Below are 62,614 nucleotides of genomic sequence, written 5' to 3' on the forward strand. Positions count from 1 at the left end.
CTGCTGACGGACAGGCCTGTTGCTCAGGAGCACCTAACACAGCCTCTGGCCCATATACCAGAACTTGATAAGCAGACTGAAGGGAAACTCTTTGCTTAGCACTGATTAAGTACCCAGCCCAGGTCCAAAGGAGCATGCTGGGGAGTCCTGTCCTCAAGGTCCTTACAGTCCAACTGGCTCACAAGATATCCACAAAGGCTATGCAAAGTACATAGGTAACCTTGACAACAGGCCCCTCCATGCATTCTCATCTGGGGACAAAAAGATGTGTTTGGTGGCTTAATAGAGAACTGCTTTTTATGGAAAGAAAAAGTGATGATATGGGACAAATCTTCCATGGGGATAAGGGGACAGTGCTGGAGAGATGGTTCAGGAGCTAAGAGTGTTGTCTTCTGTGTCTCTTTCTCACCCCCGCCTCTGGCTTTTAAATCCAAGGAAGATCCTGGCGATAGGAGCTGTGTCTATTTTTCACTATAGCACATTTCCCAGTGCACGTCAGGTTTCACTGCACATGTTTGGTGTCTGAAAAAAATTAAATACATTAGGGGTCAGAGTGTTTGTGGTTAACAGTGTGGGCTCTGAGGCTCCGGGGGAGTGCCAGGGAGCTAAGGGAGCAAGTGAATATGATCAAAACACATTATATACAAGGTTGAAATTGTCAAAGAATAAATTTGGAATTTTTTATGTGTGTGGGGGCAGCTGGAGAGATGGCTCCCGTGTTTTTTCACTGGCTGCTTTTCCAGGGGACCTGGGTTTGATTCCCAGCACCTAATTGGTGGCTCACAAGCATCTCTAACTCAGATCCAGGCATCCAACAGCTTTTTTGGCTCTGTGGGCGTTGCACACAGATAGTACATATTCAGACAAAACACCCATACATATAAAATAAAAAGAAATAAATCTGGAGAAAATGTAGGGTGCTGGGACATAGTTAAGGGTCCCAGTGTTAGCCAGAGCAGATGTGAGGATCAGAGTTTGATCCCCAGGACCCAGTATAAAAAACTGGGCACAAATGAATGGAAACACATGAACTATGAACCAAGGCTGAGGGGCCCCCAGCTGGATCAGGCCCTCTGAATAGGTGAGACAGTTGATTGCCTTGATCTGTTTGGGAGGCATCTAGGCAGCGGGACCGGAGTCCTGTGCTCATTACATGAGTTGTCCTGTTTGAAACCTGGAGCTTATGCAGGGACACTTGGCTCAGTCTGGGAGGTGGGGACTGGACCTGCTGGACTGAGTCTAACCAGGTTGATCGCAGTCCTCGGGGAGGCTTTGCCCTGGAGGAGGTGGGAATGGGGGTGGGTTGGGGTAAGGGGAGGGGGTGGGAGGGGGGAGAACAGGGGAACCCGTGGCTGATGTAGAACTGAATGGTATTGTAAAATAAAATAAAAGGAAAAAAAAAAAAACATTAAAAAAAAAAAAAAACTGGGCACATGGCCAGACATGGGGGGGCACGACTTTAATACCGTCATTCCAAAGGCCAAGGCAGGTATCTCTGTGAGTCCAGGCCAGACTGTTCTACATGCTGAGTTCCAGGACAGCCAGAGCTACATAACAGAGATACCCTTCTCAAAATAGAAACGAACAACAAACAAAAACCCTGGGCATATGCATATAATCCTAGCACTGTGAAGGCAGAGACAGGGGGATCCCGGGGCTCATTGGCCGACCACTTTAGCCTAACCCTCTAGGCCCAGGTCGCAGTAAAAGATCTTGTCTCAAAAAGCAAGGTGGATAGCTCCTGCGATTGCCTGAGATTGACTTTTGTCCTCCACTGGAACTCACAGACTTGCACGCACCAACACTTATATGCCCATGTACAGATACATACACACAAAATGGAAATAACTATATTTCAAAAGGAAGTAAACCATCTTGAATGATGTTAATATGTCTTTCTTTGTTAAGGATTTAACATGTCCTGAGTTTTCTGTAGTGAGCTGTTTTATAAACTGTAGATTTAGAAATTGCATTTGATTTACTTTGTGACATTAAAAAAAAATAATGAAAGAGTATGGACTCTGAAACCACAGTCTCTAAGTTCAAATCCTGGTTCTGCTTCTTAGCAGGAGCAAAACCCTCTGGATGTATCAGATGAGCATCTGAGAATTCACCCGAGATGAGTTTGATGCTATTGATCTCTCTGTCCATTCCACAGATAAGAAAGGGGGAGGTGTTGGGTTTGGAAGGCAGATCTCAAGGAGACCACCATAACTAAACCATCCGCTCAGAACCCTGAGAACAGCCAGGCCTAGCAGGGAGCATAGGGCAGTGTTCTCAATCTCCTGATGCTGCCACCCTTTAACACAGTTCCTCATGCTGTGGTGACCCGCAACCATAAAACTATTTCCATCGCTACTTCTTAACTGTAATCTTGCTACTGTTGTGAACCATAATGTCAATACCTGTGTTCCCAATGGTTTTAGGTGATCCCTGTGAAAAGGTCGTTTGACCCCCAAAAGGATTGTGACCCACGGGTTGAGAACTGCTGCTCTAGGGGAAAGGTTAGCCAGAAGAGACAGGAAGGAAGTTTGCAGACAGAGGCAGGGAGCGTGTGCTGGGAAGAGGAAACAGTAAGCCTGGCACCCTCGAGGGGTGGGGGTGGGGGCACCAGGAATTTGCCCTGGGTGGCAAACCCCTAGGGGTCAAGTGGAAGGGAGATGTGACCGAACTTGGGCCAAGGAGGTCTGGGGCAGAAGCACCTCTGCCCGTTTTTGTGAGTAGAGGGGAGTGCAGGAGTTTTTAGGGCGGTGGCTTAGAATCACAGGATGGCAGACTCTGAGCAGAGGGATTTGGGGAGTCATGAAGCCTTGACTCCTTCTGCCAGTGTTTAAACACTAATGTAAGGGCTGGGATGGAGTGCAGCACAGTGGTGGAACATGTGCAAAGTCTGGGATTTCACACACACATACACACACACACACACACACACACACACACACACACTCACACTAAAACAAAAAAAGTACAAAGAAGGAAATTAAAAAAAAAAAAAAAAACTAATCCACTGCCTGGGATTAACCACATTTGTCCTGGTATTTTCTTTCTAAAAAAATCTTTATGTATTTATTTATTTGGGTGAGTGTGGTTTTTTTGTTTGTTTAGTTAGTTTGTTTTTTGTTTTTGAGGCAGGGTCTCTGTGTAACCTTGGCTGTTCTGGAACTCTGTAGACCAGGCTGGCCTTGAACTCACAGAGAGCCGCCTGCCTGCCTTTGCTTCCCAGGGGCTGGGATCAAAGGCCTGCACCACCTCCACCCAGCCCTGTGAGTATGTTGCTGTATGTGGGGTATTTGGGCCACAGCGCGTGTGGAGGACAGAGGACAACCACTCAACCCACTCAATCCTCTCCTTCCACGATGCGAGTCCTAGGGACTGAACTCAGGTCGTCAGGCTTGGCAGCAAGCTCCTTTACCCACTGAGCCCTCTCAACAGCCCGAGTGTTTTCTTACAAACATACAACTTAGAATGCCTTAGGTGATCTGTAAATGACTTGCCTTTTGAGGACTTACATGCTTATTTTGGAAGTGCAGGAGCTGGAACCCATGACCTCTACCACTGAGCTGCACCCCAGCCCCTGAACCCTCCTCTCCACTCACTATCTGCAATCACTGCCCTCTCCCAGAGACAGCTCCTGTTAGAAGCGTATTCTTCTCTCACCCTTTCTTTTTAAGGATAATATTTATGCATTTGAATATAACTATAAAAAACTCAGCATTGTTCGATTTGTTGTAAAAATTATATAATGGTGTGTGCTTTTATCCCGCATTCAGTCGTTTACTCTTATTTAATGTATTTTAAGCTCTCCTTACATCTTTGCACATATCTAGCTTATTGCTTCCAGCTTCCTCTAGTGATTCATAACCCACACAGACTCTTACACAGTCCCTATGGCTGGCCTTGAACTATAACAAAGGTTTGCTTTTTAGATACAATCTAAAAAGGACAATCTCCCTGAGTGCACATATTTTTACTGGGTTAAAAGGAAATATAGAATGGCAGGCCTTTTGTGAATATTTTCAGTTTTATTAGGGAAGACAAATTGGGTTAGTCTATCCTCCACCCACCCACCCACCCCTCCCCCCGCATCCCCTAACCTCACCCATACCTGCCCTTGTCTGGCTTTAATCTTTCCCTTCTTCCCTTCCGCAGATGAACCGACTAAGGTGTGGGGGCCGAGTCATGCGCTGTTTGGGGCAGAACCCAGACTGAGGCTCAAGGTCAGTGCCTCCCCCCAATATCACCCCCGCCAGCCGCCGCCACCGCCAAACAGGTGGGGCCACATGAGGAGCACAATGCGGTTTGACGTCTGCTTTCCCTGGAAAATCAAGTCCGTAGAGAAAGGAAAGGGAGGGTGGGGGAGGGCATGGCTACGATGCTTTAACATGGAGACGACACCACGAGTGGAAACTTTTTGCAAATCCGCCCAGAAAATGGCTTCGCCCCTTTGTGGAGCTGCTCCCAAGCCACCTGCCGCGCGCACAGCTGCACACTGGCGTTGTCCTTGGCTGGTCGCGGGCGGGGAGAGGGTAGGAGCGCCGTGGCGTCTCCGTCCTTGACTTCTGGGCGCTGCAGCTGGGTGCTGGGAGCCGGAGCCGGAGCCCGAGGCGCGATGGACTCCAGCGATGCCCGCAGGCACCGTCCCGAATGCGGGCGCAGGTGCGAGCGTGGCTGCAGCACCCAGCACCCGGCTCGGCACGAGCCACAGGCCCTTTCGCGACCCGGTCAGCCCTGCCGAGTCCCGCCGAGGCTCTCTGGCCCCCGGGCGGGGGTCTGCGCCGTTCATCCCCGGGGCTGGTGACCAGCTCTCCGCCCTCTGCACTGCCGCAGGGGCCAGCGCCAGCCTTTGAAAGAACAAAGCCGCGGCCCGCCCAGCCGCCTTTTCACAGCCCGGAATCCTCCTTTCCTCAGATCTTAGTTTTGACCGGCCAGCTGCCACCTTCTGAGACCTTGGGGGGAAGGGGGCGAGCTCGTCACTCCCTCCGCCGAACAGTTCTGAGGCATTACAGGCTCACAAGGAGGTGTGCCAAGGTCACACAGAAACAGTGGTAAAACTAGGGTAAGGAAATTCTCCCCAGATCCTGGCTTTAAAATGTTTGTTTGGTTTGGGATTTTGCAGACAGGATCTCTTGTAGTCCAGGTTGGACTCAAATTCACTAGGTAGCTGGGGCTGGCCTTGAACTCCTTGATGTTCCTGACTCCACTTCCAAGTGCTGGGATTACAAGCGTGTATCACGGTATTTTAAGATTTAAAAACTGACCACATTTTCTCTTAAAGATTTAAAAAGCTCACTTTTGCTAATTTTAAATGGATCCTTTTCAAAAAGACTACTGAGGACAGAGCCTGGGCAAATAGCCACGGTGTTTCCCTTAGAGTGGGAGGAGGAAGGAGCTGGTGAGAGAGCAAACAGGTGACTCCCAGCTGGCTATTTGCATGAAGAGCGTCTAACCTTACCCATTGCCTTTGATGCTGAGATGGTCACTTGTAAAGGAAAAAGCCACAGCTACTGAGATGCATGTAAGAGGCCAATCCCTGGGACACGGTTCCACCTACAGGAACCTATTGTTCAAATGTGTATGGAATGGCTTATGAGCAATGTTATTCGTTATTGCACTGGCCCAATATTTAAAGATGGGGGGGGAACCCTAAAATATATCAATAGAACTGATTAATTTAATTAGGACACACCCATCTAAAGGAATTCTATGCAATATTTTTCAGAAAAATCTGGCAGTTTTCATTAACAGAACAAAACCAATAACTTGTGTGAAAAAAATGTAAAGATATGTCTCTGATACCTACCATTTACTTATGAAAAAGGAGGGTGTGTTTATAGTTTTCCCGTTAAAACCATACACAAAGCTGGGTGGGCGGTACATGCTTATGAATCACAGTGTTTAGTATTTAGCAGGCTGAGGCAGGAGACTGCCTAGGCTACACAACGTGACTCCCACAAACAAAGGCATCCCAAGCATATACCAGTTGCCCATAGGGAAGAAACTGATGTTGAGGGGCCAGCAGGAGGAAGACACTCATTTCATTCTGCAATCCTCGGTTCCTTTGGAATGTTGTGCCATGTGCACACATTAGCAATGCAAAATTCAACTTACAAAATAGATTTACTAAAATCTCCGGTTTCGGAACCAGTACTTCTCCTTTGGGGAATGTCGCTTAAGAAAATCGTTAGATATACCATGGCTGGCTGGTATCCATGGGAGGCCCGCCTGTATCTGAAGAGAAACAGTGGAGAAGGAATGGATGAGGGGGGGGGGAGGAGGGAGAACGGAGCAAGGGGGGAGGAGGGGAAGCTTCGGTTAGGATGTAAAAACAAGAAAATGAATAAAGAAAAGAAGAAAATCATTGGAATTAGGACATAGATTTAAAAAAAAAAAAACCACTGAGCTCATGTACTAGAAAAAAATGTGGGTGTGGACAACTCAAAGGCCAACAATGGAGGAATAGGATTTAGAAACTATGGCTTGGGGCACATGGCGGGGGGGGGGGGGGGCGGCGCGGCAAGGTGGTGGTGCACATGCCTTTAATCCAGCACTTAGGAAGCAGAGCCAGGTGGATCTCTGTGAGTTCGAGGCCAACCTGGCTGGACCACTGTACCAATAGCAGTCTAAAAAATAGGGTTGAGGGGTGGCTCAGTGGTAAAGGCACTTGCCCCTGGAGACTGGAGTTTGATCCCACGAAAGGTGGAAGGAGAAATCAACCAGTTGTACACACCACAACACACACCACACACACACACACACCACACCGGTGGGGGGGAGGGGAGGGAGACTAATAAATAAACATAACTGGAAGAAAACATGCCCCAAAATTTATAAACAGTTGTGGCTGCTGGATAAAAAGATGGAGTGACTTTTCCCTCCCTGCATGGGTTTTGAATTTTTTTTTTGCCACGGATATCTTTGTCTTGGATAATTCAAAAACAAAACCAAAAAGCTTAAAGATAAATCCCCATGGTATTTAGGAAAATTAGATACACAGACATGTTACCCCAGCAATTCCACATCTAGAAATAACTCACACACACACACACACACCCGCCCCCATCCCCCCACCCCGCCCCGCACCTCCCGCATTAGGCTGTATGAGTGCCCAAAGCATTATTATTCCTATTAACAAAAGACTATAAATAGCGTGCGACTCTTAACGATGATGTAAACAAACCATCAAGCGTCCGTCCGTAATAATACGGAGTGTGGGTTGGTGGTTGCTGAAGAACAGAACTGTGAGAAAAAATTTACAGTGAGGAACGCTATGGGAAAAGGCGATGTGATGGCTTCATTTGTGCTTAAGAAAGAAAAACGGAGACTCCAGGAGAACGTGGCATTGACACTGTCCTGAGAAAGGGAGGGGTTTCAGCCAAGGCCACTTTATCTCTGGTGTCTGCATCTTTTATAACAAGGGTTCTCTGGCAGCAGCAGGGCTCAGTAGGTAAAGGCACTTGCTGCCAAGCTTGGCAGCCTGAGTGCTGTCCTGGGAAGCCACAGGGTAGAAAGAGAACCAATTCCTACAAGTTATCCTTTGACTTCTGCACACGCGCGCGCGCGCACACACACACACACACACACAACACACGTATATATATTATTTAATTAAAAGGTGCTCTGGTATCATTTGTATAATTTATAAATAATAGTGATATGGGGGTGGGAGAGAAAACACAGAGAGAGAGCTGGAAGACCACACAGGAGAATTCGCTGGGTTTCCACCGGGAAAAGGAGAGTGGGGTTTGAAGCGACGACGGCCCATTTTCTCGTTGTTGCCTCTGTGTCCCTTGATGCAGGCTTTTTTCTTACATAACGCCTATGTCTGCGCTGCCTTCATGATTCAAAGCTGCCGCCCCTGCACAGGAAGTCCAGGCTCATCTCTGCCTTTCTCTGTCCTCTCTTGCTCCGCCGCACCGTCTCTGTTCTCTTACATAAGGACCCTGCTCACATGCCAGCGCAGGAGCTCAAAGCCCCAGATCACTCCAGCCCTGCATTCTCCTTTCACAGAAGATGAAAGCTAGCTGCTGCAGCTGTGCTGGGAAAGAGGACCAATGACCTGGATGCCAGGCCCCCTCCGCCTTCAGTCCCCCCTACCCCCCCCGCCCGAGATAACCTGTTGGGGGAGCTGGGAGCTCTGGCCTGCAAGGTCCCAGCCTGAAGGATGCCAGCCAGGCAGCAAATTAATGATATCAGTGTAGCATCAAATGAGGGACAATAAAGGCTGTCACTTGCCATTTGCCTCAGGGGCTTGGCTTCAGCTAGCTCCCTACCCAGACAATGGCTGTTCACAGACTCTCTGGCCAGCCAGGTTTTCCAGAGAGAAAGTGACAGAAAACTGGGCCAAATTGGCCTCTGGTGGCTAACACTCTGGGATTCACCTCTAGGACATGGGCCCTTTGGGGAGGTGTCTCAGAAGCCCTCCAGGGCCCCAGGCCTCAGCGCTAGAAGGTCTGCTTGCTCCAAAAGCTCAACAGAAGGCAGCCAGTGTACTGGGGTGGGCGTTGGCCTAGAGGCAAGAAACTGGGGTTCATCCTCTCTCTCGTTTTTTTTTGTGATTTGGCAACTGTGGAAGATCCTGGGGAGCCTGAGAGTTGGGGACAGACAGGGGCCTCTGTGTCCAGAAGAAAGGAGGGTAGGTCCCCCCTCCCCCACCACGGTTGTCTTCAGATCCTGGATGTAGAAGCCGCAGTTTCTTCTTCCCTAGCAGCTGCCGCCTGTCTGTCTCCATGGCAACCAGGCCAAAGACTAATTTGCCAGGGTCCCAGCTCTGGAGCTTACCTTGGAGCTGGGTTTTTAACTTGCCTTTCTAGAAGCCAGGCCACTGCCACTCCCTGGGGCCTCTGTCACCATCCACCATCGTCCCTGCCACTGTGTGGGGACAGCAGGCTCCCTGCCAGCCAGAACGGCACTCCCTGCCTCCCTCCTCAGGAAACACAAAGAGCTTGGTACCACTGGCCTTCTAATCAGTGATGATCTGTGTTTCTAAGACCACCAGCTCTCCCTCGATCTGAGTGGGGCTCTGTAAGCGTATGGCTTAGGGAACAAGTCAAGTCCAGAGGTCACCCAATGTCCCCTTTCCACTCCCTCGGCTTCTGTGCTCTTACCGGCCCAGGGCTGGATCCTGAAGTCTCGCTGTGGCCTGTCTGGTTTTAGGAAGGCAAGACTGAAATAAAAACAGGCCTAGGTCACCTGTCCCAGATGTCACTGAACATCCGGCAGGTGTCAGAGACTTACAGGTCTCTCCCTTGAGACTGGTATAATGTGTCAGCTTCTTCTGGGGCCATTTTCAATCACACAGCTAGGTTTCCTGAGGAATGACTTAGCCTCCCAAGTGCTGAGATAATGAGCATGCGCCATCATGCCCAGCCCTCCTGGCCTTCTTTCTATACTTTACAGCTCCCTGGATACCTCAAGGAAATGGAACCTCTATCTAAAAGGCCTCCTGTTAACGGCCAGGTAGCCTGGGCTACACAGCAAGATTCTGTTGCAAAACAGACAGGTTTCCTATCTCTGTGTCATAATTATTGTTTAGGTCTGTTCCCTCCTCCCTTTGGATTCCTGAGAGCCTGTGGGTGTCCTTGGTCCCTGAGAAAATAACAGTGTCTGATACAGGGGCAGGATGCTCTCGGTGCTTTTCCAAAGATGCAGGAATGGGTGAATGGAAAGAGGAAGGGAGCCGGCTGACAGCTCCAGCTCCCCATTTTGAATGAACATGTTCAGAATTGTGTCTTGAGTTGTGTGATGCTTTCAACGTTTCCAAAATGCTTCTGACTTTGCAAGTTTCAATTGCTTCTCACCACACCCAAGAGGCACACAAAGAAAGGAAACCCGTGCCCTGCAGCTGACAAGCCCCCAGTGTGCTGAGAGAACAGTGCTCGAGATCGGAGAGGAGCTGGGGCGCCAGAAAGTCCTGACCTCCTGGCCTGGGATCGTTCGATCTCCTTCACCAACTTGAGCAACCCCTGTGAACCTCTGGCATGGAAAGCAGGAAACGAAGAATCCTGTGGCTTGGGGTGGGGGTAAGGGATCATTTCTTCTTAGCATAAACCCAGTCTAGCACTCCAGGGAAAGAACAGTCTAGAACCATGGATGCAAGGACCCAGAGCCTGCAGGGCTGTGATTTCCACCTTCTTCTTGCTTGATCTTTTCTTGGGGGGCGAGGGGGAGAAGTGAGCTGGGGGTCTGGTCATGTTGTCCAGACTGGCCTTGAACTCACAACTGTCCCCATCTTAGGCTCCCAGGGGCTGGGGTCACACACATGCCCCGACACCCGGCTGCCCATTTGATTATGTTGTTTACTTTCTCCGAGCCTCAGTTTCCTGAGCAGTGACAGGGGCCTGTTTCATGGAGCTATCACAGACATAGCGGGGGTCCAGGGTCAGAGAGGATGGGGTGCCCTGGGAAGTATCATATGCACGCCAGGGGATGGTGAGGTTCACACTGTGGGGAGGAAAAGGTGCAGGTTCTACCACTGATTGCTGGCTGAGGGAAGCCAGGGCAGAGTTCGCTTCAGCCTAAGCCAGCAAGGAGGTTTTTCCTGTGCTCATGAAAAAGACCCATCTGTTCCAGCTCCCAGATCCAGCAGCTCCTGGCCAGCAGCCCCGCCCCACACATTCTTTGGCTACTTTTGTACACAGTCTCCCTCCGTGAGGTTGGTGGTCATGTGATTGGACGCATGGACCCTGCGGTCTTAAGGACGCCTGTAGGAAGTGAAGGGAAGGGTTGGCATTGCAGGGCCTGAGGGACAATGCCATTCCTCAAGTCTCCAGAAAAGTCACCTTCATCTCTTCAGTTAGCACTGAGTCTTACCAGGTCTTGCAGAGGATAAAACTAAATCCCTGGCTGCCGTGACATTTTGCACACCTCCCTGGGAGTGGCCTGTGATTGCTCTTATTATTTCCTCTTATGTTCCCATTATCTAAAGCCGTGAGTCAGTCTCTAGTCTCACCCAGTTAACTTCCCCAGCAGGCAGGAAACATATTCCCAAGCTGTGGACTCCCACAGTCCCTTCCAGCCACCATCACCGCCAATGGGCAGTGTGGGCCATGCCCCCTTACCTGCCTTAGCCACAAGCTAAGCTTCCAGTGTGAGGATCCTGTCTTATTCATGTAAGCTCTCTAGCAGCTGGCATGGGATTGGTATACTTATAAGCATTTACTAAGCATCGTGTGTTAGATGCTTTATTTTTAGACATGGTCTCATGTATCCCAGGCTAGCCTTGAACTCACTTTATAGCTGAAAATGAACTTGAACTTCTTCTTCTTCTTCTTTTTTTTTTTTTTTTTTTTTTTTTGGATTTCAAGACAGGGGTTCTCTGTGTAGTTTTGGTGCCTGTTCTGGATTTTACTCTGTAGACCAGGCTGGCCTTGAATTCACAGAGATCCTCCTGCCTTCTGCCTCCCGCAGTGCTGAGATACAGGCATGCATCACCACCACCATGTAGCATGAATCTTAAAGAGTCTTTGTTAATAAAATCAAACCTGAGGCCAGTTATTGGGGTGAATGCTGGAAGATCAGAGAAGCAGACAGCAAGCCACAGCCACTCACCTCACCAGTTCCTTCAGCTGATCCTGTTTCCTCAGTCTGGAAAGCCTTCTGAGTCCTCATCCAAATGAATCTTCATGAACTGCTTCTAGAAAGCCTGAATGCTTAACTAGCACAAAAGCTCTAGTTTCCTGCTCCTCCATGTCTTATCTTCTTGCCATCACTCCCTGGGATTAAAAGCTCTTTCATGGGATTAAAGGCGTGTGTCACCATGCCTAGCTGTTTCCAGTGTGGCTTTAACTCAGAGATCCAAGAGGGTTTCTGCTCTTGGAAATGCTAGGATTAAAGGTGTGTGTGCTACCACTGCCTATCCTCTATGTTAATATTGTGGCTGTTATAAGTTTATTAGAGTGCACAATATTTTGGGGAGCACAATACTACCACCACCACCAGGCATGAGCTTGGCCTTCTGATCCTTCCGTCTCTCCCTCCTAAGAGCTGGGGTTACAGTGTGCACTACCATGCTGTTTATTCAGTGGTGGAATGAAACCCAGGGCTTTGGTGCATGCCAGGCCTCATTTACTCTTTTCAACAATTCCGCAAACAGTAACCCTGGGGATTAAGCCCAGGCACTGTGCACTGGAGCAAGAGGTCTACCAATGAGCTACCCCCGAGTTCTGGAAGAGGAAATAGTCGTCTTTCCATTTCACAGATGAGGAGACCAGCTCAGAAAGACCAAGTACCAGGTCCAGGTGCCATGGCCACTAGACACCAGATTCAGGGTTGACCAAAGGCTGAGTCGGGGCTGTCTGCTGTTTCCGTAGCTGTCCATCGGCCTCCGGGGCCAGAACACAGCTCAGGCTGCATCAGAGGAAGCCTGGAGTTCCATCCTGACTCTCAGCGCTTAGCCTCTCTATCATCCAGATCCCATGGTGCTCAACCAGAGTGGGCTTTCATTCCTTTCTCTGATGTCTGCCCCGGCGCCATGTCTGCAGTGGTGGGTGGCGGGAACTTCTGCTCACAGGTGCTAACTGAGAAGGGAAAACGCATAATGATTAAAATAATGAGGGCGTTGAAAGACACCTCCGGCCCCAGCTGTCCTCAGGGGAGCCTGGCATCCTAATCTCAACTCAGCCTGACGACTCCCCTCAGTGTGTGTGTGTGTGTGTGTGTGTGTGTGGTGTGTGTGGTGTGTGGGCCGGTTCTGGGGGGGGGGTGCGGGGCGCTCATTTACTTATGAAGTGATGACATTGATGCTGACCTTGCTGGGGGACAGAAGGCTAGGACAAGAGACTGGAGATGAAAAAGCAAGAATTTCAGACTGACTATAAAGCATGACATCATTCCTTTCAGCAATCAAATGTTCTCTCTGCCCCCACCAGGGGATTGAACCCAGGGCCTTGCACTAATCCCACTAGCCCAAAAGTCTCTCTCTATGTTATGTATGTTTATGGAAGCCAGAAGACATCCTCCAGGGGGTCACTTGGGCACCTTATTTTTGAGACAGTCTCTCTCTGGTCTGGAACTTTGCCACGTATGCCAAGCTGACTGGCCAGTGGAGCCCTTGGCAAATCCATCTAGCACCTCTTCCCAATCATCAGCACACAACCACACACACTGGATATCTGGGCATCAAACTCAGGTAATCATCATTAACTTGCTATGAAACCACCTTACCCACTGATCCATCTTCCCACACCAAGAATCTCTCCCACCAACCCCTGTTTTGCTTTTCTTTTTGTGGAGTGGGGAGACATTCTCACATATGTAGTCTTGACTGGCCTTGAACTCACAGAAGTCCACCTGTCTCTACTCCCAAGTGCGGGGATTAAAGTGTGCGCCACCACGCCAACTAGAGGAGTCTCTCTTTTTCCTGTAGGAAAACTGCCTTTGGAGAGCCTTGTCTCCCCACACTTTTACTCATTTTCCTCTTCAAGGGAGGGAGCCCGAAGTCGGGGGGTGGGGGGTGGGGTGGGGGGACGTTGGATTCACTGGTGAAACACTGAAGGCCCCCACCCCTCACCCAGGAAGGAAGGAAGTGAGGGGAAGACGGGAAATGCCGGTGGCAGCCTGAAAGGCGTCTCTCCAGCCGCCTGGCGCTGTGGGTGGGAGAATCTTCTCGGGAAGAAAGACAGGTCAAGGGGGGATGAGGAAGGGTCCCTTTCTCGCCTGTTCCTTAGGTCCAGGCATGGGCTGCTGAAGCAGATGCTATCATCTAAGGATTTCATGGGCTGAGCCAAGATAAAAATGGTATTTAGCAGAAGAGAGAAAAATGAATTCAATTCCCAGTCCAGTTATGAGTTAGATGCGGCGTGGGCAGATAGCAATGAGCTCTTTTTTTGAGCAAGTGGTAGAGAGACGAAAATAGACCAAGTGTTGAAGCAGCCGGGCTTCTGCAGTCGGTGGATTTTAAGACCACTCCTTTATTAGGCAGGGAGAGAGAGAAACAGCGTCCTCAAAAACGGACCCCGGACAGCAGGGTGGCTTGGGGGTGAGGGGCTTTGCTGCCAGAGTTGACAGCCTGAGTTCGAACCCCGGTCCACACGATGGGGAGAGAGAACTGACTCCCCCAAGTCGTCCTCCGACCTACAAGTACATGCCATGGCACATGCATGCCCACACCATATTAAATATAATAACTTAGAAAACTTAAAGTAAACCAAAACTTAATCTCCTCTGTCTGCATAGAGATTTCCCAATCATTGCTAGAGGAAGACTTCAGTTTTCTTTCTTCTTTCTTTCTTCCTTTTTTTTCTTTTCTTTTCTTTCTTTTTTTTTTTTTTTTATTTTTTTTTAGACAGGGTTTCCTTGTGTAGCCCTGGCTGTCCTGGAACTCACTCTGTAGACCAAGCTGGCCTCGAACTCACAGAGATCCAATTGCCTTCTGCTTCCTGAGTGCTGAGGATTAAAGATGAGCCACCCTGCCCGCGGTAACACTTAGTTTCATTCTTGGGCTGGTCTCTAGAAGGGCAGGTTCACTTCAGCCCCTCTCCTGAGATTTTGGATCAAAGCAAGACTCTCTGGAAACAGGGGCACCTGAGAGCAGTTCCCATGTGGGTGTTCGGTACCAGGCACACGACATTTGAGATTTTAGTCACACCCTTTATTCTGTACATTTAAGGATCAAGGTAAGAGTATTTGCTGTGGATGGTCTTCTGTATGCTGTGAATATTGTTGCTAGGATTGGTTAATAAGAAGCTGCTTGAGCTGGGCAGGTGGGCACACCTTTAATTCCAGCACTCGGGAGGCAGAGACAGGTGGATCTCTTTGTGAGTTCTAGGCCAGCAGGTCTACAGGATGAGATCCAGGACAGGTACCAAAAACTACACAGAGAAACCCTGTCTCGAAAAAAAAAAAAAAAAAAAAAAAAGAGTTGCTGTGGTCCTGGTGACTCTTCACAGTGATAGAATTAAGACAATTGGAATCACTGGTATGTACCACTTTTGATAAAGAATAATCCAGGAGCCTTTAGGGAGCCTACAGTTTCTATACTCTGCAGGGATAAAAGGAAGAGGACCCAGGAGGCGCAGGGCACCCTGGGAAGAAGGGTGTCCACAGAAGGTGGCATCCGGACCTCAGAAGATGAGATGGGGCAGAAGGCACTCATTCACAAGGTAAGTGCACAGAGCTAAGCGAGGAAGACAAGAAAGCAGGTGACTGGAGTCTGGGCCAGGTGGCGAGGCTCAGTGTCTGAGCAGAACTACTCCACGGTGTCGTGTGGCATGGGTTGCCTGCATGGTCCAATGCTTCCTCTTGCCCCTTCATCTAGAAAGATAAAAGGATAAAAGTAGGCTTGCCCACAGCACAAACACGGACTAGTCCAGGCAAGAGATTTACAAGTCCTTGAGTGAGATGTTTCTTCAGCTTGCCTAGGCTTAGCCTCAGTGAGGGATTAGATGGGATCACACTCGGAAATGCCCTGCTCATGGCAAAGCGTGGCATGGTGGGGGTGGAGTGAGGGGCATGACATGCACTACCCACTATCAGGTAAAAATCTCTTTTTAAAACTCTGGTAAACACTATAAATTCTCTGGAAAATACACATTTGACCAGGTACTGTTTGGCAAGCAGTTCTGAGACTGAGTCTTTTGGAACCTCCTGAAACCAGGGCAGGCTGGGCACCAGTGATGGGAGACAGACTAAAAAGCTTTACTGCTAAACATTCCATGCCTGAAGGCGTGACGTGTTCAGGGAAGAGGAGTTAGCAAACCGCAGAGCCCAGGAATACTGACAGGCAGAATACAGGCTGCCCCTCCAAACACTGCAGAGGGAATGGTACCCTGATCCCCAAGCCCCTGTATCTGTCCCTGGCAGCGATGGCTTGGGACTTCCATGGACATATTCAGTAGAGTCTTTGCCTGATGTCTTTCCTTTTTTCTTTCTTTCTTTCTTTTCTTTCTTTCTTTCTTTCTTTCTTTCTTTCTTTTCTTTTCTTTTCTTTCTTTCTTTCTTTCTTCCTTCCTTCCTTCCTTCCTTCCTTTCTTTCTTTCTTTGTGTGTATGTACGCATGTTTGTGTGTGTGCTGATACACTTGTACACACGTTCATGTGTCTGTGGAGGCCAGAGGTCAACCTCAGGGGTTCCTCGGATGCCGTCTATCTTGTCTTTTGAGATGGGGATCTTTGCTCTAGCCTGGAGCTTGCTAAGAAAGTTCGGCTAGCTAGGGCTGGCCAGGGCCCTGTCTCCAAGGATTTGCCACCACACCCAGCATTTTATGGGGGAGGCAGAGGTGGAACTCAGGTCCCCAAGTTCGCATAGCAAGCATTTTATTCCCCGCCCAATGTCTTTTTCTCTCTTTGCTGCATTGAGCATCAAACCCATGGCCTCAGTCATTCATCTAGACAGGGGCTCTGACATTATGCTACATCTCCAGTCCCTTTGGCCTGATAGCTATAACTTAAAGTTAATGCTACTTAAACCCCCTTGCTCCAAATCACCAAACAATCGTCCTTCAGCTCCACCAGTGAAGGACAGAGGGAGAGGATGCTCTGACTGGGCAGGGGTTCCTTCTGGTCTCCCCGTTAACAACCACTTTATTTTTTCATTGAAAATTAATAAATTAATATTCTGGTTTTATAGGACAATCTGGGAGCGTGGCTAAACCCTCTTCTTCTTAGGTGCATAGATTTATTTTTTTATTTTTTATGCCTTCAAGCCTTCTTGGGAGGTAGCCAGTAAATTCCAATATGCTGATTGAGACTCGTTTCTTATTGATTTCCTTTACAATCTCTCTCCTGGGAATCTTCTGGAAGAGAATAATTAGAATTTGTAGCATCCGTATGTATATATGAATATATCTAGTATAGTGGGGTTTGGGGGGTAGGGGGTACAGTCCTGGAGATTTAACCTGGAGGCCTTGAGATTTAACCAGGCAGAACACTTCGTCTCTGAACATGTCCCCAGCCATCCTGCTAAGTGGCTTCAGGCTGGCCTTGAACTTGGAAACCTTCTGCCTCAGGCTCCCAAGTGGCTGAGATGCTTCAGGCCTGTGCCACTGAGCCCAGCTTCGCTACAGTATTTTGTTTTAATATAACTTTTATTTGTGTGTGTATGTGTGTGCCTGCTTGTCTGTATGTGCACCCTGTATGTGCAAGTGTAGGCAGAGTCAGAGAGGTTGTCAGAACTGGAGCTGGAGTCACAGGCAGTTGTGAGCGGCCGTTGTGGGTGCAAGGAACAGAACCCAGGACCCTGTGAAAGCAGCCAATGCTCTTAACCCCTGAGCCGTCCATCCAAACCCAGCTGTCTTTTTTTCTTTGGTACCCCAGGCTTGCCAGGCATCCCATGTCCCCAGCTGGCCTCTAACTTTGGAGAGGACTCCTACCTGAGCCGTTCACATGCTAGGATTGCGGGTATGAGCCACTATGCTAGGTTTTTTTCCATTTTTCTGTCCTAAGCCTCGGTTCTGAGCGAGTGTCCTCCCCTAAGAGCCCATGTGAGGATTGGTCAATGGATGCTTGCCCAACATGCTTGGGCCTCTGTGTTCCATCCCCAGCACCGCATAAACGGAGGCCCGGTAGCGTGACCCAGTGCTCAGGAGGTGGGGGCAGAAGGGGTCGGAATTTCAAAGTCATTCTTGGCTGTATATCAAGTTCAAGGCCAGCCAGGGACGCACGAAACCCTGTCTTAAAAAAAAAAAAAAAAAAAAAAAAGCACATGTTGAAACTATAACCTGTGATATGATGATACTGGGTTCAGGGGTGGGTTTAGGAGGCAATTTGGTGAAGAAGAGATCATGGTCATGGACCCCCTGATGGATTAATGTCCTTGTAAGAAGAGGAAGGGACAGGAGGTATAGATCAGTAGAAGAACACCTGAAGGAAAGGAAGAAAAAGCTGACCTGTCCTTTATCATTCGAGAGACAGCAAACGGAAGCAAGATGGCGGCCATCCGAAGTGAGGAACCCCTGGAACCAACTCATCTAGTATCTTTTGTTGTTGTTGTTGTTTTGTTTTGTTTTGAGACAGGGTTCTCTGTGTAACCCTGGCTGTCCTGGAACTCACTCTGTAGACCAGGCTGGCCTTGAACTCAGATCCACCTGCCTCTGGGGTTGAAGGTATACACCACCATACTGGGCTTCAAGCTTGGCTTTTCCAGCCTTGCTGCGGTGGACCTCAGTCACTGTTTCTGCCTCCTAGCCTGTTTGATTATGTTACTGCCCCCTGGCTGAAGAGACAGCGCCTGTTTCTCACAAATGAAGAGGTGGGGGTGGGAGCTGTAAAACACAGAGGGAGCAAAAGGAGGCCATGATAAATGAAAGCCCCAACCAAGTCAAAATGGGGACTTCAGGCAGAGACCCAAAATGGAGATGGCTCCCTGGGGTTTTTCTTCAGGGACCTTGGGGGCTCTGACTTTTGTCTAGTCTAGACAGGGATCTGATCCCTCTCTACCTGGGCAGAGCAGGAAGGTGAAACAATTCCCTGGCCTCAGTGGTTTGCCACACAAGGAGTCAGGAGCACTGTGACGGGTGGGGGTGTGTGAGAGGGGGTGTGGCTGGAAGCCCTGGGGGGGGGACGGGCAGGGGGGGTGGCTGGAAGCCCTGGTGGAAGCAGCTACCCAGCTCTACACTCACCTTCCCAATCTGTAACCCAGGGAGGAAAGGAATGGTGGGTGGAAAGACAAGAGATGGGCGGAGCATTTGCTCAGGCAGTCAATGAGGGTGGAGTCAGTCTGGAATCTGCCCTGCTCAAGACTGGGCTCTCTCCGATAAGAGCCGTGCCTGGGAGTTACCTCATGAGTCGGGAGTCGAACTGTGCCTCACCAAAGGGCAGCTTGGGAAAGTCAGGGGATGCAGGGGACATTGTGATACTGGAGGCCTTTTGCTACCAAACATTGAATAGAAGAATAAATCAGGTTGTTTCTCCAAGCCCTACCTAGCCTTTGCTTGCTTTCTGACACTCACTCCAGTCCAGTTACCACTAGGCCACCACTGACCTTCACTCTGCTCCCGACTGTCACCAGGCCTCTGACACACACACACACACACACACACACACACAGTGTTGCCCCTATATTATCCCTGGTTTCCAGAGCTGAGAGCTGGTGCAGGCTGAGGTTCAGAGTGGAAGTGGGGACGTGTGCTTTGCAGGCATCATGATAAAAGTCAGAAAACACGGCAAGCCGGGGCCTGGAGAGAGGGCTTGCTGCTCTCACAGAGGCCTGGGTTCAGTTTCTTGCACCCATGTTGTACAGCTCACACCACCTACCTCCAAATGCAGGAGAAGCTGACACCTTTTTTCTGGCCTCTGAGGGCTCCTGCGTGCACATGCACACGCACGGACCCAAGTAAAAATAAAAATAAAATCTTTTAAAAATGTATAACTTCCCAGCATTCCAGAGGCAGAGCCAGGTGGATCTCTGTGAGTTCGAGGCCAGCCTGGTCCACAGAGTGAGATCCAGGAGCCAGGGCTACACAAGAAACCCTGTCTCTAAAAAAAAAAAAAAAAAAAGTATAACTATCTGGTCTTAAGAATAAATGTCCTTGTTTGAATCAGAGCCACGCCAGTATGTCCATGACTGAATGACTGCTACATGAAGTGAGAGATTTAGAAAAGCTCCCAGCTAAGAGGCCAGAGGTCTCAGAAGGGAAAACCCAGGAAGGGGACACCTGACAATCCTTGGGAAGACACGTAGTCTTTCTGGAATTCGTTCCTTTGGCAGGCACCTTGTCCTGCCTCCTGTGGTCTGGCATACAAACCGCACAATGCAGACTCTCAGGTGTAAGAGGCAGTGTAGACACAGACCCAGCCAGTCCCAGGCCCCACCTCCAGTTCACAGGGACGGATCTAAGAGGGGGACACACGGCCCAAGCAGCACCAGTTTCCTTCTGGGGGAGTCCATTAATCTGGTTCCGGGGAGAAAGCACAAGCCAAGGTCTTCCTCTAGGATTGTGGTCCAGACGGAAGCTGGAAGCTTGGAGCTACCAGCCCCTACTTCAGATTTCCCATTTCAATAAATTCCTTTGTTGCTTAGACGAGATCAGATCCTAAAGGGAACCCCATGGCTTACGGATAGACATGTCCATCTGTCCACAGCTCACAGTCATACCTTCCACCCTGGGAAGGGAACCCTGTACTCTTGAGAACCTGCATAGGCACCCTTCTATCCTAACTAACCACACCTTATTTATTGCTACGGTTTGAATGTAAAAGGTCTCCTGGCCAGTCTTAGGTGCTTCGGTACTTAGTTCCTAGCCAATGGTTCCAGCCTCCAGTGTTTGGGGGAGTGTGGAACTTCAGGAAGCAGGGCCTAGCTGCAGAAGTGGATCCCAGGGGTGGGCCTTTGATGGTGATACCTGCTACCAATTCAGACCCAAGTGCTCTCTTTTTCCAGATCCACACCGGGAGTGAACAAGCCATCCTGAAAACCCCGCCTCTCAGCCACCACGCCCTCCCTTGCCAGGAGGGACTCACGATGTAGCCAAGGATCACCTTGGACTTCTGATCTCATCTCAGTGTTAGGCCTTAAGTAAGTTTTCTAAGAATCCACAGCTAGTAAGCGGCCCCCACGGCTGATGGCTTCTCTGACCCCAGTGCTCCGGGAAATACTCTGTTAACTGAGCACCGTGCTCCCTGATCTTCATCAGCTATCTCGTGTGCCAGGCGTGACTCCTTCCACACCGTGGTCATCACTTAATTCACTTGCCAGTATTCCCTTCACTTGCTGAGCCCCACCCGGTAGAACCAGGGTACCTAGGTTCTAGTCCACACCTGCACTGATGAACCTCCATGGCCAAGTCTCTGATTCTTCTTCTTTTTCTTCTTCCTCCTTTTCCACTTTTTCATGTGTACATGGGTGGTATGTATGTGTGCATATGCATGTTTTCGAATGTGTCAGGGTGCACATATGTGCAGGATCTCTTAATCAAACCCAGAGCTCACGGATGTAGTCTTGCTAGCCAGCTAGCTCCAGGGTTCCCACATCTCTGCCTTCCAAGGCTGGAACCGCAGGCAGCTACCACCACCGCTACCTGCATTGATGTGGTTTTCTGGGTCTCTGAACTCCAGGCCTCATGCTTCTGCAGCAAACGCTTTAACCTCCGAGCCACCTCCCCAGGCTGGATTCCTTATGGTTATTATTTATTATTCTATTTTTTATTTTATTTTATTTTATTTTATTTATTTATTTATTTATTTTGGTTTTTCAAGACAGGGTTTCTCTGTGTAGCTTTGCGCCTTTCCTGAGACTCACTTGGTAGTCGAGGCTGGCCTCGAACTCACAGAGATCCGCCTGCCTCTGCCTCCGAGTGCTGGGATTAAAGGCGTGCGCCACCACCGCCCGGCCTATTTTTTATTTTTTAAGAACAGGGTCAGGATTAGAGAGAACACATATTCCGTTACGTTCTACTGTACTGATTCATCGAAGTCAGACAGTGACAGAGGTAGGAGAGAGGACACAGGTCCCCGTGTGACTGCACACAGCATCAGCCCACAGAGAGCCAGAGGCGCCGGGAGATGAGGCCGGGTCTCCACAGCATTAGTCATTGTCTGCTTCAATTCCCAGGAGCGAGGGACGAGGGACTGCGGGATGATGAAAGGCTGAGTGGTGATGTCGGAGGACAAAGTGGGAGATCCCCAGGTCTCCAGTGAGTAGGGAGCCAGGTGGCAGGACATGAATCCAAGGCTCAGGGGGTCTGGGATCCGGCTCTAGTCCTGGCTGTCAAAGCAAACGATCATAAAGCAGTGTGGCCTTTGACAAGTTACTTTAATTCTCTAATCTTTAATTTCCACATCTAAAGTAATTAAGAGGTGTGTGGGTGGGGTGAGGGGATCCAACCAGTGTATACAAAGAAATGTGCATGCTGCCGGAGTGGTAGCAGACACTTGTAATCCAGCACGTGGGAGACGTAGATAAGAGCGTCAGGAGTAGCCAGCCTGAGGATAGCCTGGGCTATGTGAGATCCTGTCTCCAAAACAAACAAGCAAAAACAGGGAGGGATAGCCTGGGCTGGTGTGAAATAGCACAGTCAGTGCTTGCCTTTGCAGTATGGGGACCTGAGTTTGGTCCCCAGAAACCTTGTCATAAATAGATAAGGCCAGGTTGATGGCAGGCTTGTATCCCAGTGCTGAGGAAGTGGAAACAGGCAGACCCTGGGACCCACTGCCATCCAGTTTAGCTTACATGGCCAGTGCTAGGCTAGTGAAGGCTCCAGCTAAAACCAAAACCTATCTTGACATTGTCCTCTGGCTTCTACACACACACACACACACACACACACACACACACACACACACACACACACACCTAAGTAAATTAAGTAAATAGCCAGGCATGGTGATGCCCCTCCTTAGGCCCAGCACTTTGCTCAGAGGCTGGGCACTCACTCTGTGAGTGTGTGAGTCCCAGGCCAGCCAGGGCCACTTAGTAAGACCACGAATGTTTTATATTTTTCTGTTGCTGCCACACAAACACCACGGCCGACTTCAGCAAAGGGAGTTCATCTCGGCCTGGGGTCCAGAGGATAAGAGTCCATCACGGCAAGCCGAGGTGTGGGGACCAGTGGCAGGTGTGGCAGCAGGGGCGGGAAGCTGAGAGGTCACAGCTTATCATCCTAGCTCTGGGGACACAGGGACAGGCAGACCCCTGGGCCCACTGGTCAGTCAGACCAATCTCCTTGTCAAGTCTCAGGTTGGTGGAGAACACTGTCTCAAAAAAAAGGGGCAGGGAGGAGGGAGGGAGGGGAAGGAGGGAGGGAGGGCAGATTAGACAGATGTGCCCGTGGAAAGACACCTAATGCTCTCTCTCATGCTCCCCCCCCACCCATGTTCTGATTGAGTGGACATGGGTACAGGCTGGCCATTGGCGGTAAGAACACTGGTTTGTGGGGTTCCAGCCTGACTGCAGGGCAGCAGACCTTCTCGGGCTCCTTAAGAATCCTCCTGCGTGATTTCATTCTCCACACCAGCTTACAATGTCCTGATCGCCTGCACCTTTCTGTGGACGTTCTTGTACTTTTACATGTTATTTCTTCTGCCTGAACTACATTTGTCTCAACTGCTATAATGCTGTTCCTCTTCAATACTGTGGTTCATCTTCAATACTTCAATAGCGTCCTCAAGATGGTCCCATCAGGACGTACTCCTGTAGCCATGATCTTAAAATATGCCCGCCGATGCCATAAAGAGCCTATGTCTGCAATGGTGTGCTACTGGGGGATGGGAGTGTGGCTCGCATTAAGGCGAACGCTCAGGGAGTAAGGGCATTTGAAATTAAAGATTGTTTCCTTCCTGAGACCTACATGGTGAAGAGAGAGAACCAACTCCAGAGAAACTTGTCCTCTGACCTCCATAAACCACCACCCCATACCATAAATTAAAATAAATAAATAAATAAATAAATAAATAAATAAATAAATAAATAAATAAATAAAGCTCTTGAAGGGCCAGAGATGGCTCAGCAGTTAAGAGCATGTACTGCTGTTCCACAGGACTACCATTCTGTTCCAAGCACACCCATGCTGGGTGACTCATAATCACCTGTACCGCCAGCTCCAGGGGATCCAATGCCTGTTTCTGGCCTCTGTGGCACCTGCACACATGTGACATTCACTGACTCAGATGGACATACATACACATAAATAACAACAATAAAAAGTAACTTTTGAGGGGGCTGGAGAGATGGCTCAGAGGTTAAGAGCACTGGCTGCTCTTCCTGAGGTCCTGAGTTCAATTCCCAGCCATCACATGGTGACTCACAACCATCTATAGTGAGACCTGGTGCCTCTTCTGGCAGGCAGGCTCACATTCAGATAGAACACTCATAAGCATAAAATACATGAATAAATAAGAGTGACTTCTTTTAAAAAAAACTTTTGAAAAAGAACATGGCTTGCATTTTACTCTCTTGGATCTTGGCTCTCGCACATCTTTTTTCTCTTAGATCACTTGCTTTGGGAGAAGCCAGCAGCACTTTGTAAGAAACACGGGCCTTGTAATGACAGCAACAGGGATGAGCCACGCAGCCCTCTCGGCTCAGCCTCATGAGAAATGATGGGTCAGACCATCCCGCTATAGCTCTCCAGGGTCCCTGAGCCATCGAAAGTGCAAAAGAACACTGTTGAATTCTGGGACAACTAGTTATGCAATGATTGCTAACCAATAAAAATACCCAGTAGACTCAAGTAGGTGGCATTGTTTTGGGGACAGGGTTCCATGGAGCCCAGGCTGGCCTTGAACTTACTATGTAGCGGCCTTAGTTTTTCTTGCCCTATTTTCTGTGCTGTGATACCATGACAGAAGCATCTTAAGGGAGAAGAGGTTATTGTGGTGGGTAGCTGTTCAGCTTTGACCTGGAAGTACTACCCCTGGTGAGGCCCGGAAGTACTACCCCTGGTGAGGCTTTTGGTAACTGCTGTGCCTATCTATGACTCACCTCTGGGGTGGGGCCAAGACAGGAGACCTTAAGACCCAAAATCTGGATGTGCCAGCCCTCTTGGTTTCTGGATTCCTGCATGCAGGTGGTGCACAAAAACTCATGTAAACACACATACATTAAATAAATAAATAAATCTTTCAATGTCGCCTGGAAGAGTGGGATTGCGGACGCTGGCCCAGTTGGGGACCTGGCACCCTAGAGGGAGCTGGGAGAAGCAGCCAGTTCATTTCTGTCTGCAGACTTTGAGGCTGGGGTGAGTGTGTCAAGTGCCCCGTGTCCTTGGGAGAAAGGCCCAGCTTGAGAATGACTAATGAGTCACCTCCCCATGCTCTCCTTCACTGCTACAGCACACTTCCTACAAAGGCCCTGGCTTCTTTGCTATGGCGAGTCTCCACTAACTAGTCCTTTCCATGTGGTTTGAGGCTACTCTCCGACGGCTCACCCCTGCATCCTGTTTACAGGACTGCAGACTAGTCCCTCAGGCCCCTGCATTCTGCTGCCAGATCCGCCTGAAACACAGTCTCTGTGTCAAGATCCCAGCCTGATGAGGTGGCCTGTCTAGTGGAGAGAACATCTCAGTCCTCTGGAGCCCTGGTTAGATTTTCAGTTTTTTGTCAGCATATGCTAATTATACACGGCAATAGGTTCCATTAGGATAGTTTCTTTTGATGTTGTTGCTTCGTTTGTTTGTTTGAAGAAGGGTTTCTCTGTGATTTTGTATTACTTGTGTGTGTGTGTGTGTGTGTGTGTGTGTGTGTGTGTGTGTGGTGTGTGTGTGTGTGTCCTGTCTCAGTGATTCCACTGGGGACGAGTCATTTCAAAGAGCATGGTTACACTAGGAAGAAAATGTCTCTCCCTAGACTTTTTGTGGAGGCGTGGGGTCTCATGAGGCCCTCCCAAGATCGCCGAGGTCTTGTTCAGCCCCTTGTCACCCTCTGTCACTGTGTGACCTTGGGTGGGTGCCTCTGTTGACTTCAGCTTTCTTCCCTGTGAATCAGGATGTAGGGCAGCGTTGTGGCGTTGCTGTGGCAGAGGCCCTCTGTCTTGTCTATCATTGTTGACAGAGTACAGGATGCTCCCTTTCTCATAAAATTGAATCTTACTTCCTCCCTGTCCGCTCTGCCCAGGCGCTGTCCATTCTCCCCACATCTCTCCGTTCTCCAGCCCTCCCTTAGGGTGCTTTGCTGACTTTAAGGACCTCCCAGCCCCCTTTCCGTGGGTCTCAATACCGCTGATGCTTCAGTCTGGCCGACCACTTCCAGCCAGGCTCCTCTTCAATGAAGTGTCTTGATTTGCATTCAGTTAACATTTGATCTCTCGGCCTCCTGCTCCCGGGAGAGCTGCGGTCTGTGCCGTATTAAATGTTATGCTTTATTACATGATTCCAGGGCCCATCTGTTGGATGGGAGAGAGCATCGCGTTGACTCACATGGGAAGCGGGAGTCCTGCCCTCTGGCCCCATCAGCTTCTTGTTCCCTACACAGACTTGTGACCAGCTGGTGCTGGCCCAGCTCTCTGATGTCTCCGGCAGCTGCCCCTACCTTCCTTGTCTTTGGTTCCCCCAGCTGCGGGGCCAGGGCAGCGCCAGCTACCATCCGTGAAGGGCAGCTTCCGAGAGCGTCAGGGAGCCACAGACAGGAACATTTGGGCAGAAGGAGGGCAGAGCTGCGCACAAATCACACCAGTCTTGAAAACGAGGGGAAGCAGTTTGCCAGCTTCTCTCCCCCATCTTGCTGTCATCTAAAAAAAGCCGCGTAGAAACACAGCCCTCCTCGAGCTGCGGAGCCAGATGGCCCCGAGCACTCGCTTGCCCAGTGTGCGTGCGTAATTACTCATCTTCGCAGAATCACGCGCAAGGCCAAATCCAGACACAGACACTTTCTTTGGCTCTTGGATCTCCAGCCCCTGGGCCCACCCGAACTTTGGTTTCTTTTTTAGTGAAGTGGGGTCACTCATTCGGGTCTTGCCCACCTCGGGGTGTTTTTGCTGGGCCTGGATAGTTAAATGTAAAATGGAATGGCCTTTATTGTCTACAAAGCTCTAGACGGGCAGGCAGACATCGCTGTTAATGATAAGGTGGGCCATATTTCACATTTCTTGGGATGAGCAACTACTTAGTAAGCACTTCACTTCTGTGCCAGGTGCTGTGCTAAGTACTTTCTGCACACTGCATCATTTAATCCTAACCTCATTCCCATAAGGCAGCCCGTGTTATTCCCATTGCTTGGATCGAGAAGGTGAGGTTTGGAGAGTTACTAGAGCAGCCAAGTCACCAGCATCTGGGTGATGGGACCAGGATTTGAACCGAGAATGTGGGCTCCAAAGCCAGTGCCTTAGTTCCTAACCATCACCATCTCATAAAAAGAAAGAGGTTCGTAGGCTGGGGCAGTGAAGTACCTACTTTGGAAGCATGAGGTCCTGAGTTTGGATCCCCAGCACTCACGTAAAAACCAAATGTAGTGGTTCATGTCTGCAACCCCAGGCCTGAGGCAGAGACAGGTGGATCCCAGGCTTACTGACTGGCCAGTCTAGGCAGCAGGTAACCTTACGGGTTCAATGAGAGACGCTGTTTCAAACACTGCCATGGAAGTCAGTGGAGAAAAGACACTGTGTCAACCTCTGGCTTATTCATACATATACACGTTCACATGCGGACACCAAGACTGCCTTGGCTATTTAGTGAAAGGAGAAATGACAGTCAGCCTTCAGGTCGGGAAAGGACAGAGGGGACGTTGGGTAACGGCTAGTGTTTTCTGAGTCCTCAGTAACCCAGGTACTTTACTGTGTTAAAACTTTGTTTAATCGTTTCAGTAACCCTATGAGATAAACAATATTAGAATTCTTGTTTTACAAACGAAAAATAAAAAGTCATGCACTAATTTAGTACAAAGTGGTACGGGGCTGAAGAGATGGTTCAGTGGTTAAGAGCACTTACTGCTCTTCCAGAGGACCTAGGTTCGATTTCCTAGCACCTACATGACAGCTGAAAACCATTAGCAACTTTCTGTAACTCCAGTTCTAGAGGATCCAAAACTCCCTTCTGACCTCCTCGGGCAAAACACACACACACACACACACACATACACACACAAAGTGATAATAAATTAAAAAATAATAAATTAGTAAATTAAAAATAATAAAATACATCTTTTGTTTCCTGGACAAGACTGACTACAATGCCATTTACCAGACGTGCCAGTGTTTATCCTTGTTTTGTTTTGTTTGACTTTTGAGACAGGGTTTCAGTGTAACAGTCCTGGCTGTCCTGGAACTCACTCTGTAGATCAGGCTGGCCTCAAACTCACAGAGATCCTCCTGCCTCTGCCTCCTGAGTGCTGGGATTAAAGGTGTGCACCACCACCCAGCTTCCAAGGCCATTTATTCAGCCTCCTTTGATGCCTTGAAGTTACCCAAACACTAGAACAAATGGCCAACGGCCTTCAGAGTCAGAGAAAGGACTGAAGTCACAAGACTAGGGGTGACACACTCTAATGTCAGGAGGGTCCCTAAAGCCTCCTTCAGCATCTACTTTCTTTGCTTGCAGCTTCGAACAACTCAGAAGATTGTCCACAGCACACGGAAGTCAGACTCGGTATGAACACATTGACTCCTTAAGGGATCTGAAGGAGGGGCAGCTGGAGCACAATGGAGCCAATGCAAACTCTAAAATGTGATGGAAGAAATTAGAATAGGTGCCGGGAGCCACAGAGCAGGCGTCAATGGCTGCCCCCCGATTCACAGGCCTTGGTGTCTGCCCCTCTGACATGGGACACAAGTACTTTGGTTCATTCTGGGTGGCCCAGGGGATTAGACGTGCCGGGTGGCAGGTTCTGGCTTTTGGAATTAAGAATGGAAGTAGTGTCACTTGTACAAAGTTACCGTGCCGTCCTCCAGTGTCAGCACAGTGACTTGAGACCACACACAGACAGGGGCAGTCCTGCCTTCAGACCCACTGTGAGGACAACGTAACACTCTGCTCAGTGGGACGGCACTCACCTAGTGTGTGCAAGGAAAAAAGCGGGGAGGACTGAGTTCCGGGCCAGCCAGGACTGCAGAGTGAGACCTTGTCTCTAAAATAAAGTAAAAATGAAGTGAGGTCAGTCCTCATTAAAAAGTGAGCACTGAGCCGGGGTGGTGGTGGCGCAGGCCTTTAATCCCAGCACTCGGTGGCAGAGGCAGGAGGATCTCTGTGAGTTCAAGGCCAACCTGGGCTACAAAGCGAGTTCCAGGAAAGGCACAAAACTACACAGAGAAACCCTGTCTCGAAGAAAAAAGAAGAAAAAAAAAAAAAGGGGAGCACTGCTCACCGAAACGTTGGTGACTTGAGCCCACCCAGGAATGCCAGCCTCGGTTTGAGAGTTGGGGAACGGCTCAGTTGGTAAAGTGCTCGCCACATCAGCATGAGGGCCGAGTTTGATCCCTAGCACCCCCAGACAACTGGGGCATGTGTGCTACAACCCAAGTGCCGAGGAGGCGGAGACAGGAGGATCCCTGGGGGCCGGCTAGGAGGCCAGTCTACCCAGCCAGTGCGCTGCAGGCTCGGTGAGAGACTGTCTCAGAGACTAAGGAGGGGAACCACAGAGGACACCTGGTGTCAGCCTGTGGCCCTCACAAGTATGTGTACACAAGCGCACGTGCACCTGCACACACACACACACACACACACACACACACACACACACACACAGGAGAAGTGTGTGGGTTTCTATGCAGACAACCATTTCCAAGAGGCCATGGTTTCTGTGGCTTATTGGACAGTTCTGTTATAGGAAGATCGCCCTGGTCTGGTGCCCGCTAGATACATGGGCCATGGGCAGAATGAGCCGAATGGAGAGGGCCCTTTGTCTCAGGTCCCAGGTCGCCTTCACAGCTTTGCACCTGTATTATTTTGGGTCTCAGGTAAAAGCGAGGTCACAGGTGCTATGGCTCCCATAGGTGACCCCAAGGTGGCATCTTCTTAGGGTGGCCTAGGCATAGTCCTGTGGGTACTGGGGGACTCTGACCCCATGTGGGAGGCAGCAGGGTCCCATTTTAGACAGATATGTGCTCTCTTGGAAAAAAATTCCAAAGAAGAAAGTCAACCAGTGACTTCAGAATAGATCGGCTTTTTAATCATACAGTGAACGGTTACAGAGCTGACTTCAGGTGGGCCAACAATCACGTTTCAACAAATCTTGGAGGACAGAGATCATATGGGTCATTCTTACTATGAAACTCTTACTATGCAGACAATTAGAAAGCGCGTGTGTGGAAGTGAGAAACGTGCACATTTAATAACCCATGGTCGTTTCCCTTCTGAACCTGCCCCTCCAGGGCTCTCTCCTTGGATTCAGGTGACATGCCTTGTATGGCGGAGACGCAGTTCTAGGTGGGCCTTCCACAGAGCATGGAACTCTGGGGAGACTTGGTTTCTTCCCCAAGATTTTCCACGTGCGCCCACATGACTAGCGAACAAGGGGAATCAAGCCACTTCCAGAATGCTCCCCAACTTGCTCTAACGCAGATTAAGCAGATGGGTGTTACAACATGTCACTGGGCAAAACATGAGCCTCAAATCCAACGGGACAGAATGGAAACAGAGGGGATCTGTTTCTTGACTTAAATTTGGGGTGATGGCCTCAAAAAAATAAATAAAAAACCAGATGACTAAAGCACCCATATTTGGAACAAGTTGGTGGTTCACGGCATAGGAGTTAAGAGGCAAGACCACGCTGACCTGAGCTCTCTCTAGGAACATTCCCGGGTTGAGCTGGCCAACCCTGTGCCCTCTGTGGCCGGTGCAAGCAGCAGCTCACCTCCATTAACACGCCACAGCCCGTCTCAGCCTCCTCAGGGTATTTCCTGACAAGATACACTAGCGAAACCCCAAAGGCGCTCAGCTCCCCAGGGACTCCTTTGTGTCTCTGTGTCCTTCTCCTGTTCTGAGGACAATACTGTTTGCCGCACACGGGCTCCTAAGCATAACAGTACAAGTGCCCGTTATGGTTTCTCCTACAGCGGGAAGACTGGAAGTAAGTGAGAAACCAGAGTTACCTAGTGTTCACACTTCACCAGGCGGCAGGGGGAGAACACCAGGCAGGCCTGGAGACCCTAAGGTTCCCCCTCTGGCCTTTGGCATCACGGTTTGCACCCCAGAGGCAACACTAGGCCAGGATGAGGGAGTGGGCTCTCCCAGTCAAGTCTTCACATCCAGACTCCAGGGAGTTCAGCCTGGGGCCTGGGCTCGACCAGTCCCACCCCATGGCTTCTCCTCTTGGCTCAGCCACAGAAAGTTAGCTGGCCAAGGGCTGGGGATGTGGTTCAGTTAGTGGCCTAACCTTTACAGGCAGACCACTGTAATGTCAGTCTGGAGCAGCTACTGTGGATCCATGGGTTTTCCTTGAGGTGAGCACCTGGACACCAAAAATACTGGGTGTGGGGGTGTGAGGGTGTGGGGACTGTGGGGGTGTGGGGGCTGAGGGGGTGTGAGGCGGTGGGGGTGTGAGGGTGTGGGGGCTGAGGGGGTGTGAGGCAGTGGGGGGTGTGGGGCTGAGGGGGTGTGAGGCAGTGGGGGTGTGAGGCGGTGGGGGTGTGGGGGTGTGAGCAGTGGGGGTGTGGGGGCTGAGGGGTGTGAGGCTGTGGGGGGTGTGGGGTGTGGAGACTGTGGGGCTGAGGGGGCTGAGGGGGTGTGAGACAGTGGGGGTGTGAGCTGTGGGGGTGTGAGCTGTGGGGGTGTGAGACAGTGGGGGTGTGAGCTGTGGGGTGTGAGCTGTGGGGGTGTGAGACAGTGGGGGTGTGAGGTGGTGGGGGTGTGAGGCGGTGGGGGTGTGAGGCTGTGGGGGTGTGATCTGTGGGGGTGTGCGGTGGTGGGGTGTGGGGGTGTGAGCTGTGGAGGTGTGGAGCTGTGGGCTATGGGGGGTGGGGACTGTGGGGGTGTGAGGCGGTGGGGGTGTGAGGCTGTGGGGGGTGTGGGGGCTGAGGGGGTGTGAGCTGTGGGGGAGTGTGAGCTGTGGGGGTGTGAGGCGGTGGGGGGTGGGGCTGTGGGGGTGTGTGTGGCAGCAGTGGGGGTGTGGAGTGTAGGACTGCAGCCACAATGGCACCTATTGCTACGGATTCCACATGATAACTCCACGGCTGGGACATGGAAGTGCCCGAGCAGGCAGACACCGTTCTTATTTAAAGCTAACAGGACCTGGACAGAGGTGGGGACCCCTGTCATCAGGGACAGGTCCTTAGCACCTAAGCACTTCGTAGTGATTAACTCAAGTCAGGCCTGATCCCCAGCACTGAACAAAGACCAGGCACAGTGGCAATGTCTGTCACTCAGAAGAAAGATCTTCCTCACACAGGAAGTTCAAAGCCAGTCTGGATAGGAGTCCTTGACTTAAAAAAAAAAAAGAGAGAGACTAAAACCAATTCAGCTTCCCAATCAGCCAGTGATCCGCATTCTGCTCTGAGGTGTGTTTAAGATCAATGATTCCAAGAGCAAAGGGCCCAGCTGCCCAATCAGCACTCTGATTACATACCCTCAATCTGAGAAAAAGGATCCCGCCATTGGTTACAAGTACCCCTGGGCAGCTCCCACGTGGACACGCAGCTCAAGCGACCTACGCGTGGCCGGTTGTGTCTACAGACTGGACAGATGGTGTGGGGCCCCTCGGACGAGCGCCGGCCCGATGCCCTCGAGGAAGCTGCTCCATTGATCGAAGTCCTCCTTCAGGTCTGAATGGTACAAACAGGAGGGAGGGTTAGGTGCACCCCTGTGGAGCCAGGGCCGCTTGGGGGGGGGGATCCTAGACAGAGGGGCACCTGGGGCACCAAAGGGACTGGGTGTGACAGCCTCCCAGGCAGCCCAGGAGGGAGACCCAGGAGTCAGGGCAGCTGGTCCACCCAGGCAGGCCTGGAGAGGCTGTGGAAGCATGGTGGCTTCCATTTGAGCCAAGTGGGAGGCAGTCACTGAGCAAGAGAAAGACCGAGGGAAGAGGTGCTGGAGGTGTGGGGAGGAAGACGAGGTGTGTCATCTTCTGGGAGCACAGGGGAGGGGCAGAGGAGGAAGAGGGGGTGTGGGCCGTTATCAGGAAGGAAGGAGTTGTTAGGAAGGCAGCATCGCTGTGCTCTGGCGGCCTGAGGAGCGGAGAGGGCTGCTGATATATCTGCTCTGGCCCATTTTAGTTTGGCTGACTTCCTTTCTCTGTGAAGCTGGTTGGTGACGACACAGCATCTTCACTCAGACTCTGCTTTCTCTCTCCTCACCTGGGTTACCACCGGAGCCTCCATGCTAGCCACACTCTTGGTTCTCAACTCTCCGCCTCACGCATCCTCTACATGTAGCCAGACTGCAAGCCTGTCCAACCAGGCCATCCTCCTGCCTAGGACCTACCGCAGGCTCCTCCCAGACTGAGGAGGCAGATCCCAACCGCTTCAGCAAACCTATGGCTGCTGCTTCTGACTTCGGCCATTCTCCACCTCCCCCTTCAGCAGCTCCCTGTCCTGAGCTCGGCATGTGTGGGAACTACCCACGCTACCAGGCCTTCTGTCTTAGAAGACCCCTGGCCCTTCCCTCCCACGGCCCCTCTTCATCAGTCGAGACCAAAGCCAGAGCCGCCTCGTCTAGGCAGCCGCTTCCTGGCTGTGTTCTCCCTTCCCTCCGGTCAGCTCTATCCCCTGGGTCCTCCTAGGCAGCCACTGTGTGCCTGCGGTCAAAGACACCGTTGTATGTCATGACATACATCGCGCACACCAACGAAGGGGCACGGGCTGGGGGCTAGACAGTCCGGCTGGACGCCGGCATGGCCACCAGAACCGGATAACCTTGAACAAATTACAGATGACTGACATTTCCTAAGCTAAATGTATATGTATATATATATGTATATGTATTTATATATTCATCTGAAAAAATGAAGCTAATAAATTTAAAAAACAACAAAACTACTGGACAGGGCCATCTCCAGAATCAAACACGAAAGAAAATGAATCTAGAGTACTGAGTATGACAAGCACTGGTGACATCAGTGCCCTTGACATAAGCGGACTAAATCCCAGCAACCTTCCTCCAGTCAAGGGCTCCAGCCTTCCGCCTCCTCCTGGCCTCTCCTGTGACTGTCTCTGCTACTAAAGGGAGCTCGTCACAACACTGTGGACTCCCCTGTCACCTTCAACTTTTTCTTTGAGACAGAGTCTTACTATGTAGTCCTAGTGACCTGTAACTCACTCTGTAGGCCCAGGCTGGCCTCAAATTCACCGAGATCCGCCTGCCTCTGCCTCCTGAGTGCTGGGATCAAGGTGTGGGTCGTCCTCACTCCTAGCAGGCCCTGTCATCTTTAATCTTGGGCTCCTATAATGACATGAGCCGGGGAAACAGGAGGTGTGGGCTGAGGACCAGGGAGCAGGAACCACGCAAGTCTTGGGAGGTGGGTCCAGGAGAAAAGGCGTGGCTCTGTGAGCCCCTGCAAGTAACTCCGGTTGGAGTAGTTCTCTGCTCATAATTTGCAAGGTGAAATGAGCAAATACAAACAAAATTACAAATCTGGCTCAAAGTAGCAATGTGTTCTTAATAGAGCCGGCATATTTTAAACACAAGCACAATCCAAACCGAATGGGTTGCATACACTGTGGGAAACATGACTGTATCCCGGCTATCCAGGGGAAGACCCATGTCCAGAGCACAGAGGGAGAGTCTTGCTGGGCCAGGTGCTGGCCAGACCATGTCTAGTGCAGTGTGTTTCAGTCAGGGCACCTCTTTTTAATAAAGGCCCTGACAAACTGCACCCAAAGGAAGGCCATAATAGATTGCATGGGGGAATTGAACAGGGAACTACTGCAGGTCCCATGGCCATTAGCTTAATGAACAGAGGACATTAGAGGTGACCACAAATATCTAAAGAGCCGTCACATGCTATCTGTATCTGAGCCTTCTCTGGTCAGCTCTTGGGACAACCAGAGCAACTGTGTGTGTGTGTGTGTGTGTGTGTGTGTGTGTGTGCACACGTGCGTGTGCACATGCCACAGTGAGTGTGTGCAGTCAGAAGACAACTCTGTGGAGTCTCTCCTTCCACCTTTATGTGGGTTCCAGGGATTGAACTCAGGTCATCAGGCTTATTCCACAGCACCATTTACCCACAGAGCCATCTCGCCAGCCCCTAGACAATCACTTCAAGCATCCAAATTCCCAGTGGAAAAGCCAGCTTGCTTGTGCATCAGAGAAGACACTGGGTAGAGAGAACACCAGGGACCTCAGAAGACTCAGTCATTTAGCTGGTCTGTGACTTATGATATTGGTCATAATCCTTCCATGTTTGGTTTCTTAAAAAAAAACTTCCATAAATTTTGCCCAATTATTATCATAAAGACCCCACAATGCACAAGTGATGGTAATTTTGGGGATCAAGGTGGTGGGGTAAAGAGAGGCACATGAGCTGTCACCGTGAGGAAGCCAGGGCTCAGAAAGGCGAGGTGACCAGGCCAAGGCCATTCTCTAGGAAGTCAGGGCCTAGAAGGGCAGACCTTCAGTAAATGATTTCCTGTGCTGCTCCTCAGTCAGGCTTCCGTTTGCCATGGATCTCCTGGGTCCTTGTCATGTCAGGACAGAACAGGGTGCTGCAGGGGACCAGGGGACCCCACGTGTGCTCCCAAGCCCCAGCTGTCTCCTTACCAAGGTGCTTCTGCAGGAACGCCAGTATGGCCCGCACCATAATCTCCTGACCTTCATAAGGGTCCAAGGTCCACGGGAGTGATTGGAAAAGAATTTAGCAATCAGGTTGCCAGTCACGAAAGCAAAGTCAGTTTGACTCCGATGAACAGCTCCGCTAGAGAGAAAGAGAAAGAGCCGGTGGGAGGGTGGAGGTAAGGCACACGGGTGTACAAGGTGCTGCCCGTGTGTGTGTGTGTGTGTGTGTGTGTGTGTGTGTGTGTGTGTGTGTGTGTGTGTGTGGTGTGTAACTCTCCCAGCAACCTTGTCGGGGAAGTACTTTGTCATGTGACAGAGTCTGAGGAGGAGAGAGGTGACACTGGACAGAGCTAGGATTTGAAGCAAGGTGTATCTGGCTGCATCTGGCTCAACATTTAGATCACCATGCCTGACAATACTGGGAAGGAGGGGGAGGGGGCCCACGGAGGCTCCCTAGTAAGGCGTTACTCAAGGTCAGACAGTCTGAGCTTGCTTTGCCCAGCAAGGCTGCATAATAGGATGATTTGGCCAAAGGCATGGTTACCAGGTGTTCTGAAGGGTCTACACTTGGTACTTTAATACCTCATCCTTGAAAGGGGGAGGTCTTTTGCCCCTCCCTTGCTGATGTATAAAAAGTCCACCATGAATAAACTCGGGCGACTGGGTATGGACCCAGAGCCCTCCCGAACTATTCCGTGTCTCTGTCTTTTTCTTCGTCTACGTCTATATTTCTTCCTAATATTTCTCAGTTCCTCACTCTCCATTCAAGAACACTTCAACAGGTCGGGGCTGGTCCCTGACAGGAGGGTGAATTTGTAGAGGGTGGCTGGAGAGGGAGGTAAGGTTCCCATCACCTGCTGTTCCTGTTACCCCACAGCTTTTATCCAGTGACCCCAAGGCCCATGAAACACTTAACCTCACTGCCAGAACTGTGCATATAGTCAACGGGGACAGGGAACACCTGCTTTTAGTTAAATAATCACAGCAGAGGGGCACGGGAAAATGGGTTGTAGATTAAGCCCTTTGGTTGTCATGCATCCATATATCCATCCATCCATCCATTCTTCCTTCTATCTATCCATCCATCCTTCCTTCCATCCATCCATCCATCTATCCTTCCTTCCATCCATCTATCCTTCCTTCCATCCATCCATCCATCCATCCATCCATATATCCATGCCATCCATCTATCCTTCCTTCCATCCATCTATCCTTCCTTCCTTCCATCCATCCATCCATCCATCCATCCATCCATCCATCCATCCCATCTATCCTTCCATCCACCCATCCTTCTTCCATCCTTCATCTATCCATCCATCCTTCCTTCCTTCCATCCATTCATCTATCCACCCTTCCTTCCTTCCATACATCCATCTATCCACCCTTCTTCCTCCCATCCTTCCTTCCTTCCATCCATCCATATATCCATTCATCCATTCACCCATTCATCCATTTGTGGTAGTGAAGACTGACCCAGGGCCTTGCACAATGCTAGGCAGAGACTCTGCTACTGAACTACTCCTCAGCCCTGTACACACATTTAATTCTCAAGTGAAATCCTCACTGGACTCCCATTGATAAATTACTCATAACTCAAATGAATGTGGTTTGGAAAATCTAAATGCTGAAATACCTATCTAGTATGTAGAAAAACACATTTTTAAAAATTAGATTTAGTCATTTATGTGTGTGTGTATACATGAAGTGTGTGTCTGTGAGTGTGTATCTTTGTGTGTGAGAGAGTATGTGTGTGCGTATGGCACATGGATGGAGGCCAGAGGATAACCTGCGAGAATCAGTTCTCTTCTCCTGCTGTGTGGATTCCGGCGACAGAACTCCACATTCAGACTTCACGGCAGGTTGCCTTTAACCTGCTGGGCCACTTTGCCAGCCCAAAACTGGTTTTTAAAAAAATGTATTATTTAAGGCACATGAAAAAAAATGTGTAGGATAAAAAATGCACTGGGTTCTTGAGTTACCCAGCCCTAGATTTAAAAAAATAATATACTGGGGTTGGAGAGGTGGCTCAGAGCTTACAAGCACTTGTCCTTGCAAAGGACCCAGGTTTGATTCCCAGCACCCACATAGTGGCTTACAACAGTCTGTAACTCCATGTCTAAGAATCCAACACCCTCTTCTGGTCTCCATGGGCACCAGACATACACATGCAGGAAATCACTCATACACATAAAATAATAAAATTAATAAATCTAAAAACTAGGGATGGGTTGAGACAGGGTCTCACTATGTAGCCTAGGCTGGTTCTTGAACTCATGAATATCCATGGCCTCTGCCTCCTGAGTGCTGAGATTAAAGGTGTGTGCCACCCACATCCAGCTATAAAAATTTTTAAAAAATTATATTGCCAGTAGTTAAGAGTCCCCTTTGTGTGCCCTCTCCCTTCCCTGCAGATCACAAGTGACCGAGTCTGACTGGCCGGGGGAGGCATTCCTGCCGTCCTGTGCCTCACACTGTGAAGTCAAAATGAAAGAGGGACTGGGCCGGGATGGGCAGGGAGGAAGCCACCGAAGCCACCACCCGCAGCCACCGCTTGGGGGGCTTGGCATGGCATATGCTCAGCTGCCTAGAGGACTGCCAAGGTACATACGTGTGACCAGCTGGGTCTTTCTGAAGTAGGCACTGTGTGCATAGGTGTGCGAGGCTTGCCTGGGCAGGAGCAGCTCAGGCAGGTTTCAGGCCTGCCTGAGTTCCACAGGCCTCCCGCATGGCCAGCAGTTTTAAGATGTGAAAGCCTGCCGCTCTGGGGAAACAGCTCCCACCGAAAGTCCAGTGACCGCAGAGCAGTGAGAGGTGAAGAGAATGTGGTTTATCTGGCCAGCATCTGAGTGGGCTTGGTCTGGGTCTCATGTTGATACCCAGGTTGGCCTTGAACTTCCCATCCCCTGCCTCAGCTTCCTACGTGCTGGGATTACAAGCGTGCTAGGATTACAAGCACGCATCAACTTGCAGGAGTGACTTTTAGAAGAAGACCTATGTTAGGTAACCTCCGTGAACTGGATATCCACGAAAATTCTATTAACCCCCTCCTCAAAACTGTCAAAGCCTACTCCAGTAATAATCTTCAAAACACAGTAAAATTCCATAGAAGGCCAGGGAGGTCTGGAATCCACTCAGATCCAACACACCCATTTTCCAAGAAATTACTAAGTAAATTCCTACCGTGCAGCTGCATAAACTGTTAAAGGAACCTCTGTGGTGGGGCTAAGCAGAGAAGAGAGACCTATGAAACCCTACAGGAATTATGACGCAGGGATTCTGGCAATATTCAGATGTTCTGTGCATATATAGAAAGTTCTGGATAACCTAAGAAGAAATGAAGGGAGTCCCAGCTGGCTAAACGATGAACAGGACACTGGGGTTGTGCTTTGGGGCATACTTACAGGACAGTCACAATCCTGGACTGTTCATGCTGGGCACATATCTTCTTCATCAGGTTGACGCTCTCCACCGTCTGGAATTTCTCAGCATTGATGAAGAACACAGGACCCCGGGCCTTGGGGTAAAAGTCATGTTCCAGAGGGAACATCCAGCATCCAGGGCCACAGCACACCTGGGATAAAGCAAACATCTGGAGCTGCCACTAAGGAACTCAGGCAACTTAGGGTGGAGGGGGATCGAATGGGACTCTTCCCTCCAATGGGCTGCGGACTCAGGAAGCAGGAACTGGGTACTAGGACCCAACCCTCCTACTCTGATCTTACACAGGAGTCCCTTTTAGAATTTATACTCCCTCAGAGCAAGGGTCAGATGTCCTTCTCTGGATCTACCCTCAGGTGATGCACTCCAGTTCTGCAGAATGTTACCTCATTCATTTGATCACAGAGTTTATCCAATATTCACTGAGTGGCTGCGGCGGCCTTAGCCTTCTGGATGCAGAGATCAATGAGAAAGGCCATACATCCCAGGAGCTCCCAGGACAGCAGGGGAGAGCGAGAGACTTTGAAGGTATCAGAACCACAGCTCAGAGCTCTGATGCACAGCTGCTACATGAGCCCAGAGCCCGCATGGCAGAGAACCCTACTAACTTCCCTGGTACCAAAGGCAAAACTGTGGCACCAATGAGCCAGAGGCACACCCACTCCATCTTCTCCGTTTCAGCAGGGGATGGTCACCGTCACTGTAATGACAGGTACAACCGGAAAGCCTCCGCTTCCCTTTCCCTGCTCCTGTACGTCACTAAGGCTGGACCACTCAGTGCATCTGACTCCAGGCCTGCTCCCCATCCTCTACCTCCCTCATGCAAACTCTTCCTCTCTCAGTTTCTGCTCTGACTCGCACTGCATCCACCTAGCCTTCAAGCTTGTCTGCTACATCATACAGCAGCCAGGAAGCTTTTTAAAATCTAAGATTGATTGTGCACTGCTTAAAATCCTTTAATGGTGTTCTCATTTTATTTTATTTTTTAAGAACAGGGTCTAGTTTAGTCTTGCCTTGAACTCTGTGATCCTCCTGCCTCAGCCTCCAGAGCACAGAGATACGGGCATGTACATTACGTCTCTTGGCCTGTTTTAAAGTCAGACCTTGTTTTGCTGATCACTGAATCCCCAGCACAGCAAACAGTGACCAGAACATGACCCTTATATAACACATTTCTGCTGAATGAATGAATGAGTTAGTGAGCGAATGAATGATGAATGAGTTAGTGAGTGAATGAATGAATGGTGTGTGAAGCTTGATGACAAAAGCATCACCGGTACTCACCGAAACTGGACTTCCTGGGCCAGAGCAAGAACAGCTGTAGCTCTCCAAACGAGTGTCCCATCACAGCCACGCGGCTCCTGTCGATGCTGTCCTGAGGAAGACAGAGAACTCAGCCGAGCAGACACTCACAGAGAAGCAACTGTAAGAGAGTGAAGTACGGGTATGATGCCAGCCAAAACTGCACCATTTGGGCCTCTGGCCGGAGCAGGCTGGCACACCGCTGTGATCCTAGCTTAATTCTGAGACAGAATGATGCAAGTTCAGGCCCAGCCTGGCTATACAGTGAGACACTGCCACAATAAAAAAATGAATCTTTGGGGCGTGGCTCATTGGCAGAGAGCATTTTCTGGCACAAAAGAGCCTGAGGGTTTAATACCCAGCACAGCAAAGAGAAGAAGAGACTTTCTGTCGCCTGGAGAGCTAGCTGGTCTTTGACATGAACAACCTTCAGATTCTGTGCTTTTCATCTGGACGTTTTGTATTTAATTGAGACAGGGTCTCACTATGTATTTCTCACTAGCCTGTATAACTCACTCTGTGGACCAGGCTGGCCTCGAACTCACAGAGATCCCTCTCCTCTGCCTCCAAGTGCTGGGATTAAAGGCGTGCGCCGCCACCACACTGGTTCATCTTAACTTTTGGAATCCTCCTGCTGATACTGCTATCTGCTGGGGGGAGGCATTCCAATGTCTGTGGGTACCCAAACAGACAGAAGTCGCCAGGCCCCCACCAGCTCATCTAAAAGCATGCTGAGAAGCAGCCCTTCATCCTCTACCGCAGCGGTTCTCAAGCTGTGGGTTGGGACCATTCTGACAAACTTCCGTCTCCAAAAATATCTACGATTCATAACAACAGCAAAACCACAGTTATGAAGTAGCAATGAAATCATTTTATGGCTGGGGGTCACCACAACACGAGGAACTGGATTCAAGGGTCATAGCGTTAGGGAACCACTGGCCCCCAGTTCCTGCCTCACAAGGCCCTCGAGGTCACCGCAGAGCACACAGAGGGGAGCGCAGCTCCATCGCTGCTCCATCGCTGGCTCCGTTTTGCTCTGGAGTGAGGATTGCTTGTGCAGAAAGCAAGTCAGGCCCTACTTCCTCTGTGCGTCTGTCCTGATTTTCATCCACAGCCCAGGGAGGGTTGGTGTGCCCTGCCAGCTCCACGCGTGTCTATTTCGGGTTGTTCCCAGAAGCCTTTGGGGTAGGGTTCTATAAAAAGGCACCGCCATGCCCGCTGAGGGGCTAGGGAAATCTCCCCAGGCTTCGTGTGCCACACTCTGTTCAGAAGGCCCTGCTCTCCTCAATGTCTAGCCCAGGGTGGGGCATCCATTCTCCCTCTTGGCTGAGAGAAGCACCCAGGGGATGGGCGCTTTAGGTTTTAAAACGTAAGTGACTATTCATAAGCCTCCCAAATCAGGTTTGTAGAGAGGTCTCCCACCCAGTTTCCTTCCCACCAGCTGCCTGCTTCCTGCTCCCAACCGGTGACGGTTTCTCCAGTGTCCTGGCAGAGCTGCCGCCGAACAGACAAGCAAACAGGAGTGTGCTCGCATCCCTCTCCCCACAGGCGCTGCTCTCATCCCTCTCCCCACAGGCGCTGCTCCGAGAGTGTCTCTGCGGAGCAGTATTAGTACAGACAGGGTGCTCTGTCCTTTCCCAATGGCTACTCTTGACATCACTTGGGAAACAGACAGCTGGCTGCTCACTAAACTGCCCCAGACACACAGCTAGACCTGTCATTGCAGTCCCACGTGACAGTCCTAGCTAACAGCATGAGCCAAAGTCTAACTTCCAAATCTGGAAGTTTGGTTCAGAGCACGCGGCTGTCTGCAGAAGACCTGGATTCGATTCCCAGCACCCAAGTCAGGCTTCTCACAACTGCCTGTGACTCCAGCTCCAGGGGATCCATACATCTGGCCTCTGCAGGCACCATACTTACGTGTACACATCCACATACAGATACACACACTAACACCTAACTAAAAATAATAAATATATATATATTTATTTAAAAGTCTAACTTCCAAGGACATCTATAAAAGCTCTCAGGTACTTCCCCTGTCCATGCCCTCTGTTGGCCTAATGTATGGATTCCGGGGCTGTTCAGGCACAGGCCTGGGTTTCTAGCAACTACCTTTTTTGCTGGGCATCTGGTAAGAATGAAGGCTACACACGCAGAGGGAAACTGAACCTACAGAAGGGATTTAAGAGCCCAGAGCTGACAGGTCTGAGACCCTGGATCCATTATGGCAGCCTGAAGTCACTCGGTGCTCCTGGTGGCTGTACGAGCCAGCAAGACTGTGAGGAATGTGTAGCTCTGGGTCATCCCAACTGCTGCCATACCTTCAGGGTCATCATGTCCAATCCACCAGGAAAGACATTGAGGACAGTCTTCCCAGCCGAGGCGTCCTGCAGGGGACCGCAGCACCCGCACACACTCTCTCGCTCGCTGGTGCACCTGAAACACAGCCGGTCTTCTGGAGCATCCCACAACCACACAGCGAGGAACTCGGTCCCCACAGAACCCAGCAGGAGTGGGAGTCTGCCGCTGCATCTCAGCAAACCCTGGCAGCTCACACAGGCATGTCCGACAGCATCGAGAGCGGACCCAGGAGTTCAGTGTCCTCTTGCCCACCCGCAGGGCCATCAGAACGGCCATGTCAGACGATGTTCATGAGATCATTTGCCAACAGAGGGGGCTGCCAGGGTTCGTATTCTCAAACCCATCTACAGCAGCCTGGTGCTTTTTGTCTGCCATCCCTTCTCCCATTTGACCCGGCCTTTAAGGACTGCCCCTACTCCGGCGTACCCCCAACACAACCACACAATGGAGTTTTTGGTGGGGATTTTTCCTTTTTGCCTCTTTCTCTGCAGGCTAGGAATCCTTTATAGGAATCTTCAAACCTGAGCTTGGCTCTGGGATGGAGGACCGGGGAACAACACCCAGAGCCCAGTGCTCTGCTGAATGGCTAAACTATCAGCAGTCAGAGCTGGCAGCCTCTCAGAAAGAAAGCTAGCCTGCAGACAGGAGTCACACAGAGACAGGGATGCACCTGTCCCCTCTGAGAGCAAGTTCCCAGAGGTCTCACTCGGAGCCAATCAGCTCCCCGGCCACCTAAGCGGGGTCTCTGTCAACCTCAAGAGCCCAGTGACTCATACCTTACTCATTCCCACGGATGTGGTGAGCTCAGACCCACCATGAGAGAGAAAGATGGCTAAAAGTTGCTTGTGGTTGACTGAAGTTCCATGTCAATGGCCTGGTCCCTGTGGGGATGCTATCGGAAGGTGGAGTCTTTAGAAGCTGGGGCCCAGGGGGAGGTCTTTAAGTCATTGAAGACCTGCCCTGAAAAGGGGTGGCAGGATACCACTACCCTACCCTGCCTTCCCTGCCATATGGGACCCTCACCGGAGGCCCAAAGCAATAGGTCCACCTGGCCTTGGCTGCATATCCAGAACTAAGGACGGAAAACGCTGCTCTCCTGTAAGGTGATTATTTCAGATATTTTGCTGGAGAGAGGAAAGATGACTAGAACCACGATATGCTGCAGAACCAGCCTGCCTCCATCTTAGGCTTAAAAGCCATCTTATAGTAAAGACAGACTGGACTGATTCCTGTTTGTGATTAAATCTGTTTCTCAAGGACTGGGCTATGACACACCTGTGACCTTCACTGCAAATGGTTCTGTACTGCCTGATCCAGGAAACGGCCATCGTGTCTTTGTTCCAAAAGTTATTTATAACCATTCTGCAACCTTGTCTTTGCTTCAGAAGGTTAAATGGCCACCTGTGACACCTTGTATGACTATGACTACCTTGGTATGCCCACCTTGAACCAAGTCTTTGTTTCAGAAGGGACTAACTTCTTATGCCTATGTTCTGCTCCTGTTACCCCAACTATCTTGAAACTGAGAAATTAGAAACCCCCTACCCATGAGCTACAAAAGCCTTGTCTTCCTCACATCCAAGGCATTTAGTCTCTTGAACCCTGCCTGAGGGGAGGCAGCCCGTGTACAGGAATGAAAAAGCTTGCTTTAGTTAATGGCTTGCTTTAATTAATAGCTTGTTTTAGTTAACGGCTTGCTTTAATTAATGGCTTGCTTTAATTAATGGCCTTGCTTTAAATCTTGGCTGTGATGATTTGGGTCGGTGTCTTTCTCCTCCCATCTTTGGATCAACTACGTCAGTGGGCATGAACCTTGCCATTCTGATCATGGTATCATGACTATGCCAACGGGCACAAGCCTACCTGAGGATTCCTAACGTGGAATTCCTTCTCCCTTCCTTGATTTGACGGAAAGGGATCCATTCCTCCTCCAGTGATTCAGTGGGCTGGCTTCTCTTGTGGGGTCTGCTTGCAGAAGTAGGTGGTTCGAAGCTGACTGGTCCCTGAACCACACATGCATTCAGAGAGAAAGCCAGAAGACAACGGTGAGCTTATTTTCTCCTTTCCTCACACCTCCCTCCCAACGCATGATACACGGGCTCTCTGCCTGGCTGGCAGGTAAGGAGACCAGGGTTATTCGAAGAGGGCAGAAAAAAACTGGGGACAGGCCTGAGTTTGAGCCCAGAGTAAGCTAGGTCACTTTGGCCAGCTATTGAACACCTTTGAACCTTGGTGTTCTACTTTTTTTTTAAAAGATTTATTTATTTATTATGTACACAGTGTCCTGTCTACACAACAGAAGAGGGCGTCAGATCCCATTACAGATGTTGTGAGTCACCATGTGGATGCTGGGAATTGAACTCAGGACCTCTGGAAGAGCAGCCAGTGCTCTTAACCACTGAGCCATCTCTCCAGCCCAGTGTTCTACTCTTTAAATGGGTATCATAACTGCTTTGCATGTTATGGGAAATAATACATGTAGCTCAGTGACAGAATGCTTGCCTGTGTGTCTGATGCCTCGGCACCACAAACTAACAGAGAACAACACGTCCATGGGGACTGGCCCATGCCCTGGCTCTCCACAGGTATCCAACTGCAGTTCACCGGGGGTCTTTCTCACCTGTGCTCCACCACAGCCACCACAAAGCCACGCGAGGCCAGCTCCATGCTGAAGGCTGAGTATACTGCCCTGGAGAGTCACAGGGAGAAGACATCAAAAACACGGCCCAGTTCACCCACACTCTGCTAGTGGGCCACCTCAGAAGCCCGGCTAGGTAGGTTGTCATGGGTGGTCCTCCTCCAAGTGCCTTCCCCAGACAGTGCAGCCCTCATCCCGGGGCTATGGGGTCCTCCATGGTGTGTTTTGCAAGTCAGTCTTCAATCAGAGATGCCTTTCCACTCCACTGAATCAGCCTACCCCAACCCCAGCTACATTCTGACTACACTAACGTATCTGTGTGTACATGTTCCTGTGTGTTAACGTGTGTGTACACATGTGTGTGTCTGCAAGTGGAGGCCATGTTGTCAGGTGTCTTTGTCAATCACTTTCTACTTTTTTCTCATTATTATTATTATTAGTAGTAGTATAGTAGTAGTAGTATTTTCAGACAGGGTTTCTCACTGAACCTAGAATTTATCAATTCTGAGACGAGCTGGCCAGAGAGTTCTAAGGACCCTCCTGTCTCATCCACTCCTGAACTGGGATTACAGGTGTGTGTGACCACAGCCAGACTTTACCTGGGCTTGGGGATCACTCAAGCCATGCTTATACAGCTAGTACTTTAACCCACTAAGCAGGGCCTCACTGAGTAGCCAGGCTTGCCTGGAACTCTCTATGTATGTAGACCAGGCTGGCCTTGAACTCACCAAGATCTGCCTATTTCTGTCTCCTGAGTGCTAGTATTAAAAGTATGTGCCAAAATGCTCAGCATAAATATATTTTAAAACCACACAAGGGGTCAGGTGATGGTGGCGCACGCCTTTAATGCCAGCACTTGGGAGGCAGAGGCAGGCAGAATTCTGTAAGTTTTGAGGCCGGCCTGGTCTACGAATCGAGTTCAGGACAGCTAGGGCTGTTTCACATAGAAACTCTGTCTCAAAACAAACAAACAAACAAAACCCAAAAACAACAACAACAAAAAACCCACACACAAGGGCTGGCAAAATGGCTTATTAGATAAAGGTTCTTGCCTCAGCGGCCTAGCAACCTGAATTTGATCCCCAGGATGCACATAATAGGTGGAAGGAGAAAACTTACTTCACAAAGTTATTTTTGCCTTCCACAAATACCATTTATGATGATAAATAAATAAACACACACACAAAATCAAAGCAATTTTAAAATTTCAAGTAGTCATGTTTTTTAAGTTAAAAGGGGGCACTGGGGTGGCTGGAGAGCTGGCTCAGCAGCTAAGAGCACTGGCTGAACTTCTGGAGGACTCAGGTTTGACTCCCGGCACGCACACCACACGGTGACTTGCAACCACCTGTAACTCCAGTTACAGGGGACCTGGCACCCTCTTCTGGCCTCCCAGGCATTGCATGCATGTGATAGATATGCAAGCAAAACACCTGTACACATTTTAAAATAAATAAATAAATAAAAAGGAGGGGGCCATAGCTCAGTGGTAGAACGCTTGCCTAGCATGCACAAGGCATGGGGTCCAATTCCCAGGACTGCAAAAAACAAAGAAAAGGTTTTTGTTTTTTTATTTTAGCCAGTTGTAATAGTATATAAGCAAGAATATCAGGAGTTCAAAGTCATCCTTAGTTACATAGTAAATATAAAGCTAGCTTGTGCTACATGAGTTACTGTGAAAGGAAGGAAGGGAGGGAGGGAGTGAGGGAGGAAGGAAGGAAAGAAGGAAAGAAGGAAAGAAGGAAGGAAGGAAGGCCAGACGTGCTAGTGCACACTTGCTGTCCTATCACTTGAAACATGAAGATGGGATCAGGAGTTCACAGTTAGCCTTGTCTACGCATCAAGATCTTGTCTCAAAACAAGAAGGAACAGAGCTGAGGAGACGGCTCAGCTGTTAAGAGCACTTCTACTCCAGCTGCCTATCACTCCAGTTCCAAGGCCTCTGGAGCCCTCTTTAGCCCCAGTGGACACCTGCACACAAGTGCACTACACACATGCAGACACACATAACTTAAAATTAAGTAAAAAAAAAAAAAAAAGACAGGCAGGCAGTGGTGGCACACGCCTTTAATCCAGTACTCAGGAGGCAGAGGCAGGCAGATCTCTGTGAGTTCGAGGCCAACCTGGTCTATAAAGTGAGTTCCAGGACAGCAAGGCTAAACAGAGAAACCCTGTCTCAAAAATCAAAATAAAAAAATCAAAACCAAACAAAACCAACAACAAAAAAGTAAAAAGAAGCAATTAACTTTATTGATATATTTTATTTACGCTATAATAGCCTAGTATACTTTTATACCTTATTTAACCTATTGTAAGCTATTGAATGTTATTGTATTCTTTTACTCCCACACAGTCTTTGTACTCTAGTGTATTATTTCACACCTGAAGCATGTCTCAATGTTGATCAACCATATTCTAAGCCTTAAAGAGCCATACGGAGCTGACCGCTTATGGACCAAGCAGCTCTGACAAATGAGATGTAGTCAGCTGTATTAGAGCTATCCAGGAGATTTTCTTTTAAAAGCAGAGTGCCCTTTATATTGCCTGGGATGCAGACATAATGACTGGTACAAAAGCAGCCACCATAGGCCATGAGGTAATTTATCATGGAAACTATACACAGCAGAGTAAGATCAAAAAGTCTGGTTCTGTTATATTCATGCAATGTAACATCAACCCTAATTGTCTATCTCTGACTCCCCTCCTCCCTTTCTTTCCTGTTTTGATGCAGGATTTTATATAGTCCAGGCTGGTCTCAAACTCACTATTCGCAGAAGATGACCTTGAACTCCTGATCCTCCAGCTTCCAGCTTCTAAGTGGTGGGTTACCAGCAGGTGCCGGTGCCTACCCTTCTAGCTTGCTTTAAACTGAGAAATAAAGAAGTTTGTTTGTGGGTGGGTGCTGTTTTCCTCTTTTGTTGCCACGCCATGCTTACACTCGTCATGCTCCTGTCTCGGCCTCTCAGGGCCTGAGTATGCATGCACCTGCATGCACCGCGAGCCAGGGAAGGAATGGATTTGATCATGCTTTAGTTACTCATGTCTGCTGTTGTCTGTTAAATACCTTTTGTAACTGAGGTTTCCTTCCAGTGTCTCCCAGGTTTCCAGAGAGGCAGTGAACTGGATGAGTGCCGCCTGATCCCTTCCCGGTGTGTGCTGTGTAAGGTAGACCAGCTGCTGCTTGCTACCCAGGGCCCAGGCACTCCTATCTGCCTACTTCAGAGGGCTGTGTGGGGACCACAGGGGGCAATGGCGTTCTGGAGGCCAGGTAGGTGGTATTTACTTACACATGCTCTTCCCTGGGATGGAAAGCTACCCATCAGTGAACAAGGGAAGAATTTCAAGGTGAGATGAACCAGAGAATAAAAAAGAGACTGTCCCTTGACCCTCCTCCCCTCTTCCTTTTGGAATTTCACGCATGGTTAATGAAGGATGTTTCTACGGGCTCACTCCGGTCTACTGAAGAATGACATCCCAATGGAGCTTTCTAGTAAAAGGGCCACCTCCACATCACGCACTCACTGCTCTCTCCAGCAGCTGTGGGTGGGAGGGAGTGTTTCCTAGCTTCTTCTCTCTGATAGGCTTACACACACACACACACACACACACACACACACACACACACGCGCGCGCACGCACGCACGCACGCACGCACGCACGCATGCACGCACGCGCGCGCACACGTACACACGTACTGCACACGCACACACACCAGCTCTGAAGGCTAGGACTCGTCTACTCACAGCAGGCTCACTCTCAGTTTACTACAAAAAGAAACCAGCACAGAAAACCACACACTTGCCTCCCCAGCCTCATCTTCACACCTACTCTCCACTTCCGGCCACTGCTAGTTATGTTTGTCTGTACACCAGCTCCTCTAGTGTGTGTGGCTTTCTGAACGTGTGCATGTCTGGATTTCCCACCTTCCTTTTGTGCCAGGGGCCAGCATCCAGCCGGTGCTAAGAGAGGTTGGCTGAATGAATGGAAATCCAGCCAAACAGCCCTCTGTTCCTTTCGTAATGAGTATTACTGGGAAACTATGACTTCCAGACACCGTCATACACAGTGAGGGCCCAGAAGACAGGCGTGGTGTCTGTCTTCACAGGGGCTACGGTCTAGCAGGGAAGACAGGCACTGGAACATAATCACAAAAGTGACAAATGCACTGTGGGGCTGTCTCAGCAACCGAGAGAGAGCACTGATCCCACAGAGGACCCAGATCCCCAGCACCCACGCTGGGAGGCTCGCAAGCACCTGCAACTCCAGCTCCAGAGGATCTGAAGCTCTTCAGTTTTCCTCGGGTACCTATGTCCAGGTACACACATGCACACACACATGCATGCATACACTCATGGACTCACACAACACACACACACATGCACGCACACATCATTAAAACTAGAACAAATCATTTTTAAAATATGCTGCAATTATGTTAAGTACTGAGAAGTAAATAGCACTTGAAAACTCAGCCTCATAGAGGAGTCAGGATGGGCACCTTAGAAAGGGACACATACCATGTGTGCAATGCACACCTCTAATTCAATGTTTGAAAATTTAAAAAACAGAATTAAGTTCAAAAAGCTACTAAAATGTTTCATTTAGGGCCTGGAGAGATAGCTCAGTGGTTGAGATCACTGTCTGTTCTTCCAGAGGACCCGAGTTTGATTCCCAGCACCCACATGGTGACTCACAACCATTTGTAACTCCAGTCCCAGGGAATCTGACACTCTCTTAAAAAAAGAAAGAAAAGAAAAGGTTTCATTTAGAAGAACATTCATGCACTCAACAAATATTTATTGAGACCTCAATCTGCCAGGCACTCTTCAAGCACCGGACTAGCAAGGTCGGATTTGGCCTTCTGCGGTTGTGAGACAGGGTATCACCACACGTCACACACTGGCCTGAATTCAAGACCTCCAGCTCCTGCCTCCAGAAGGACCGATGTGAGCCACTACACACTACCAGCCTGAAAACAGATCTCCTTGTTATCATGTGGACAAGAGGTGGGGGGTTGGCAGCTTCTGAGATATGTGGCACTCTGGGATATAAACCATATATATATTATATACACACACACATATATATACATATACATATACATATATATATATACATACATATACATATATATATTTTCATGTATGAACAAACAGAGATGGCACTAACAAACTTAAGTGAGAGGCAAGCAGGCTATATCACAAGATATATAACACCCCATGGTGTAGACAGAAAAAAACCATGGAGCAATCCTGACTGGATACTGAATTATGAAGTTGAAGCCCTGTGACAATGAGACATGTCTGCTCCTGCAGCACCAATCTACTTCAGAGAAGATGGGCATTGAAAAAACTCCATATGGAGTTTACTTTCTTTGTGGCAAAAGTTAGGCCACTGGGCAATAAACTGCCCTTGCTCAACTGCTGACAGTATGTTGTCCAAATTGGACAAGCAAGACATAAAAGGAAGTGACTACTGAACTTTGCCAAGACAAGGTTGGACAGTCCTTCAAAAATCGTGCTTCACAGATATTCTAGGCCTGTATGCCAAAGATGGATACTCCAACGTTGCAGAGGAACCTTGAGTAACTGTCCAGGCAGCCAGCTGTTTCTATCACTTTTTATTTTTGGAAGTTGTTTGCTCTACACTCCTGTTTACTCAGGTAATACTATATCCTTCTCAGATCTCTAATGGAGTTGAATACTAGATAGTTATCTAATTTTCTTTGTTACAGACTCAGAAAAGAAACTCACTAAAGAGGTGTAAAGTGTATAAGGTTGAGAGACACAAAAGATAGTTTTGGGTTGGTAATGCAGGTTAGGATAGAAAGTGAATTAGGTACAAAACTTTGGACTCACCAAGACAGAATAGATAATGAAGTATTTTTCTATGAATTTATCATATGCTAATGGACTAGACATTGCTAATGTAATTATTGCCTGTATATATTTGTATATAGTTATTGTACTTGATTATATATAGTTTTTCTATGTTAGTTAAAACCTTCACTTTTGTGTTTAGACAAAAAAGGGGAAATGTATTATATTTTGTTTGCAGAGGGTGGAGCTACCTCCTAGTTAATCATAGAGGCCAGGCAGTTGGTGGCGCACATCTTTAATCCAGCACTTGGAGGAGGAAGCAGGAAGATCAGGAGTTCAAGGTTACCCTGGGCTACATGAGATTGATCCAGTCTAAAAGAGAAACAGAGCCTGGTAGTTGGTAACATGCCTTTAATCCCAGCACTAGGTAGGATCATACCTTTAATCCCAGCACTTGGGAGGATCAAGCCTTTAATTCCAGCACTTGGGAGGCTCATACCTTTAACCCCAGCATCCGGAGGTGGAGACAGGAATATAAAGTGGGCGGAGATAGGATCTTGGCTCCAATTCAGTCTGAAGAGCTGTAGAGCCAGGTTCCGACCCCACCTCCTCATTCGGTCTGAGGATTTATAGATTTGTAGAGGTAAGAAGTTTCTAGTGGCTGCTGCTCTGCTTCTCTGATCTTTCAGCTTTCACCCTCAATATCTGACTCCTGACTCTGGTTTTGATTGCTAAAACTAATTAGGATCGTGCCCAATGTCTGGAGGAAGAGATTATGAAATTTATCATCGCCACATCCGTCCACACAGCTCAAGGAGAGAACACCAGGACTCTGCACCTAGTAGGCACAGTCCAACTAAACCTCATAAACACCACGTGGGAGCCACATCCTCAGTTGGCAGATGTTAAAATCTAGGCTCTGAGAGTTCCAACTTTCCCTAGCCCACATGGGACACAGTTCCATGGGCAGGGTCTGCAGTTCGCTCCACAGGCTTGCATATTCCCCAAATGACCAAAAATTAATTGAAGTTCAAGGCAGGATGAGTCCAAGGTGTTTCTGACAGTGCTTTGCCAAGCTGCAACTGGAAACTTCTCTGCCACCTTGGGGTCTGCACGCACACGTGTGCCATGCACACGTGTGCCATGCACTACGCCATGCCACCGTGCCTGGTCACCTGGACACAGATCGGACACTACTGCATGTTGCAAACTGTAGTGTTTTTTACTGTACGAAGATCTCTGCTCTTCACGGCTTAGTTACAGAAAATAAAGACTGTTCGTGGCTCCTGCCGTCATCCCTCCATGTGTAAGGATCAGGTTCTTTCTTATTTTTTTGTTTATTGTTATTGTATTAGAATGTTGGGTTTTTTAAAGATTGGCACCTGAGGTGGCTGGAGAGATGGCTCAGTGGTTGAGAGCACTGGCTGCTCTTATAGAAGACCGAATTTGATTCCCAGCACCCACATCAGGTACCTCAGAGCTGTCTGTAACTTCAGCTCCACAAGATCTGACACCTTTGGCCTCCGTGAGCACCTGCACTCACATGAGCAGACACACAATCCATACACATAATTAAAAAGAATAAAAAATACATCTTAAAAAAAAGACTGGTGTCTGGGTTGCTAACTTGAGTTACACACACACACACACACACACACACACACACACACACACACACACACGTTAAATGGATCTTGGCTTGGGATTAAGACAGAATTTCCAATTTCTGAAATGGCCCTAAACGTAACTTCTGCCATTTTGTACTACGTATTTATACAATACAGCATTCACAGCATCAAATTCATAAAACCAAAGCTCAGTGAATTGTGAAAAAACACTGAAGACACTCTAGGTCTTACGGCCTCAAACATTCAGTCTAGAGTCAATCCCTTATACAAAAATAAACAAGTTCATCCATCTCATTTGTATGCGAATTTGCTTTGGCTTTTAATGCGTGGTAAAATGATATTGCATACCAAATCATTACTTTAAAATCAACTTCTTTGTGGTTTCTCACCAGCAAATGCTTGACTTGTATGCCTATTTTATATAATCTGATAGTGGGCAAGTCACAAGTGGAAAACCTTACGAAGCCCTGGTCTCGGGAGGAGGGCCCAGCGCTACGCCAGGGCCCAGTTGGGAGTAAAACGGAAGTAGGCGAAACATCTGCTGTTCCACCCTCTGAGACTACACTGAGACACAAGCTCTCACAATACAAGGGCTAGGCAAAGTCCAGGGACGGAGCTCTTACCTGAAGCCTCCCAGGCCATGGGACAAGATGATCAAGGGGTATCCAGATTCCTTTGTCTTAAAGGGGCCATTCCAGCTAACAGGCAAGCGACAAGATCCTGGCAGAGACACAGGCTGTAGCATCTCTGGCTGCCCTGAACTGTGATCCCAAGGGCAGCCTGGGTACAGGCAGGGGTGGGCATTTGGGGTCCTCCCCTCTCCAGAACCACCAGGAAAACAAATTCAAAAAAGCAGTACTGAAGAAATCTGGGGCAGATGTGTGAGGTGCCAAGGCCATGGGAACACCTGGGGTGGGGACTTGGATTGGGGAGGGAGAACAGACCCAGGGCAAGCTGCAGGATTATGGGTACTCCCTGAGAACCAAGAATGTCCGATATCACTGCTGGGGTGGTAGTGGAGCACATGGCTAGTGGGATGTGGTTCAGTGATAAGTGGTAGGTGCTGGCCCTGGTTTGATCCCCGGTACTGAAAAGGGGGGCAGTGATCTATAGAGTGGGTGAGAATGCATGCTGGATTTAGGAATCACAGCCATGCCCCCATCTCATGTCCAAACACTGCACTATCTGGCACCACAGTTCTACAAAAGCTGGTTGGTGAGCAGGTAAGTGACTTGCCTAAGTCCCAGTAAATTACAAAGCCTGGATCTGAAGCGATGACCCAAATTCTCACAACATTCAATTCTCTCCCATCTCTCCATACCAAGGACTGGACTGTGCAAGTTAAAAATTACTGAGTCTGCCTGGGTTTCTCCTGGGACATAAACAGGCCACTGGGAAGACACCCGGGCCAGGCCAGGCCATACTTACCCATACCCAGGTTTGAAGACGCGCCCGACCCAGCGCTTGTTATACTGCAGGTAGTCAGCCAGGCCCAAGCAGTACTCATAGCGGGGAATCCACAGGGGCTGCTCACACGCCTCTGATGCTTGGCAGGGGTAGAAGAGTCGGAAGAGGCTCCCCTGGGGGAAGAGCAGAGAGCAGCTGCTGGTTCAAGGAGCCTGGGCACTGTGAGTCGGCAGGAGTCCGGGCACCAACCGGGCTGGTCACACGCGAAGGGAATCAAAGGCTTCCTCAAATCCAGAAACAACTTTGTTGTTAGCATATAGAACATACAGCTGGTGTTCTTCCAGTCCTCGAGCTGCATTTTGAATTACATCCTGGGGACAGCACCGCACCAGAACATGGCGAGTTCGTGGGCCCAGGCTTTGGTGCAAACAGGGGAACTGCGTTTGCTCTTAGTTGAACAGGGTGGCAGCGGTGGATCACCCAAGCCACTCTTCCAGGTTGCCTCTGCCTCTGGGTCACAGGAGAAGAGCAGGGTGGGTGTCTCTGGGACAAGAGGTGAGTCCAACCATGTAGAACAAAAACCTAAGAAACCATTAGGGGCCATGTGGCCATGCCTGGGGGTCCTTGGAGGATCGGGGGCTCATTTATGGTTATCCTTGGCTACATTTCTAGTTGGAGGCCAGCCTGAGCTACATGAGAAGCCTGTCTCAAAAAAATGTTTAAAAGGAGGAGGAGGAGGAAACAAAGAAAAAGAAAAGCCTAGAAACTGCCAGAAGGTTCCTAAGGTGGGAAACAAATGGAAGCAGGAGATGAAGGCACCACCCTCCCAGCCAAGATGCAGCAGTCAGGACGGTGTGCATGGCCCCGTGCTTCCTCCCACTCGCCTCCACCAGGCTGAGATCAAAAAACCTTTCTGGGAGCAGATGCCACACTCAAGACAGGAGGAAGGGTCTGCGAGCTGCCTTGGAAGCCAGGCACCTCCTCCTTGCTGGTGAAAGAACTGAGCGTCTCTGTCAATTGGAAAGGTTCTAATGTTTTGAAGAGGAATTTTTTTTTAAAAGGGCAGCAGACAGGATAACCAAATCCACCAGCTCCCCAGAACTGCACACTTGGACCTATAGTGGCGAAGTCCCCACATGGGCAGAAGTCGTGGAGTAGCGCAGGGCGGAGCTTGGGACACCTACCTCAAGACTCTGACCCTCCATCACATCTGTGCAGCCGACATGGTGGGGTCCCGAGATGGGCGGAAAGCACATGGACTGGCCGCTCCCCATCTCATCACCAGCTGGACTACAGCCTGGGTGTCCTGAACTTGCGGGCTGGAAGGAGAGCACAGAACAGCCTCTTGCTGGTCTCTTCTCTGCTTGGTGCTTCTCTAGGTCATGTGCTAACCCTGCCCACTTCCTGACATCCTTATCACCCCGGCCTTCCTGCAGCTACTCAATAAACCACATGCATCATTTATGCTTGCTATTTGCCAACGGTTTACCGGCCGGCTTTTTGGTTGTTTGTTTTGTGGTGGTGGGATCAAACCCAGGGCCTTGCACGTGCTGGCAAGTGCTCCATTCCCAGCCCTAGGGACCGTAGTCTTCATTTTCTTCGGTGGTGTGAAGAGATGGTAGTGATGAGCTAATCCTCAGTTCCTAGCCCTGTATAACACAGTTATGATAAAACACCTGTAATCCCAGCATTGGGAAGGTGGTGGCTGGGGGAGCGGGGGAGGGGGGTTAGGAGCTCAGGGCATCACTCAGCTCCATGGTGAGTTGAAGAGACCCTGCCTCAGGATTAACACATACCGACACTGCACCTACCATGTGTCCATCCAACAGTAACTGCTGCGGTGAGTACAACCCCAGACATTGCTTCACCTAACGCTCTGAGAAAGGAGGGTATCGGGACCAGTTTAACAGATGGGCACAGCAAGGCAAGAGAGAGCTATCTTGGCTATGGGGGGTGTGGGGGGTGTCCTAACCCATAACGCACCCAGTTTAAAGCAACAAAATTTAGATTCCTATTCCTTACAGCCCAAACCAACTACGCAGGCAGGGTCCTGGGCCCACGTGGTTTGTTTTTGACATTATTCTGATTCCTCCTCTGGGAGGATCAGTGTGCAGGCCAGAGCATGCCTGGGCAAGAAGAGACCTTAGGGGTGGCCACTGCAATCTCCCCTGGCCCCACCTCTGTACACACATGCGCATTACTAAGTAAGTCGAGGTCCTGAGAGACTTGGTGAGCTGCTTCAAGGTCACAGCACAATTGTTACCACACACAGACCTCCTGACCGCCAATCCTCTGTCCAGAAGAAAAACCCAAAGAGTCCCAAAGAGTCACTCATTAAATAATGTCAGAAGGTGATGATTTTCCTTCTGCTATTCATTTCTCCCTTTTGTTTTTCCAATGCACACTTGAAGACACCCACAATTACAAAAAGGAGGCAGAGGAGGAGCTAAGCTCTGTGCGGGCGGTACTCAGCAGAGGGAAAGAGGAGGAGTCTCCCAAGGTTCCCCGGTGGCTGAGGCACCGCTGGCGATCTAAGGCTGCAGCTGCAGGACACATGCGGATCACATGACAGTGAAGCAGCTGCAGATCCTGTCATACCGGAGAGAGAAAATGCCACTGAGAGTTCTGAGGAGAGAGTTGTGTCCCTTGAGCGTGGGAGCACAGAGCCGGTGAAGGCTGGGAAGAGAAGAAAGTGTTAGGAAGGGATCTGTGAGAAGGGGGGGTGGGGGGGTGGGCGGGCAGCCAGGGCTGGCTTCGAGGGGAGAAAGGGCGGTGTGTGATGCATGTGGAGGCCAACCTCGCTCACATGTCGGGTCTCATGTGTTTCCCTGCCACCCTGTTGTTTGAAGCAGGGTCTCTCGTTAGCTAGAATTTGACCACACAGCCTTCCCGGATCTACCTGGCTGCCTCTCATTTCACCATCACTGAGATTACAACATACCATCAATCAGGCTTTTTTTGTTTTTTAATTTTTAAAATTACATTTATTTGTTGAATGTGTGGAAATGCATGTGTGACAGTGTGCTTGTGGGTGTGAGGACAACTTGAGGGAGTCGCTTCTCTCCTAACTCGAGGGTCCCAGAGGTCAAACTCAGTCACGTTTAGCAGCATGTGTCTCTATCTGTAGCCCAGGCTGTCCTGGAACTTGCTATGTACACAGGCTAGCCTTGAACTCAGAGATCCACTTGCCTCTGTCTCCTGAGTGCAGGTGTTAAAGCCATGTGCTACCACACCCATTCCTTTTTTTTTTTTTTTTTTTTTTTTTAATGTGAGCTCTAAGAATCTGAACTCAGGTCTCATATCTGACACAAGAGCCTTAACAACTAAACAGTTCCCCGTGAAAGACCAAGCCTGAGACCCAGCTCCTCTGCCATCTAGCTTGGGCACCTTAACCTCTCTCTAAGCCTCATTCTGCATAAGGGGATTTCTATCAGTCTGTGGTTGCTTATGGAGATAAATGAAACCATGCAATTAAAACACCTTTCATAGTATCCGGCATGAGCAAGATTCGTTGTAGCCGTATTTGTTGATTGCAAGAAAAGCAGAAACAATAGAGTTTGGCAACTGTGTAGATTTGGGAACCAGAGGGAAAAAGGAGAGGCAAAGACAGGGTGGGTTGAGGGACTGTATGGCCAGGATTTTGTGGAAAGGGATTTTGTCTCATGTGAGATCAGTCCTTGGGTCAGGCATCAGGAAAGTAGATTTGAAAGAGTCATGGAGGTGGGGGTGTACAGAACCCTGGTGATCCTGGCAGGCTTCTGAGAGGGCCCATCAGCTAAATTCTGCTTGGAAATAAATAAAAACCAAGGAAGACAACTGACCAGACTGAGGCTGACCTGAAACAGCCTGAGTTCCCCAGGCCCACGTGGACTGATGCCCAAGGACAAAACGGGATAAAAGCCAATCTCAGGATTTTAGCCAATCTCATTTGCAAATTACAACGAAGACACCAGCCTTATTTCTCATAAATGGCATGGGATTTTTTTCCAGGGGAGTTGGTCAGGTGGGTTCCATTGCCCACCTTGGCTCCGCAATTCATAACAGTGCCTGTCTGGAGCCTCTCCATCATCCAGACTCACTGAGACCTCCTAGTCCACTGGGAGTTCCTAAACTCCAGCCTTCCCTCCTCTCAGCTCTGAGCAGGCCGCCCTCCTCACCTGGACACCCCCCCCCCCCCCCCCCCCCCCCCGCACAGACTGCAAGGTGCAGTGTCTCAGCTGGCAGTCTGAGTCTCAGTGACTTGCTTCCCACAGTATCCATGTGGAATCTGTCAGAGGTTTCTGAACCCACTACCCAATCTCCCTGCAATCTCTAACACTGTAGTTCCTCCATTTGCAGAAAAATCAATGTCTCTGTTTGTTTTGTTTTTGTTTTTTTGGTTTTTTTTTTTTTTTTTTTTTTTTTTTTTTGAGGGCCTAGAGCCAGAACCCAGGGCCTTTCAAATGCCAGGCAAGCACTTTACAAGCTACACTCCCAACTTCAAGTTAATGTTTTTAAGTCCTAGGTGTTTCTGGCCATTAGGATTTGAGGATCTCTGGGGGGGGGGCGGGGGGGGCAGAGGGGGGGCAGTCTTTTCTTTCATTCAGACACACATGGTCACATGCATGCAACCAACACTGAACGTACCCTATGACTAACATCTCACTGGGCAAATCCCCACGGCCACTCCACACGCTCACCACAGTACACAGGTACCCAGTCACACACGAATAAATAAATGTTTAAAAAAAATTACTTTCTCTAATAAGAGCTGTAAATTTTTTCACACACAATGCCTTTTCTCTTCATGTGAACTCCATGGGGTAAAGACCATGCTTTAGCCAGGCGGTGGTAGCACACACCTTTAATCCCAGCATTTGGGAGACAGAAGCGGGTGGATCACTATGAGTTCAAGGCCAGCCTGGTCTACAGAGAAAGTTCCAGGGCAGCCAGGACTACACAGAGAAACCCTGTCTCGAGAAAGAAAAAAAAAAAAAAAAACGTCGTGCTTCCTATCTGTAGGACACTATCACATGCTTTCCACAGGCAGTGAGAACTTACTGGGTCTTCCTTTGGCTTTACAATCTTTCAATTCTTCTCCTCAGCTGTTCTGAGACAGGGTCTCTCTGGGTAGCCCAAGCTGGCCCCAAATCAAGATTTCCCTGTTCACCTCTCAAGTGCTAGGACAATAGGTAAGTACCACTATATCCAGCTTAATTCGGTTTTGTTGTTATTGTTATTGTTGTTTGCTTATTTGGTTTTTGTTTTGTTTTGTTTGTTTTGGCTTTTTGAGACAGGGTTTCTCTCAAAAAAAGTAGTTTTGATGCCTGTCCTGGATCTCACTGTAGACCAGTGCTGGGATTAAAGGTGTGCACCACCGCAGCCCGGCCTTAATTAGTTTTTAATCTATCATGTTTATCAAAAAAAAAGTTCTACGCTATAGAGGGAAAGAAAACTTTAGTGACTTTGAATTCCATCTCTGCTACTTACCAGCTGGATGAGATCTACGTGTGTGTGTGTGTGTGTGTGTGTGTGTATTTAAATATATAAAAAAACGTTTATTTATTTATTGGAGGGGTGCCATGGCACCCCATGTGGAGGTCAGAGGACAACTTGCAGGAGTTGGTTCTCTCCTTCCACCTTTCGGGTTTCTGGACAGATCTTTAGTCGTCAGGCATGACAGTGCCTTTACCCACTGAGCCATCTAGCCAGCCACAGCTGTGAAACCTTCAACAAATGCCTTACACCCTAAACCTGTCATCTACAGCTGCTCATGAGGTCCAAGATTACGTGTGTAAAGTGTCTGGCATGCTGAAGACACTCTGACTTCGTGAGGCAGCTATAACTAGTTATTCTAACTACATGCCTGCTCCAAGTTTAGCTTTCTTATATGTGAAAACAGGGACACTTCACAAGTGAGATTTTGAGGAGAAAATTAATACTGCCTAAGGCCTGGAACATTGTAATTACTCCTAAAACGCCAGCAACTAATCAGCAATGCTGTGGCTCTCTTTCAAAACACCCAGCTGAGGTCTTCCATTTTTCCTGCATAGAGTCCTTTGGCAAAATGAATCTTTCTCTCCCAGGCTTCTCATGCTTGAGACACACCTACCAAAGTCCACTAAAGAGGCCCAGACGAGCCCAAAGGCAAAGGACGGGTCTTTCACTGCAGCGCTGTCCTGCTGGAGTCCTGCTTCTAGCCAGCAGCTCCGTCTCTCGGCCAGCCCTGTGGACTTTTCATCACCGGCTATTTCAGGCCAGAGTCCAAGATAAGCACCCCTCTTGGGCCTCCTTTCAGACAAAGCTCTCTGGAGGCTATGGGCCGGGGACTGTCTGATCTTTGGTCTCTGGAGGAAGTGAAGCAACAATCTGGTCTTAGATGAAGACATCAAGAGCTCGAGGGACGGGATTGAGCAACGAGGCGGCAGAACCAGAAAGGTTGCCCTGATAAGAACGTTCTAGGGCACCCACAAAAGAGCGCCTTTGTTGCTTGTGGGGGCCTGCAGTTTACAAAGCACTTTCACACCCGGTAATATAGGAGAAGAGAGTCCCAGGCAGCCGCGCGATTTGCCCAAGGTCGCCGGGAGCGAGGCACAGTTCTTCGCTGCACTTCCAAGTTCACAACACTGGGAGGAAGAATCTGGCAGTCTTCTTCCACCAGCAAGACACACAGGACAAAGAAGAGCGGAGCACAGCGTGGAGGACACAAAGCAGCCGGGACTCAGGGGCGTGAGGCTGGGGGTGAGGGTCAAGACGGGAATCTCGGGGCGTGGGAGTCCGTGCTGACCCTGGGAGGGCTTAGGGGCGGGGTGGATTCTGACGGGATTTGTCTGAATAGAAAATAGAGACAATGAAGAGCAAACATTAGCGTGCAGATTCTGAGACTGAAAGACAAGAAGGCCCACGCTGGAATAGAAAAAGGTCTTTGGATAGCTCAGTTGAGAACTGGAGCTTTCGCCAATCAAACTTACCCAGTCGCGCTGATCACTCAGAAGCAATCTCAGAAGGGTGGCTCGACGGAAACCCGACACCGCCCAGGAGCCCGTGGCCCTCTGGGAGTAGTAGTTCCTTTCCACTTAACATGCGAGCTTAAACCTTATGTTCTGCCTCTAGTTGTTAAACTACAAGTCCGAGGCGCAAAGCGAGAGACACCGCCTTGCCATCCCAGGACTACAATTCCCAGAGTTCCCGACTACACGCTTGGTGGAGTCAAACCAGCCGAGGCCAGGGATGCGGTGAGATTGCTCCCCCTGGTGGTCTGAGGAGCCGCAGCCGCGGTGACACGTCTCAGGCGGAGGGTTATGGCACTGGCAAGTAACCCTCCGCCTCATCGGTGCTCACATAGTTCCCAGGCGTGCCTGGAAATGCACCTGGCTTCGTTTTCCTCTCAGGAAGATGTGGGATGGAAGGTTGTTTTTGTTCCTGTAGACGTGCCCTGTACAATCACGAGACCGATGGTTTAAGCTGAGGGCACATCTCTGGCCGTCAATCGCCCCTCTTGACACCTGGGGTTTTCCATTGTTCTCGGGGGACTCTCTTAAGCGGAGAACGGGGAGGAACCCAGAGGGGCTGGGGTCCACATCCTAACTTTCCTTCCTGTGTGCACCTCCGTTTAGTGCCCCGGGCTGGGTTTTTGGAGACGCGTTGATGAACGAGATACTGTCCCGAGGGTCAAGAGAATTCGCTCTCTAGCCGAATTCAGACAGGGGTGGGGAACCACAGCGGGAGGGGGAGCCTTGGAAAGCAGCCGCCCACGCTAGAGGAGAGGGAACCGTGCCGCAAGGCGCTCAGAGGACAGAAGGAAAGGACTTCGTCCGGGAGTGTGGAGATTTCAGACGAGACAGGTCGAGTTCAGTCTAACGGAGCCACAGGACGCGAGGGCTGGAATGCAACGCCCATAAATGTCAACAAAACATGATGCTCAAAAAATCATGGGTGTTGGGGTACATGTCTGTAACCCCAGTGCTTAGGACACAGAGGCCAGGCCTAGACCGTATAGCGAGGCTGTCAAAATCCCACCACACACACACACAACTAAAAATATTCAACAGTTCTTTACAACCTGCTGAACGAGGTCCCAATTGCTTACCCTGGCGTTTAAGTGCTGAGTCCACCTCGGTGTTGTTCATTCTACCCAGGCAGGATTCCCTGTCCTCTGACGGGATTCCCCGTCCCCTGACAGGAATCCCCATCCTGTCATCTGACAGAAGTCCCCGTCCTCCACCCAACCCCAGCTGTATGCAGTGAACACCTCAACCACCTAAGGATGCTGAGTTCCCTTTGTTCCCCCCACTCTCTAGCTTGACCAGGTATTCTGGTATCTTGAAGGGCTCTGCCCAGCCTGCTGCCCTCTACTCTTAGCCTGCTTCTGAGGTTCACTCTCCAAGACAGTTTCATGACCCCCACTGTCCCAGTGGACCTCGGCTTCTTCTCAGTCGATGGAACATTTACAGACTTCTTGCTGGGAGTCTTACCTTCACTTTATGGCATCAAGCAGGATGAAGGTCTTTTTTGTTTGTTGTTTGTTTTGTTTTGTTTTTCAAGACAGCGCTTCTCTGTGTAGCCCTAGCTGTCCTGGAACTCACTATGTAGACCAGGCTGGCCTCGAACTCACAGAGATCTGCCTGCCTCTGCCTCCCAAGTGCTGGGATTAAAAGCGTGCACCAACAAACTAAACTCTTGGAGGTCAATGGTCCTACATCTGTGATGTGCGTGTCCCATCAAGTCACCAGTGTCTGAAATCCTGCTTCAGGTTTCCCCAGGCTCATTTCTCCTCCTGAAACATATCACCACCACCATCCTTCCAGGAGCCATGATAAGGCCATCCGAAGAGAGATAGCAGCAATCTATTAAGCCCCAGATTCAGTTAAAGCTGTGGTTGTTGTTGGTGGACACAGAACATTAAAATTTTAGTGTAGACTGGAGAAGGCTTTCTTGGCTAAATTAATCCAGCTGTGCAGCTGGCCCAGAACACTCGACAACACAGGGTCCCCTGGTCATGAGAGGAGGGGCTGTATTTCCATCACTGACTCCCCAG

At 49.6% G+C, this 62,614-nt stretch overlaps 1 pseudogene; it reads right to left on the minus strand.

Annotated features, from left to right (window-relative positions):
• Positions 1-31,789: 31,789 nt before the first annotated feature.
• On the minus strand, positions 31,790-60,647 carry LOC114697257 (annotated as a pseudogene).
• Positions 60,648-62,614: the final 1,967 nt, after the last annotated feature.

This window comes from Peromyscus leucopus, unplaced genomic scaffold (genome assembly GCF_004664715.2).
Source record: "Peromyscus leucopus breed LL Stock unplaced genomic scaffold, UCI_PerLeu_2.1 scaffold_336, whole genome shotgun sequence".
Taxonomy (NCBI): domain Eukaryota; kingdom Metazoa; phylum Chordata; class Mammalia; order Rodentia; family Cricetidae; genus Peromyscus; species Peromyscus leucopus.